The sequence below is a fragment of the Coffea arabica genome, chromosome 11c (genome assembly GCF_036785885.1).
Source record: "Coffea arabica cultivar ET-39 chromosome 11c, Coffea Arabica ET-39 HiFi, whole genome shotgun sequence".
NCBI classification, from domain to species: Eukaryota; Viridiplantae; Streptophyta; class Magnoliopsida; order Gentianales; family Rubiaceae; genus Coffea; species Coffea arabica.
In genome coordinates this window covers 39,750,705-39,821,509 of record NC_092330.1, presented here as the reverse complement: position 1 = coordinate 39,821,509, position 70,805 = coordinate 39,750,705, and the positions used below count along the sequence as shown (strand labels likewise).

General features: G+C 36.0%; 7 protein-coding genes and 1 long non-coding RNA gene across 14 annotated transcripts; 5 read left to right on the top strand and 3 right to left on the bottom strand.

Moving 5' to 3' along the window:
- Positions 1-13,324: 13,324 nt before the first annotated feature.
- Positions 13,325-19,180, top strand: LOC113716540 (alpha-xylosidase 1). Its single transcript, XM_027240920.2, has 3 exons — positions 13,325-13,610; positions 13,974-14,668; positions 17,101-19,180. The coding sequence occupies exons 1-3, from the start codon at positions 13,378-13,380 to the stop codon at positions 18,981-18,983; spliced, it is 2,811 nt and encodes a 936-aa protein (XP_027096721.1). The 5' UTR covers positions 13,325-13,377; the 3' UTR covers positions 18,984-19,180.
- Positions 19,181-29,885: 10,705 nt separating this feature from the next.
- LOC113716747 (ethylene-responsive transcription factor ERF118-like) lies at positions 29,886-32,204 on the top strand. The gene is made up of 2 exons (XM_027241169.2): positions 29,886-30,184; positions 30,402-32,204. The coding sequence occupies exon 2, from the start codon at positions 30,661-30,663 to the stop codon at positions 31,804-31,806; it is 1,146 nt and encodes a 381-aa protein (XP_027096970.2). The 5' UTR covers positions 29,886-30,184; positions 30,402-30,660; the 3' UTR covers positions 31,807-32,204.
- A 2,798-nt stretch (positions 32,205-35,002) lies between these two features.
- On the top strand, positions 35,003-37,901 carry LOC140016923 (uncharacterized). 6 transcript variants are annotated; one of them, XR_011823211.1, is made up of 5 exons: positions 35,003-35,160; positions 36,144-36,225; positions 36,486-37,151; positions 37,263-37,421; positions 37,643-37,901. It is a non-coding gene; the product is annotated as an uncharacterized lncRNA (long non-coding RNA). The 6 variants fall into 6 exon arrangements; XR_011823210.1 differs by having other exon boundaries at positions 36,483-37,151; XR_011823209.1 differs by having other exon boundaries at positions 35,004-36,034.
- LOC113717362 (tetraketide alpha-pyrone reductase 2-like) lies at positions 36,583-39,065 on the bottom strand. Its single transcript, XM_027242168.2, has 6 exons — positions 38,950-39,065; positions 38,216-38,388; positions 37,554-37,742; positions 37,235-37,397; positions 36,900-37,089; positions 36,583-36,724 (listed from the first exon to the last, which is right to left on the bottom strand). Exons 1-6 carry the CDS (start codon positions 39,053-39,055, stop codon positions 36,583-36,585), a joined length of 963 nt encoding a protein of 320 aa, XP_027097969.1. The 5' UTR covers positions 39,056-39,065.
- A 9,928-nt stretch (positions 39,066-48,993) lies between these two features.
- LOC113716426 (3-ketoacyl-CoA synthase 6-like) lies at positions 48,994-50,843 on the bottom strand. The gene has a single exon (XM_027240752.2). The coding sequence runs from the start codon at positions 50,766-50,768 to the stop codon at positions 49,290-49,292; it is 1,479 nt and encodes a 492-aa protein (XP_027096553.1). The 5' UTR covers positions 50,769-50,843; the 3' UTR covers positions 48,994-49,289.
- A 4,044-nt stretch (positions 50,844-54,887) lies between these two features.
- Positions 54,888-56,515, top strand: LOC113716381 (3-ketoacyl-CoA synthase 6). The gene has a single exon (XM_027240684.2). It carries the CDS (start codon positions 54,960-54,962, stop codon positions 56,448-56,450), a length of 1,491 nt encoding a protein of 496 aa, XP_027096485.1. The 5' UTR covers positions 54,888-54,959; the 3' UTR covers positions 56,451-56,515.
- A 4,122-nt stretch (positions 56,516-60,637) lies between these two features.
- LOC113717236 (homocysteine S-methyltransferase 1-like) lies at positions 60,638-63,540 on the top strand. Its single transcript, XM_027241953.2, has 7 exons — positions 60,638-61,026; positions 61,378-61,434; positions 61,789-61,994; positions 62,120-62,249; positions 62,574-62,777; positions 62,890-62,961; positions 63,093-63,540. The coding sequence occupies exons 1-7, from the start codon at positions 60,856-60,858 to the stop codon at positions 63,234-63,236; spliced, it is 984 nt and encodes a 327-aa protein (XP_027097754.2). The 5' UTR covers positions 60,638-60,855; the 3' UTR covers positions 63,237-63,540.
- Positions 63,541-63,872: 332 nt separating this feature from the next.
- LOC113717237 (protein FLX-like 3) lies at positions 63,873-68,316 on the bottom strand. 2 transcript variants are annotated; one of them, XM_027241955.2, is made up of 5 exons: positions 68,162-68,316; positions 67,922-68,051; positions 65,006-65,534; positions 64,638-64,783; positions 63,873-64,484 (listed from the first exon to the last, which is right to left on the bottom strand). In XM_027241955.2, exons 3-5 carry the CDS (start codon positions 65,530-65,532, stop codon positions 64,360-64,362), a joined length of 798 nt encoding a protein of 265 aa, XP_027097756.2. In that variant the 5' UTR covers positions 65,533-65,534; positions 67,922-68,051; positions 68,162-68,316; the 3' UTR covers positions 63,873-64,359. The 2 variants fall into 2 exon arrangements, with proteins under 2 accessions (XP_027097756.2, XP_027097757.2); XM_027241956.2 differs by having other exon boundaries at positions 64,017-64,484; positions 67,922-68,055; positions 68,162-68,302.
- Between the last annotated feature and the right edge of the window lie 2,489 nt (positions 68,317-70,805).

The following is a 70,805-nucleotide window of genomic DNA, read 5'->3' as shown; positions in this document are numbered from 1 at the left end:
ATTGTGATACTCAAAATGATTCTTAGAAGAGATTACGAATATACAAAAGATAGGATTCGAAAAAGAAATTAATATATATATATATATATATATATAGAGGTAAATATACATGATCTTGAAAAAGGGAATGCAACATCACGAATACGAGCGTACTAAGGTTAATATTCGTAATTTAATTTTCTTTTTTATAGAGGGGATACGAGCGTACTAAGGTTAAGAAACCATACTCGTCTATTTCTCTTATTTGAGGGGTAACCCTCCAAATCTAATCAAGCAAATGAACTAACTTATTTCTAATTTTCTAAATGGAATGCAAGTCTAAATGTCATGTTTTGCACACATAGGGATAAGAAAGATAATATATAGCGAGAAAATCATGCAAAATGAAAAAAGATCCTAAAAATGAAAAACATGTATGAAATGCGATGAATGTTACCCAAAAATGTGAATCTAACACGAAAACGGTTTCTCACCAACGTTGGACTAGAGAGAAATCGTAGAGAAATGCCATAACTAGTATTGGACTAGTATGGTGATATCATACATTTATTATAATTAAATAAATCATATAAAACATAATTAAAGCAAGTAAACACGTAAAACACATAGAGCACATAATACGTAGGCATGATATCTAAATACAAAAACCCTAAAAAAGTGAATAAACGCATAAGTACACAAGCATGCAAGCACACAAGTAAAGAAACACATATAATGATCTAACTATTATATTTTGGACCCAAACTACAATCTAAGGGGGGAAATTTAAAAAATAATAACCTAACTATTATATTTATCCAACTAATTACATTTTTGACAAAATTAAAACCTATCTATTGCATAGACTAACTAAATACGTGTTTTGAACATCCATCTATTACAATTTGACTTTTAAATACCTCTCAAATAATCATCAAAAATTAAATATAATAAATAAAAATTTAAAAACAATAAAACGAATAAATACAAGGAAAAAACACATGAAACATGCAGTCACATATAAAAGGCACATAGGAACACATAAGAGAATTTAAAGTAATACTAGAAGGTACTTCTCTTGAAACAGCGGTTAAATGGGATAGAATTTGCTCTATTTATACTTCAAAATCAACAAAATAGTCAAGACACCAATTTAATTAAGAAATAAATTATAAAGAAATAGAAATAACCATGAAACTTGCTAATTAAAGTATTTGAATGAAGTATAATTAACAATTAAAGAAGATAAACAACTTATATTTAAGAAATCAAAACTATTAGGGACCTGATAGCAAATATTGAAAAAGTTTTTAGGATCAAATTATAATTATTACAAAATTAGAGGTCAAAATCAAAGAAAAATAAAGTTTAGGGGACCAAATTACAGTTAAATTAGGTATCTAATTGAAAAAATCTCAAGTTTTTAGGGTCAGAGAAAAATTATTCAAAAGTACAGGGACTAGATTGTAATTTCTGTTATCAGATTTTTTAAGAAACCAAGCCACTGGGCCAATTCTATTACTTGGGCCAAATGGCTGGCCTGCCATTTTGCCATATATGCCAAACCCAATTCAGAAACCCAAAAATAAAACCAAATCCTTTTTATCAAAACCCAAATAGAATAACATTTTTTACAAATCTCAACTTCTTTCTATTAAATCCAATAAAATATTAAATCAACTAAAAATTATTAAACTTTTTTTATACCCTAAAATCCAGAAATAACCCCCCCAATGACATGCTTAAATATGCAAAAGAGGGTTAAAATTTAAAAGGGGCAAAATTGATTTATTTTTTTCAGAATTTGGGCCACGGTGAAATTAGGAAGAAATTGAGGGGGTTAAGTCACAAATTTTAAAAATTCCATGCAGCTTGGTTCAAAGCTTTCTGCACTCTTCCTTGCGGTTCCAGCAGATTTTAGGAAATGTACAAGAATGATCGCAACAAACCCCACATCAACTTCCAAATAGACAAAGTTTATACATCCCAAATGAGATTCCCACATCCAAACAAAAGATTTAAACAAAATTATGTGAGATAAATTTAACCCAAATGCTGCAACAGGAAAGAGAAAACAACAAAGGAAAAGAAAACAAGCATGGGCAGCAAATTTTGACGCTTTTGGTACAAATCTAAGCGTAGGTGACAAGAAAGGGATGAACTAGGTTACCTGGTTATGTTGGTGAACACAAATCAAAGCGAGAAAATTCAAAGGAAATGCTCCAAAATGCTGGAACTGAGGGAACAAACTTCTGCTACGGAAAGTTCAAGTGCTGGCGAGCTGATGAATCGGGGCCTTGATTAGAGAGGCTTGTAGGCGTTTTTTCAATGAATTTCTGAACTAAAGTTGTGCTTTGATAAACATAGAGAATGAAGAAATAGAAAGAAAGCCTAAAGGATCAAGACTAAGATCAGATTTCAACCAGGAAGGAGGCCTCTTCGCCATCCCTGGCTCAAAGTTTTTTCTGGAAATTTTCTGCTCTTTTCTTCTTCTTCCTCTCTCTCTCTGTTTTCTCTGTTTTCTCCCTTTTTCTGTTTTTCCTCCGCCTTTCCTCTGTTTTTTCTTACCCTAAGGATGCGTTTTGAAGCCTTTATATGGAACAAACACCGCCCCAAAACCCTAAGATCAATGGCGGATGAGGGAACCAAGTTTTCATGGCATATTTTGATCCGTTGGATCAATTTTCCAGGTTTCTCAAGATGATATTAGGAAAGATTAGCAGTCTTTGTACTTGTTTAAATGTGTAAGGCAACTAAATTAGAAGCAAAAAAACGGATTAAAATTATCCAAAAACCATTGGCAGCCTTCTGTACTAGTTGCTCGCTGGTTTCTGTACTAGTTTCATGAAGAAGACGCCTGCGTTTTTTTTTTAACAAAAATCTACTGAATCTCTTTTTCCTTTTCTTTTCTGCTTTTCCTTTTCTTTCTCTCTAATTTTCTAAAAAATGAATTTGAGATGATTTTCTTTAGAAAAAGGAAAAAACAAAAATAAAATGAATAGATAAAAAATGAAATGAGAATAAAATAAATGATACAAAATTTTTTTTGGTGTCTACAGGGAGTTCATTAGAAAATTCCTTATTTTATTATATATATATGTGTGTGTGTGCATGTGTGGGTGTATGTGTATATATAATGTTTCCTTTATTAATTTTTGCCAAGTTAGCCATGATACCTATGAATTAGTGGGAATATCCGTGCTATGCACGGTGCTGACATTATTGAAAAAAATAAAAATAAAATGATGAACAAATACATTTGTCCTATATTTCGGGGCACTTTCACTATAAATAAAATGTAGTAAGCCCTATATTTGTACTTATTCGTTTGAGAGTACATGACATTAGGCTTTAGGCTTCCCGTTTAATTAGGAAAAGATAATATAGTAAGTTGATTAGAACGGGCATTATGCATGCCAAAAACAAATGTACCGTAAGATACTTTAGGTTCCATTTTGGGCCTACGGTGTTTTTACTAAAGAAGGACAAAGCCAATCTAATGTGTTTGGTGAATTGCATTTATTAGGAGTAGAGTTTTTAGCCAATGAAACATTTATACAAAAAACTCAAGATTAGTGTTTTTAGAGCAATTTTTATGTTGCAACAAATAAAAATTGAAATTTATAAATTATCAAATAAAAAATACTCATATAAGCGTACACCCAAACAATATGATAAATAATTAATAAATACTGTGATAAAATTTGTATTAATTAAATACTTTTCAATAAAGTACAACAACCTTAAACGGTCCTTAGCATGCAAGTAGTTGATAGGTGTTTGGCCTACCTACTGGGCTTTCACATGCACACTCTTCCAGCACATGATTCCATTTCAGTTTTCACTATTTGGTCCCTATTCTTTTTTTCGTTATCTATATGCACAAACTTTTTGAGAAGCAGCACAAGGTCCTTTGAACTTCCGCTTCAGGTTTAAATCTAATTCCACTTAACTTGAGATGGCAGTGCTGAATATATTGTGCTCATTCATTTTTCAAATGGTACTAATTGGTTATGCTAATCTGTTGAAGATCCTTGTTGGCTGAAATCATTCAGCTGCAAAACTTGATGGACTTTTGTAAATTATTGATCGTGATATCAAAAGCTGTTAATGGCCTTTCAAATCAGTTTTACACGCAAATGTTCTTCTATGTGTGGCATGGAAAACTTCGATTTTACTTCCCTCTCAGGTTGCTTGGTTTTATAAAATGCATTTTCATGATGTCAATCATTCAGTAGGTTTTGAAAGGAATTAAAGTTTTTGCGTGGGAATTATTACGGGTCATGCTGTTGTTTTTCCAGAAAATTTTACTTTATATCGCTTGTTTGGCAAAAAAAAGTTATGCATTCATTTAGTTAAAAAGCTGTCTTTCTCTGACAGTATTTAAGTTAATGAATCTAATGGTGTTCATATGCTTATCAAATCATATTCTGATTCCGAATTTCAACATGATCAAGAGTAGTCGCGATTAATGTTATATAAACTTTGGAATTACCTCCTATTATACTCGAAAGCAATTTTAGACTCACTAACATTGGAGTATTTTCTGTCCTATCTGCACTCATCGTATCTAGACAAAGGAAATCCTCTCAATTTGAAAAACTTGAGTCACGAACAGATGGCGAACAATTCTGCTGTGCAAATGGTGAACAATTTTTTTCTAAACCACAATTATTGGTAAAGTCTTAAAATCAAAATTCTGCCTTTGTTACAGAATTAAAGGAGAAGATCTTGTTTGCATTAAGGACATCTTTTCAGAGAGCCAAAAATGCATGAAATATTGTGCACAGAAAAGAAAGAATGAAACAAAAATCAAAACATAGCCTAACAAACAGTAAAGCGGCGAAATATAAGTCAGGATTATTTCCTTTATGCAGTTAGTTTCTTGATCTCTGGTATTCGATATAATTATGACCCTTGGGTTTTTTTTCCATGTATTTATCGTTAGGTCTTTTGCATCACTGCTGAACATAATCCAAGTTTAGAATGACACGTTTTTCCTAATCCAGTGGATGCAAGTGGCTACATGGTGATGTTGTGGTATAAGAATGGGTCTTTGACACGTGAAGGTACTAAGATGATATTGAACTCAGTGGGGCACATTTCAGATATTTAATATCATGATGATAACTTTTGCAGATATTTGAAATCGTTGTGCTGAAAAATCTTGAAAAGTTTTCAATAAACTTCTGCAGCAAACACCACCCAAAAAATAAAGAAAGTAAAACATGACAAAAAGAAAGTAAAACATGAAGATTGACAAAAACATGAAGGAGAAAAAATAAAGAAAGTAAAAGACCAAATCACCTTAAAAGAAAAGCAAAACATGACAAAAAAGAGGAGTAGAGGGGACCGACTCGAAAAATTAAGTTGGCAAGAATATACTTCCAGTTCTCTGTAAGAAGGTTGATTTCCGTTGAAGTTTCTGCACATAATCTCTTCCATAACTGCTAAAAAATAAAATAAAATCAATAGAGAACCAAAAACAAAGAAGAAAGTGAAAGAGAGTGTGGGGGAATTCATTCGATCAGTAAAATGGTTGAAAAAAATTATAGACATATTATAGTATTGAAAATAATCAAAAATAATAAAAAATATTACAGTATTGGGAATAATATTTGAAATGCTAAAATTACAATGAAAATGCCAATATTTAAAGAATACATAGTACCGAAATGTTTAATTTGATGTGAATGACGTTTTAATCGGTGTAACCTAAATTTTGTCCTTCGAATTTGATTTGAAATTTCTCTTTCGTCAGCTCAAAATTGTTGAAACTTTTTCAACTGGTGTGTGAAATTCTTGCGGTGTACGTTTCATTTTTTAAACAAATGTTTCCTCATTTGCAATTTTGCGAGTTTGAAATTTAGCTGTTGTTGAAATGCTTGTAGGCGGGCATATTCCATAATGAAACTAAGTTAAAGACTAAAATTGACACCACAAGAAAGATGAAAGAGATAATAGATTTTTGTTTTGGTTAATCAAAAAATACGAATGAGCATGCAAGAAAATTGAATAAGAATTCTATGTTTGGAGGAGTTTTAATTGGGGTGCAATTCTTAAATTGCAGTGGACTCTTAATTGGAGTAGGAAACGTAGGAGGAAATGTGGAGGGAAACGTGGGATGATGATTAGAGGATTTGTAAGAGTGGTTGTAGAATGAGTTAAGAGATAATGAGAATATTTTAAATTTCAATTTGATAAATGCGGGATGATGATGAGAAGATTTGTAAGAGTGGTTGTAAGATGAGTTAAGAGATAGTGGGAATATTTTAAATTTCAATTTGATTGGTAATAGGGTTGGTTACTCATTACTTTTTATGTATTAAAATAAATACAAAATTTTAGAAAAAAGAATAAGAAGTTTAGAAGCCATTGAGAGGGTTTCTGCTAAAAATCCCTTCCTAAATACATATAGATATAGATTATTTCGTAAATCAGTAATTGTACGAGTTATTCAACAAACAATTGAGGTACAAACCAGAATAATTTTTACGAAATTTAAAGACCATTATGTGGGTGTACATCATCATTTAGACATACTATGTAACATATAGTTGACATATCCATTGAATATTTCACTATCATGAACATTGAGGGAAATGGGATTTTTATGGTTGATCACAATTTCAGCGACTTGCACTTCCTCTTGCTGCATAAATTCCTGAGCTCCTCTACTGCTTCATGCAACTCTTTTTCACATTCTTCTTTCGACTTGTTACTCAATTTTCTGGCTTTTTGTTTCAATAATTTTACCTCTTTCTTTTCTACAACCACCTTATTTATGACTTTAGCAACCCCTTCCCTCTTTATTTGCCCATCTTAGTCCTTGCAAATCTCAATGCCAACACCAACCTCTACCACAAGTCTAGCATGAATAAATTGATCATAAAGCATGGGCAAGGCTAACAACGGAACCCCATAATGTATGCTTTCGATCACAGAGCCCTACCCGCAATGACTCGCAAAACCACTCGTGCTTGGATGCTTAAGAATTTTAGCCTGTGGTGCCCATCCATTCATCACCAAACCTCTCTCTTTCACCCTCTCGAGAAATCCTTCTGGTAAGGCTTCTCAAAGGTAATGGCATTTCCCACGGGAAACCTAATTATCCATATGAAATTAGCAATACTCAGCTCTAACCCATATGCCATTTCTTCCCTTTCTTCCTGGGCAAGAAGTATTCGCTCCCAAAAGAAACATAAACCATTGATGATTGATCTTTAGTGTTTAGAAACTTGATGATATTGGAGTTATTCTCCTCATCCTTGGTATCATCTTCTGGTTCATGTAGAGGACCTAGAGCTAAAACCTTCTTCTCGCAAGACAAAGATAAGTGATCAATATATTTCCCCTCAATTCCTCCCCAGCTTTTCACCAAAATACTATCAGAAGATAATTCAAAGCACTTAGGAGATAACCCACTCTTTTTTCTATCTTTCGGATCAATGTGGGATATAATTCTTTACTCATGAACCTAACAAATCTCCCCCTTCATGAGTAACCTCTCACATTAAACTTAAATTTACAAACCTTTCTTTGAACCCACATTAATACTCAACGCAAACATTTTTTATCATCTAAGGTCACCTCTTTTCACAAACATAGACCCACTCTTTTTCAACATCCAAACTGCATTCTAGACCCTTGCTAACCCTTAACTTCTTGGTCTAATACCAATCGAATCTCCTACCAAACCCATGGCGCACATGGTCCAGCACGAACCCAACTTCTTGACACAAACTTTTTGACGCTTTGGTCCACCACCAAGAAGAGAATTTTTATCGTTCCAACTCCGAGAAGAATTCACTTGCCTATGAGTAGCCCAGTCTCGCAACCTGAAACTCTGATGCCAATTTGATAGGGGAAAACATCTTAAGAGAGTCCACCAAAAAATTCAATATATAAGTTAGGAATCCAATTCTTATTCAAAAGTTTAATCTATTGGGTTTCGAGCCCTTACTTACATATTAACCGTTCTTTCTCTATCTCTCGGACCAATGTTTGATATAATCCTTTACTCAAAAACCTAACATATGGTAATTAATGTAGACTCATTTATGCGGTCAACCTTCACGAATCTAATCATTATTTGACATTTTGCTTGATTAAGTAAAATCGTCAATTTCAGAATTTGTTGTAGCAAAAAGTCCATGAATTTCTATTTTAGACGGAGCATTGCAGGTGCAAAACTGCCCGAGTCCACTACACACTGTACCCATCTTTAACCAAGATTACAATTGACCCAAATTCAACTAACGGGCTGCTCTCCTACTTTTATCATCGAAACCAATTGTGACCACACCATTGCCAAATTTCAGGTAACGAAACGAAAGTATTTCTATCATTTGTAAAGATCGAACGAGTTTGTCCATAAGACTCAACTCAACTGATATGAATGCTAAGTAGTTCTGACTCTTGAAGCCTCTCTTTTTTCTTCCTGTTGTGAGGTTTGATATCTTCGTGAACTAAAAATTAAAAAGAAAAAGAAAAATCGATCTTATGCTTTCCCCCTTTCAATTGAAAATAATTTGTTCCCAACAAGAGGATGGATGAAGAGCGGGGAAATTCTATATTCAAGATAGAGTAATAACTTAACAACTTTTTTTTTTAATTTCTATACATTGCTGGTACACATACACACACATATTTTAGCCAGACAGTTTCTGAATCACGCCTCAACCGACGTTGTAATAAGACATTTAAAGCTTTTCTTTGTGGAAGCACTTTTCTTACACGAAAAGATAATCAAATTTGACAGCCCCCTCGCTTTCTATACATCAACTTGGATTAGGGCTATTTTGTTTTTCTGGAGATAGCCCCTTGAATCAATTTTTTTTTTTGTAGTTAAAAGAGCGTGTCTACAACTTGGATTAGCTCCTTGCTCTATATCAACTTGGATTACGGCTCTATATTACAAATGTCAGTCTACGACTGAGATCCATGTTGTAATTAAAAGTGTGCGTGTACATATAAAATTCAATAGTGTGCGTAATGATGCGCGAACTAGAAAATAGTAGCGATGACTGTGTTTGTTTTACTGCTTGAGGAGTCCAAATAACTAAATAAAAAGAAAATCTAAACTGCTACATTTGTTTCCTGGTAATGAAATTAGGTTAGACTTTCAACATCTCATTGAAAGCACAAGATGCATGACTAACCAACTCTAGGGTAGCGCTATTAAACGAGCCGAGTCGAGCTCGAGCATAGGACATTTGAGCTCGACTCGAATATCTAATCGAGTTTGCTCGATTAGTAATTCGAGATTCACAAGGCGTTCGAGATCAACTCAATGCACTGGTAGAAAACTTGAATTTGGGCTCGAACTCAAGTTTGAAATCGAGCCGAGCTCATCGAGCTCGAGTGTTCACGTAACTTTATCCTGAAAGGGTTGTAGTCTACAATCCAGATTCAGCCGTAAATTCATAGTCATAAAAGGATGTGTTAAGTGAGTCCACCACTAGTCAAGACTTCGGTAGTAAAACTGCCTACAAATGCTGAAGATTGCAAGGGGAAAAAGAAAATAATATTAGCCAAAATCACACCATCCGGGTTCGTCTACACTGATGTTTTGTCAAACAAAAGAACAACAGAAATTCAAATTCTATTTGTCTTGACAGGAAACAAGAAACAAACAGAATCAAGGCGAGAATACAAGAAATCAAATCTAAACAAGGATTGGTCTCTTGGACTTCCTCTTAGGCTGAAAAAGCTGAGATCTTAGCGATTGCAGTGTGCGGCCAAATCCAATCCCTTGTCCATACCCAACACCAAATCCAACGCCGCACCCAATTCCAAACCCGAACACCGTTCTGAGGTAGTTCCACACCGACCCAGCATGATAGAAAGAGGAAAGAAAAATTTAGGATGGCGCCTGGTGGTGAGAATGGAGGGTACGGGCGTGCGGCTGCGGCGTGAAAATGGAGGCTGCGGGGTGCAACTGGAGGGTAACGGCTGTGGGGCGGGAAAACGTAAGACCAAAAGAGGAAAGAAAATTAGGGCTACAGACGGAGACGGGAGATGACTTAGGTTAGAGTACCACATATACATTGAAATGACGAAAATGCCCTTACCCTTCGAGCCTAACGAGCTTAAACGAGTCGAGCTATACTCGGCTCGTGTATTAAACGAGTACTGAATAGAGCTCGAGCTCGGATCGTTTGTCTTTCTATACAAGCTGAGCCGAGCTCTTATCGAGCCGCGTCGAGCTCGATTCACGAGTTGCTTGGTTCAATTAACAGCTCTACCCTAGGGCCACATTTCTTTCTTTCTTTCTTTCTTTCTTGCTTCCTTTCCCAAACAATAATGGATAGTCCAGGACCGTTTCAATTAACTACTTCTTTGGTGCTTTTTAATCGAAATAAAATATCTTCTTTCTGGGACCATTTTGATGCTCCTACCAGTTGCCTTGTTGAGCTCATCGTTCTTGCACTTCTCAAAATCACTAAAGTGACTGCCTAGTTGGAAAATGGAACATATTAAATCTGACTGGTCGAACTAGGGAGGGAAAAAAAAAAGGAAGAAAGAAAGAATTGCAACTGTAGTCAATAATATGCATCAAAGTTTTTTTTTTTTGTTGCCTTGAAATTTTCTTATCAGGAATGAATAAATTTAAGTTGCGTAGCTCTTCGCTAAGGTTCTCTTTCACGTCTAAACTGGACCAACGTTTTTCTCTTGGTTTTGTCCTCTTCGCTAAGGTTCTCTTGCACGCCTAAGCAGGACCAACGTTTTCTCTTGGTTTTGCACGCCTAAACAGGACCAACGTTTTATCCCGGTCAAGATTAAGGACTTACAGCGGCAAAATGACAATGATGTGAACTGACCCTGAAACCATGAAAATGCGTTTGAATATTTGATGGCATGGAATTCAGGATTAGCATGAAAAAGTTGCAGAAAAACACAAAAAGAGGAAGAAAAAGTCGGGATCTTTGTTCTGGACGCTCATCACAATGGGGTGTTTGTGAGGCTTGAGACAAAATTAATAATTGCAGTTGATGCTAAATATCGGAAGAGCCAAAAGTAAGTATTGTGAGACAGAAAGAACAAAAACTGTGGTTCAAGAAAATCTGGTGTGAATCAGAAATATGTCGGTGCGCTATGCTTTAGTGAAATACTTTTCATGGTATCGAAATTCGCCTGCTTATTCATAGCAAGCAGCAATATCTGATATGCGATTGTCGCATTTACTCCATGTTCACGTGATTATGTTTCTTTTTTCCTTATCCCCGTACATTTTTATTTGGTGATTTTCTCTTCCTATTGCAGATTTGTCTGGTATAATCTATCTTTCTATTGTTTGGACTTCTATATGTCAAGTTTTCATGCGGTGAGTAATTAATTGGATCGAAGAAAATGTTGTACACACACATAACTATAATGTGTTAGAGCCCCTTCAATAACTTTCTTTATGTTAGGTTCATACGTAAAGAATTATGTTTCACATTGATTCGAGAGATGAAGAAACTGCACTTAATATATAAGTAAAGATTCGAAATCTAATAATTTAACCTTTTGGGTCAGAGTTGAATTCTTGACTTACATATTGAACTCTCTCGAGACTTTCCCCCGGTCACTTTATGATTTTCAATGAAATCATCATTCCCTTCTTTCAATTAGTAGAAGAAAGATTTCGAATATACAAACGAAATTATCCGGAATCTAGCAATACTAACACACATATAACACTTTCATTGGCTACTTACAGAGTTCATAAGCCAGATGCTTCAAGAAACTCCAACAGTACAAAGTTCTTTATCCAAAAAGAAGAATAGTATTAATGTTTTTTCCTTTTTTTCTTTTTTGGGGTCACAAAGCTGAATAAGTGAGGCAAATATGTCTGGTATTCGTTCAAATATTTCTCCTTCCCCTTTGGAACAAAGAAACCAGAAAATGGCAAATAAGCAATCTAAAATTGCTTTGTCAAAACGTCAGTCTGTAGCATTATAGATTATTTATCATTTACGTTCTGAAAATTTCTAACGTCTGCTTTCTTACAACCCAAAAAGATATCTCCAATTACCCTACAAACAGATTAACAGCACTTTCAACTTGTAGATGTGGCTACAATATAATGGATCCAAAGGTCATCCAATCGGGGCATGGTCCATAACTAGTTCCTTTTTTTTTTTTTTTTTTTGAAGGAAGACAAGACTAGTTCCAATGTAATGGAAGTAGGAACAAAGATCCAAAATTTGAGGATGATCAATTTGGCATTTCTCACTTTTTCTATAAGAAGTTTTTGTTTCGGCACACAAGGTAAGATAAAATAAGATGCTAGAAAAGAAATAATGCACCATAAACGACATTTGGTCTTCGTCGAATTTATCACACAAAGGAATCATATTCCCGTCTCCCAATACAAAGACTCAGAAAAAGTGATGAGACGTCGTTCTCCCTTTATTTTTTTTTTCTCACCCTTTATTGACTTAAATTAATCAGATGAAACCAAATTTATTACGCCTTCTCAGATTGATTTGATAATAACTAATGCTGACATGCTTAGCCAGACAGATTACATCGAACATTGCCTGGAATATTTGTTTTTTTTTAAATTTAAAGAGAATATGTTATATCGGGTTGAGTTTAAAGAGAAAACAAATTGCCTGGGGATAATTGAGATGCTGATGATGTCTGGAAGTTCATCTTCTTGGTTAGAAGCATTTATTGATTAATAATAATAATCCGCAATTCCCACTCACTGGAAAGTCGGACCACTCGCAATAAAGAGGCCAAGCCATTGAGAAGAAAACAGGCCGGCCCCGGCCTTGTGGGGATGCATCCGTAATCGATACTCGCTATCATTGCGTCGTTTGATGAAATATTAGTGAAGATTATTGTTAGAGCATAAATTTTGATTTCTACCAAAGCTATATCTAAAGCTAGTACCATACATTCACAACTATCACACCAACTGAGAAAAAGAAAAAGAAAGAAATCAGTCTACAATTCCCAATGTTACCAAGTAGCCAAGAACTCTCCTTTAGAAAATCTACCCAACAGGGCCAGCACCAAGTTGATCGGAAAGAGCCTCAACGGCATTCGGCAGGGACATCAGAGTGACCATTCTTTGAGTATCGGTTCTAGGCACTGCCGCAACAGACAGCAACCAATTCCGTCAAAAAACTACTGCTAAGTGCTGATTCATTCAGTAGGATTAAGAAGCGGACCAAAAACTGAGAAAAAGCAGTACAAAAAAGGAGTGGGACCTCTATAGAACATCATAGTCACATGCAACTGTGAAAAAGGTCTGATCATTTGATCACCATCAGCCTCATCTATCTCACACGTATCCTATGACTCCATGACACCATTTTTTTGGCCCCTATATTACTCAAACCGCAACCAAGCTTCTATTACACCAGTCATTAAGGCAAGTGTGCCTTTCTTCTTTGTAGAATCATGTTATTCTCTCGTTCTTCATTCTTTTCTTTTATTTTGCCTCTTTTTCTCGTGACCCTTTTATCCATTGCCAGAGTTGATGTAGTCTCAACTGCTCCAACTAAAATCGGCCAAGGCTATAGTTTGATTTCTGTAGAAGAGTCCCCTGATGGAGGTATAGTAGGCCTGCTTCAAGTTAAGCAGAAAAACAATGTCTATGGACCTGATATTCCTTATCTGCAGCTCTATGTAAAGTAAGTTCTGTGCAATCGCAATTCCATAACTTTCCTTTCGTTAAAAACTTGACCTTTTTCTAAGTTCTTGCATTTCTTTATTCAGGACCTTAGCTTGTTAACTAGCTTTTTCTAGTCAAAAATTTATCTTTTCTCGCAATTCTGTTTCAAGCACCTTCTGAAAATGTCAAATAAATCTTCTTTGTCAAAATTTGATCTTTTTATTTCTTGCGGTACTTTCTCAGCACCTTGTACATCATATAAAGTACATGTACTTCATCAAAATTCAACTTTTTTGTTGGTACAGTCGTCCTTCTTTTTGAGTCACACCTTGAAATTCTGGGAAAAAATTTGATTCTCTGCTGCTGTGCGATGGCTTTTCAGGCATGAAACAGAGAACCGTTTGAGGGTTCACATAACTGATGCACAAAAAGAAAGATGGGAAGTTCCATACGATTTGATACCAAGAGAAAAGCCAGCAGCACTGAAGAAAGCCATAGCTTGGTCAAGAAAGAACCAGAATTCAGTCCTCATGGCATCATCAGAATATGAAAGCAATGAGCTCATATTCGCCTTTACTACTGACCCTTTTAGTTTTGCTGTCAAAAGAAAATCAGATGGTCAGACCCTTTTCAATTCTAGCTCTGATGAATCAGACCCTTATAGTCCATTGGTCTTTAAAGATCAGTATCTTGAGATTTCAACCAAACTGCCACAAGATGCTTCGTTGTATGGTTTGGGGGAGAATACGCAGCCCCATGGAATCAAACTGTATCCTGGTGATCCTTACACCCTGTTCACCACTGATGTAGCAGCCATTAATCTCAACACTGATTTATATGGGTCCCACCCGGTGTACATGGACCTGAGGAATGTGAATAGGGAGGCTTTTGCCCATGCTGTTCTACTGTTGAATAGTAATGGGATGGATGTTTTCTACGCGGGGACTTCTCTGACATACAAGGTCATTGGGGGCGTTCTGGACTTTTACTTCTTTTCTGGTCCTACTCCTTTGGATGTTGTTGATCAGTACACTTCCTTCATTGGTCGCCCTGCTCCAATGCCCTACTGGGCTTTTGGTAAGTTTTTTTACTTTTCATTTAGTAGCATTTAATGAGCTAAACATGTGCAGTTCATACAACTTATATAATGATTGAGAATTTCATCCAAATTTGATCCTAATTCTTGTTGCGTTTTTCTTTTCTCTGACAAAAGATACGTGCTTCCACTTTTACTATTATTATTATTCAGAATTAAATGGTTTGCTTAGGTGCCTAATCATTGAACAGTTTGGTTTCACAAGTTGAAACTAGTTTTATCTCATCCTGCATTTTTTTGCCGGTGAGTGACTAATATTTTATCTTTTTACGAGATAGTGTAAACTTTCTTTAGTTTTGCTACATTATACTTGATGAGTCCTTAATTCCATTAAAAAAAAAAAGTAGTCAGGATGGGAAGAAGAAACGTTTTTATCCAAAGCAAATCTATAGCTACATTAGTTTTCGCAGACATGAATTAGACAGGCTAAAGACATTTCACGAGGAACAGAGGAGTTACAAAAATATATTAGAGCCTAGTTTTTGGACAGAGATTACCAAATTTTGGATAGTGTCGGGTACCTAAGCAGATATGGTCATTGGACCTGGGCATACTGAATTTGTTGTATATTAGGGGTACGACAGTCTTTTCCTGGTGGAGATTCGGAACAACTAGAGTTCAATAACCAGAAACATGTTTGTTCAGACTTGATAATGTTGATTAATTAAAGAATCACACGGGTTAATATAGGACAAGGCAGTCGACATTTTAATTACTGGTATACTAAAGTCTAAACTAATGTTTACAAAGGAAGAAGCGAACCAAGGAGAAGGTTTTCACTGAGACGTGTGTGAAAAGGATTGCCTGTCCTCAATGATTGAGATGATGATATGTAAATCGTGTCCTGTGGGGCAGTTTTTGCAATTATTTATGCATGTGCAAATTTGTTTTCCATTTTCTTTTTCTTTTCTTTACCACCTTTTTCACCAACCCTGCATTGAAGGAGCAGGTAATTCATAATTGTGCACCCTTCAATTTGCCTTCGATATCGTGCCAAATCTAGGCTGAAGATGTTTGGTCCACTCCACTAGCTTGTTCTTGTACATCTTCTCCTTTGTCATTGTCATCCTCGGAAAACTTTTTTTTACTGTCCAAGGATTGCATTGATTTGCTTTCTCGGATCAGAAATTTACCCCTTGGAAAAAAAGAAAAGGAAGGAATCTTTAGGTACCCATCAAAGAAGAGTGCAGATTTGGGAAACTTTGCTTGTACTCATCTTTCTAATTTTTCTCTTTACTTGAGCTAATGGAGAGGAACAAGTGGACCATCTGAAAGCACTATTTTGAATCTCAAAGATGGCGTCGTCCCTTTTGACTACTGTATTGTGTTTCCTAGATGAGGGGTTGCTAGAAACATGATTGAAATCACGTTGCCAACATTAAGTTTCTTAGAGGTCCCATTTGATGATAATGCCGAGCAGAAAACCGTTGGCAATTGAATCAAGTTCAGACTTTAATAGAGAATTGTATATTTGCTCGAGGTAGGATGCCATTCTATTTCAGTTACTGTAGTGAGTATGTTTCCTATGAATCTAAAGGACTTAGTTGGGGTTCATTAAGTAACCTGTTTTTTGGGTAGATCCAAAATTTGACAGTGTTAATGTTGCAAACTACCATTTTACCTAACATCCAGTATAGTGATGTTGTTCCTCTTGTTGGCATTGATGAGATAGTGAGAGGCCTATCTATAGTCAAAACAATGTTGAAGGCATCTGAGGATCACATTAATGTTTCTTTGACAAGTCAGCTACAATTCACTGTTGACAACCCGACTGGACTGGTTATTAACAACCAGTATGATATGGGAAAATGTCCTTAGTCGAAGAATGGCTGACGAAATGGCAAAAAAAAAAATCTTAAAAACTTGCTGCTTGAAGTAAGCTTTTCTTAAATATCTTGTCTGTGGCTCCAAGAATTATTAAATGCGTTGAGGGACCTCCTATTTTAGTTTATTTTCTTTTCTTTTTTTGTTGCAGTAAATGAATTTATTTTATTTATTTTCTTAAATATGTTGATTAATGCTTTCACCATGTTGCAAAATGTTATTTATCGTGCTGACCAATGATGATATTAAAAACTCTACTCTAGGGATTTGCAGCCTAAACTTAAAATAGATTGTAAGGCTAGGAGGCTAAAAAGTGCCCGACAAAGTGGGAAAAAGCATCTCCATGATGGAGATTAGAAATATGGTCACCCTCTCACCAAGATTATTTTCTTTCTCTGTTGATTAAAGAGCAAGTTGAGAATTCTAATGGGGATATGCTTGTTTGGAACTCTGCTGTTTGTGAACTTTCTATATGGTTTAGCCTCAGACGCTCTTTCTAAAAATTGGCCATGTCTTAGTTGTCTATTACTCTTCCCTTGATTTTCAAAAGATGAAGGTTTGACGATTTGTTTAATGTCTGAAACCACAGGTTTCCATCAATGCAGATGGGGTTACCATAACCTATCAGTTGTTGAAGATGTTGTTGAGAACTACCAGAAGGCCAAAATTCCACTTGATGTGATCTGGAATGATGATGATCACATGGATGGACACAAGGATTTCACTCTCAACCCTGTAAATTATCCTCGTCCAAAGCTACTGGCATTCTTGGAGAAAATTCATGCCAGGGGCATGAAGTACGTTGTGATCATAGATCCTGGAATTGGAGTAAACAACAGCTATGGTGTCTACCAAAGAGGTCTAGCTAAGGATGTCTTCATCAAGTACCAGGGGAAGCCTTTCCTAGGCCAAGTCTGGCCTGGAGCTGTTAACTTCCCTGACTACCTGAACCCCAAGACGGTTGACTGGTGGATTGATGAAATTCGTCGATTCCATGAACTTGTTCCCGTTGATGGCCTCTGGATTGACATGAATGAGGTTTCCAATTTCTGTAATGGTCTCTGTACAATTCCTAAGGACAAGCAATGTCCCTCTGGAACTGGACCAGGTTGGATATGCTGCCTAGACTGCAAGAACCTTACGCTGACAAATTGGGATGATCCACCTTACAAAATAAATGCTTCTGGAATAAAAGCATTACCAGGATACAAAACAATAGCCATGAGCGCAGTGCATTATAAAGGCATACTGGAGTATAATGCGCACAGCTTGTATGGTTTTACAGAAACAATTGCAACTCACACTGGTCTGCAAGGGCTTGAGGGAAAGCGCCCATTTATCTTGTCCCGCTCCACATATGTCGGTTCAGGCCATTATGCTGCACATTGGACAGGGGATAACAAGGGAACTTGGGAAGATCTGAGATATTCAATTTCAACAGTGCTAAATTTTGGTTTATTTGGTGTTCCAATGGTAGGTTCAGATATATGTGGATTTTATCCAGCTCCGACAGAAGAGCTTTGCAATCGTTGGATCGAAGTAGGTGCTTTCTACCCCTTCTCAAGGGATCATGCAAACTTCTATTCTCCTAGGCAGGAGCTTTATCAGTGGGATTCAGTAGCCAAATCAGCTAGAAATGCTCTTGGTATGAGATATAAGCTGCTTCCCCACCTTTATACACTGAGCTATGAAGCACACATCAATGGAGCTCCAATTGCTCGACCACTGTTCTTCTCCTTTCCAACAATCACTGAACTTTATGGATTGAGCACACAATTCTTGGTAGGAAGCAGCATCATGGTTTCTCCAGTGCTAGAGCCTAATAAAACCGAGGTCAAAATTCTCTTTCCCCCGGGGACTTGGTACAGCTTGTTCGATATGACACAGGTCATTGTGTCCGAAAAGCCTCACAACCGTACATTGGATGCTCCTTTGAATGTTATCAATGCGCATTTGTATCAGAATGCCATAATACCAATGCAGCAGGGTGGATTGATATCTAAAGAAGCAAGGATGACTCCTTTCTCCCTTGTCGTGGCATTTCAGGCAGGGGCAACCACAGGAGAAGCAAAAGGGGAACTCTTCCTTGATGATGATGAGCTGCCAGAGATGAAACTTGGCAATGGATACTCAACATACATTGAATTCTATGCAACAACCGGAAATGCAACAGTAAAGGTATGGTCAGATGTTCAAGAGGGCAAGTTTGCATTGGAAAAAGGTTGGATCATTGAAAAAATTACACTGCTAGGAGTGGATACAATTCAAGGCAAATCATTTGCAATCGAAGTGGATGGAAATCCCATTTCTGATCTCTCCAAAATGGAATTTAGTGAGACGATGCAAAATTATTCTATGAAGTTGGGAGAAGAGGGAGACAAGAGGACTAGTGTGGTGGTTGAGGTTAAAGGATTGGAATTGCCTCTTGGTAAGAAGTTCACTATGTCCTGGCAAATGGGAATTATAAGCTGAGGAATATAATCTCCTCCATTCTTGTCATGTTGTCCACCATTTTTTTCTTTCCTTTTTAATTGTTGTGTTAGGCAAAAATTCGCTCAAATTCCTGAAGATTTTATAATTTATTTTATAAGAAGTTGGTTGGAGAGGAGATGGCCTTTAAGTTGTGCTCATCCTTCTCCATTCAGATAAATTCAAGCGAATTAATTTGAGTGTGGATTGTCCTTCCTGTTTTTTTTTTTTTAAATCTACCTTTTTCCTCACCTTCATCTGTTTAATTTTGGATATCTTTTTTTTTTTTGAATTAATTTTGGATATCTACTTGTTCAAATGTTTAAATTCATTAAAAGACGCAGAACAACCCCAGTAAAAACAATAAATTGGGAAGTTTTGAAGTTATGCTTATTGCTTTCTAACCAACGGAATAAATTCTGGGAAGTTAATCATTTATCAGGATGAAATTACTTCCTTTGAATCTAACACCAGCCATCATTTTAATCTAACTGGCATTCTGGACTTGTGGACCTGGCCCCAAGGTGACCAATCGAACGATAGTAAAGCTGGACTAGCCCAAGTTGGCCCCAATCCATCGTTATCCTCCTTTGACCCATGGGTTCCTGGTGTCGCGTTAATTTTTGTTGAAATATGGCAGAAACTGATTAATGGGCTAGCCGGTCCTTTTTTTTTTTTTTTTTTGGCTTTGTGAATTGTGATATATTTTTTGTGAATAATTATTTTAAAAGTTGGGAAATACATTTTTATACATTTAAACCTACTCATTATCTATACCACTATATATATACTGTATATGAAAGGAGAACAACCACTATGGTGTTAACTAAAGATGTGTCATATTGTGTATTTCGAAAAAAACCCTTTATTCAAGTTTTGTAGGTTTAAATTAACTTTAAAAAAATATATATAATTTTGATATGTAGCATTACATGAACGAGCTTAGATCCATGCTATTTACAGTATTTAAAAACAAAAAAGGAATCTCTTATGAGTCATTTTTGTAGTTGTTTAACACTGTCCTAGACCAGCTATTAATGAATATAAGCATGATGTGAATTAACATGCAATTCACAAATTATAAATTTTTGTTGTAAAACACAGATAAATTGTTCTAGTATCTTGTCAAACTTAATTAATACTGCTGGTGGACATTTCTCCCATCGGACAGTATATATTCTTAAAAATAATTATTTAAAACAATACTGTAATGTTTATTTTAATGTGATGTATGCGAGATAAAATGACATTAAAATTGTGTATATGCTACAAATTACAAGGTGAATAATATTCGAAAATTCATTTTGTAAATTATGCTAATCGAACTAATCTGACCGTTCTAAAAAGTGAGCCCAAATATGCCCGTAGGAAATTGGTTTGTTTGGATGGCTATTTATTTGCTTGTATTATCAACATATTTTTCAATCGTCTTTTTATTTTACATACATCACATAAAAAAAGTGTTACCGTAATTTTTTCCAAAAAATTATTCTAAATAATCTGACGGTTACAAGGACTAATAATAATAATGCATCATTCCTAAATTTTAGTAAACTTTTGCTATAAATACTATACTCTTACCTGATATCTTCCCCACTCCACCTGTAATAGAGTCGGTCGGCAAATGTACTGTAGTGCGATGTAACATAGGGACTGAAGTGGGTTGGGCGACCGGTGAAAGACTTTACAGAGAACAGGAAACATACGACTAACAAAGTTAAAGTAAGAGGAGAGGAACCGGGGGGGGGGGGGGGGGTTGGGGTCCATTCACGGACCAAGAATGAACGTAGCTAGGCCCATATTCCTGTGACAGCAAAATCCCGGAGCAGATCCCAGATTTTTCAAACGTATGTACTAATAAATGGATTCACGTTCATGAACCTCTTTTTTCTGTCCCTCTTTTTGTTTATTCTTCAGAACTGACAATTTCACATTTTCTTGCCCAAGTGCCAGCAGCCATTTGTTGGAATGCTACGTCAATGAATGAATTAGTCATAAATTGGATGCAAGTCCAGAAGGGTATCTCCACAGTGGCAAGCGGTTGCCGGTGCCCATACGCAATTCCTATGCAAGAATATAAGTTGATGCTGAGTGAAACTCTTCTTTTTTCTTTTTTTTTGGAATGCTGACTGAAGTTAAGAAGAGCAAAATAGCGAAGTAAAATTATTATTGCAATATTGAAGTTTTTTTTTAAAAAAAAATATATAGAACTGGAGACATCTTATTCACACTCTTTCTTTCCATGCAACTACTGCCACTGCAGAATTGCAGCTTTGTCCTGTCTAGGGAAAAGACATCTGGTTTCTGGACCTTCTGGTTCGAAAACGAAACTGCAGACTTGAAAATCGAAATCACTTGTTAAATTGAATCAGTAGAAGACGCCTTTGCCAGGCAGCTAGGGAGCTGTGCGTCAAGTAAAAAAAACCTTGTTCATTTTGATTTGATTTTAGGTGTTCTGTCCCTGAAATCTCGAAATTGATTTTTTTACTAAAATAGAAAGGTATAACACATGCAACTTGATGGACTGCACATTTTTCCAGGGAAAAGACATGGAATTTTTTAGATGTTCTGGAGCCCGGGCTTGACAGGATGATTTAGCTTACCTGTGATCTGGGAGTCGTAGCTCGGTGCAGATTTCTGCTGAAAAATTGACCCTCACAAAGACTCCAGAAGTCTGCCCTTCCCTTACAAGTATTCCTCTTCCAAAGTAAATTCTTTTTCCTCCCTCAGGGCGTGTACGTGTACGTGTTTCTTCAACTATTCAGTTTAGAGCCATAACCGACCAAAAACTTTATTCGGACTCTGGTTGATCGAGTTCGAGTAATTCGATAAGGTGAGCAAGTCAAGTTCAAGTATTCAGATGTAATGTTCGAAAATTCATCGAGTCTTATTGAGTTTTTAAATTTTAATTCTTTAATATATTATTATTATGAAATTATCCTTATGCCCAAAATAGTGGTTGAATTTACGAAATGTTTCGAGTCGTATGAAAATTTTTAAAAGACAATAATGTCTTTTCGCTCAAAAATTATTAAAAAAAATAGAAATTTTCTAACTCGACCTTGATAAAGCTCGCATTGACTCGAGCCAATGCGAGTCAAACTCGAGTTCTGTGAGCAATCATCGAGTTTGAGTTCCAAATTCTAATAATACTATTCGCTCGTCCTTCTTGCATGTCGAGTCAAGCTCGAGTACGGCGATACTCGAGTTCGATTCAACTCGATTACATCACTAATCCAATTTTGATGATCGAAGCTCCATATTTTACTTTTGGACTAATCTTTCTTTCTTACAACTTTTTTTTTTTTTTTTGTGGGTTCTTGAAGCTCAAGCATCTATAGTCATTTTTTGTGACAGTTTGTAAATCACCAAACCGTTTTTCTCCTAAAACAAACACATGTACTATTTGGTTGCTAAATAACTTGAGGAGGGAAACAATAAATAGAGGAACCTATCTATAAAGCCATGGAGTTCTATAATTGTTTTGTATAGAAATCCTCTTCTCTCTCTTAGAATGAATATTCTAATTAGTAATTTAGCAGTACATATCTTGAAATGGACGAAGAATGTTATAAAAAGTTGTCTTGTTTGGATTAAATTTTCTTAAATTTTCTACTCATAAATTTTTACGTTTTTCGTGAATATATTTTTTAATCACCTTTTATCATACATATATCAAATTACTGCACTACATTTTTTTTTAATGAAAACTCTAAAAATAAATAGCAATTCAAATGGATTCTTAAGCGATATTTTTAAAAAATTTAACGGTCGGACTAACTACGAATTGATACTTAAACTTGAGGGGAGGTTTTCAAGATTGTCCCCAAAAATTTTGCACAAAATGATTATCCAGGGTAAATTCAGCAGGAGAACCAAAAACAAAAAAGGCTACTACTAGTAGTGGTATTTTGCAGGAAATAAATAATAAGGGGAGGAAATTGACTGCTGGGGATGGATCGGAAACACGTCGGAGCAGATCCAGTCTAAGGATCTTTTCACCCAAAAAACAGAAACAAGTCTTCCCGATATTTAAAGCCTTGCTGCCCTCTAAGATGCCAACCGTTCACCGTTGAGAACGGTGCAACTGCGTCACTCATCTTGCACCGTACAATTCTTCTTCACACTCTGCTTATATATAAATCTTGAAAATTTCAACTCAGACAAAACCACAAAAAGTCACCCTCCCCTGAACTGGACTGCGTTACTAACTAGTACACTGCAGCCTCCAGGCCAATGCTCGCCACCGGTTTCCCAGCAAAGCCTACCTACTCCACCAAATTTTCTCCTGTCTCTTTCATCAACTTGGGACCGGCGGGAAAGGATGAAGCCCAATGGATGAATGCTTGGTGTCCAAATCACATCTTGGGAAAGTAAAAATATGTTCTTTAAACACGTAGTAATTCATCTATTTTTATTATTGTTATTATTTAGAATTCAAGATTTCTGATTCTTGAGATTTTAATCTCAGTCGTTAGATAAATTAACTATTTTCAGATACATTATTGTATTTCAAAAGTTGTTGTTGCATTATTCTTGAAGCCCTTATTGGAAATATTTTATTTTAAAAAACTAGTTGGCATATTTGCAGAGAAACTTATTTGATATAATTTATTTCGATTAGTTATCATAATATTTTTTACAATGTAATACGTGTATGATGACGTTATAATTGAAAAAACGTGTTTATGTGACAATGAGAAAAAATTAAAATAAATTTCTATTGAAACATAGTACAGCACTAATTATTATGCTAGAAGTGATTCAATAGTAGGAGTCAAAGGTAGGCTGATAAGGAACATCAACGAACGTTGTGACTTTCATTGCAAAATAACAGTTAGCGTAGTAGTACTACGTAGCACATGCCACCCGATGACTTTTTTATGTGATTGGTAAAAATACGAACCTATACAACTAAATGTGACTTAAACAAAACTAGAAAACTTTTCCATAACTCCCAATATAGACAATCCAATCATCATAAACACATATTAGTGCAAGATACAGCTCAGTTGCAATTTATCCCACATCTATTATTACCTTTTTTTTTTCAAAAAGTATTGGAGATTAGACCCCATATCATGTCAATGATGATCATTAAAATATCAATAAATACTCTTGCTATTTTCTCCACATACCCCACGCCAAATAATCATTCACTTAACCAGATGATTAAAAGTCAAACCTAAACCGGACTTATTATGTTGGATTGGGAGATCACAAATTCAGAATCTCTTACTTATAATTTTTTCATTTTATTATTTAATTCAACCCTTCAAAAATAAAAAAAAATATTTACTCATCGATCATATTTTTATCTTTTTAACTATCTTTCAATTTTACATGCGTCATATTAAAAAAAGAAACGCTGCAATAATTATTTCACTGTCCAAATACGCTCAATGGGCTTGTCCTCTAGCATTAAAAAAAAAAAAAAATTGGCCTTCTTTGGTCATCAATATGCATCCAACAACTGGACGATCCATCCACGTGTCACAGTAGGCTTCGGGCTTTACCCTACACTTTGGCGGGAAAAAGAGTGGCGGGTGGGATCCACGTCGGCGTCCAAGGCGGGAAATCGAAGCAACTCTTTGGTCCACTCATCTACACTGGCGTAGCCCACTTTTCCTCCACTGCGGCCCCCAAAACTCCATTCTCGAGCATTCTGACCATTTTGGTCAACACACCTGCATAATCGTATGTATATGCAGGAGCATTTGTATGTATATGTGACATGCATGGTGTTATATGATGATGGCAACAAGATGTTTGGGCATGCTATGTATACATGCCATGGTGGGCAGGAGCGCGCGTGACCTGCAGGACAGCGACACGAGGGGTCGTCACGTGACTTGGTTATGGCAACTATCTAGTGAGAAGTTAGAAAAGAAGCTCTGCACTTTCTGATAATTTTTTAATGCTGCATGGAGAATATATATATATATATATATACATTATTTATTTTACATCTGAGCAAGAAATGGGGACGTTTTTTTGTAAGTGACATTCATTATGTGTTGTTTTTAGGTGAGTGATCAATGTCTGCCTCTTTATGTCTTAAAAAAAGAGAATCTGGTTCCTGGCTCCCTTTCATTCACACTCTTGCCCCATACAGAAAGGGGATTCTAATGAAGATAGTTTTAAACTTAAACTAGTTATGGTATCTGTAGAATATACAAGGGCATTTCTACATAAAAGGGTGTGATTTGTTATTGGGTTTAGAGTTAATTTCATAATTATAGATTTTTCATTTGCCTTTATTCTCATGTTCTCCTTCCCTTTTTCCTTGCTGCAAAAGATTTCTAAGGAGGTAATAGAAAAGTTTATGCTCCATAGAGAAAAGGGATTAATTTTTATACACTATTAATGCAGACATTTTTATACGCAAGCAAGCCCAAATAAATGCCATATTATTACAGTTGAAATTTTAAATTCACTTTTTATCTATTTGTCATCTATTTATTAAATGCCACATAATTAACTTTCAAATTTTAAATTCACTTTTTTTTTTTAACTATATGTCATTTACTTATACTTGATTGTGTAAAAGAATATTTACACTGACCGTGTATGTAACATTTCAAATTAGTTTGTTCGGATAGGGTATTATTTGAAATATTATTTGGAATAATTACTGTAGCACTTTTTGTGATGTAATGTATGTGAGATAAAAAGGTGTGTTGGAAAATGTATTTATGATGCAAGCGAAATATTATTTGGGATAAGTTTTGTATCCAAACACTATTAATTCTAAAGAAAATGACGCCAAAACATGCTTCTATCGAGATTAGGTATGCTCCATATTCAAGCGCTTTGAAGTCTCTTTAAATTGGAACAATCTATAGCATTAACATTTAACGACAAAATTTTCAATATAGATCCACATCACAAGTTTGTTTGTACAAGTTCACTTTATCTATATCAAAAAAGTTCAAATCTTGAATGACACTCTACTAGCATTAAAAGTTTTGTTGCATAAAAAATAAGCATATTTCTAAAAGCATGGAGTATGTGTGTGTGGGGTGTACCGATTGGTTGGAGTAACGGGACAGGGTTTAAGTGCCTGAGTCGGGGATGGATGGATGGATGGATATGGACCGTGTGATGGGGAGAGAAAATGGGAGGTTTGTGAATATCGAAGCAAACAGCCAACAGGTCACGTGCTGCGGGGGTACTGACCGATCAGTAGTTTTTTTTTTCCTTCTTCTTTTCTTTTTTTAATCAACTTTACAGTATCTGCAGAAAATAAAGATGTGGTTTGGTATGCAATGCAACATTAGTCAAAAAGAAAATGGTGGCACGAGCCGCATCATGATGATGAGATGAGGCCGGCCCAACCCTGAAGGATCCAAAGTAAAAGATAAGGAGGATACTTTTAATTAAATTAGTAGTAGAAGTTTCCTTTTAGAAAGCTAGTAATTGCTGCTTGCACACTCAATAAATTTGCCAATTGCTATTTTGGTTCATGAGTTTATGTGATATTACAATTAGTGCCAGAGTTTCCCCAAAAATTCCCTTGAAATTGGTAGTTTAGACAATTTTCCATGGAGATTAGAATAAATGCATCTGTTAAGGCAAAATGTTTAGTAAGGAATTTTTTTTTTTTTTTTATGGTGACAAATAGATTTGCCACTTCTCAATATCAATATCTTTCATACATTAAGCTCAGAAAGAAAAACAAAAAGGGAAAAACCTACTTTAGGGAAAAAATGATTGTATCCTTTTTACAATTGGAAAACTAGTACGGCATTGTACAAAAGAATCAGTCTTAAACACATTTATATGGTATTAGTATATAATTGTTTTATGGTTGACATTTCTTTTAATTTTCAATTTATTCAAAGTCACAAAACATGTCTCTTTTATGCATAGGCAAAAAAATAATAATAATAATTTGGAGACATTACGTGTAGGTAGCTAAAAACATTTTTCTCATTCAATTGTCACGTACAATCTCATCGTCCAACTCCAATTACAAATACAAAAAGCGTAAAACAGAGAAAGTGTGCTAGTCTCTGCATTCAATCTCCATGATTAATTTGAATGAAACATATATGTGAGATTTTCACCTCATACGGCTCCTCAAAGATTACAAATAAATCTAAGGGCATTTCACAATTATTTATCTTGGTATTTTATAAGATAGTTATCCTATAAGCTCGTGAATTAGATCGATGGAATTCTGTTTGCTATATTTTATATTGAAAATCAAAAAGTGCTTCTGAATTCATCTTATATTTTTTTTTTTTTTTTTTGTAGAAAAACACGTTGTAAAGATATACGAGATAGAAACATAAATTTCAAATATTGCATGCGAATATTTCGAAAATTTGTTAATGTAGATAAACGCAAACATGATAAATACCACTTAAGGTAATCTTTGTTTCATGATAAATATTCCAGCTTTGCAATCTTTGTTTCATGATTGATGAATCTCTGATCTTTTGGAAAAAAAAAAAAAAAAGATAAACGCAAACATGATAGGCATGTCATTTGGAGATCATGAATGTTCAATTCAATGATTTTCGGGATCTTAATGCCACACCATACAAGAAGATGCTTCAACACTAATTCAGGCAATCGAGACAGGATTCTACAACTACTATGCTAGGTTTTATTATTTTAATGAATTAAAATTATGAAAAAAATACCACTTAAGGTGCAAGGTTAGGTATGTGCGTTTTTTTTTTTTTTTTTTTTTTTGGGTAAATAGTTAGGTACGTGCATGATGTACTAAGATGCTCGAAGTTTGACTTTGCAGGATGGTTTAGATTACTAAACTTAGAAATTTATTTACTATAATATTCATATGCTACCATCTTCTCTGTCCCCTCCAAATCTTAATCGACTACTGCAAATAAATAAGTCCAGAAAACAAAAGGCATGGTCTAAGGATCAAGATCGTCCAAAAGCATATCTATAGATTATATTGGCGGGATAGAGCATGGATGGTTAGAATTGCTGCTATCAAAATTCTCATACCTTTTTGGGAGAATCTTGTTTACCTCTTTCTAGGATTCTTCTCGCCTTTAATTACGTATGTAAAGAGATACACTTTGATACTTTTGTGATTGGCAAAAAATTCCAATTTGGCAAAAGGGATAAACTCAATTCAAGATGATGCGTATTCTCATTAGAGTTTGCCATTTCATTTGTGGAATTTTTATTAATAATGAGATTACTTAAATGTATCGAGCATCATTTGCATCTCTGAAGTATTCATCCCACAAAAAACTCTCACATACAAGAAAATGGCCTCAAGCCTCCGAAATGGTTTGACGCTTTGAATGGTTCCAATCTTATTTGAATCGTTGTTTTACGTATTTTTTAATCACATTTTTATCTCACATTCATTCATTAATAGATACAAGGCATAGTATATTTTCTAAATGAACTGTATTTCTAGCTGAAAACCCTTGTATAAAATGAGACACAAGTCGGTTATATTCGCTCGTGATAAATAAATTAAGTCATGTTATTGATACATTAAATCGGTTATAGCAGTATATATATTTTTCTTTACGCTGAAAATAAACCCAAAGTCTTACCCATGAATGAATGGTGGTGGATTCATTGAATAAGTATTTGGCATTAGGTGGGCTGATTGGTAAAACCAATAATTATGCTATTAATGAATTTCAAAAGGAAAGAAATAAAAAATAAAAAGGGAGTAAATCTAAGCCATAAAAGATAGCAATGGACGGAGAGAAAGTACCTAAGAATTTTATGTAAAGAAGAATTTCTTTTTCAAAAGAATTACTTCGACAAGGAAGCACTTCAACTTCAGTGGCGGAAGCGTTATTATATTCAAACCTTAGCCCTAACATCGTCCTAGGAAAATTAGCTGTAAACCGCATTCCATGATACTAGAGGTTGGCGGATGGCGGCATTACTCTCCTCCCGCAAACCAGAAAATGGCAGCAACGCCTCTCTGTACCCACACTCTCACTCGGTGCGTGTAATGCACCGTGAATCATCAACCGTTCAATCACAGGTGTAAAGGTTCTCCGACTGGTGCGTGATTCCAAAACAATCAGCGCGTGGGTAAAGCTGCCGCCAGCTAAGGTAATTTTTTAACCAAATAAAATTATACTCCTATGGTAACCATGACCATGAGGAGATGGACTCATGGCACACTCATGGGACCATGCCAGCTCAGCACACAGTAACACGTCCTCAATTCACCCACCAGAAGTCCTACTGCGTACAGTACAACACACACTCATGACCCCTCACATTATGTATGCCCATTCCTTTAATGCACCAATTTTGACCGCTTGGGAGGAGGGGAAGAAGGCCAAAAAGTAAAAAAAAGTAATCTACCGCTACTAGAATTAGAATACTAGTAATAATGCGTTAAAAAGACAAAACAACCCAACAAGGTATGCCTCTCCACCAGATACCTCTTTCCACCTTTGAAAAAATATGCACACACTACACATAGTAGTGAATTGTTTATGATTTTTTTGGTTAGATTTTCGATGTAAACGGAGGTTATTTATAGGAGCAAAATGTTTTTCACTTCTATTGAGATTTGCGTCTTGTCAAGTCAATTGTTGCTGCTGGTCTTTTTTTTTTTTTTTTCCTTGGTAGCCAAACACACGCACTACACACACAACAACTACCCACTTTTCGGGGAGTTTCTTCACTCCTCTATTACTCCAGTAGTCTAGTAGTAGAAGGGGTCGTCTAAATCACACTACTGTTACTATAGGAGAATTTCGATACAACCCACTGAGCTGACCAACTTTTGCCATTATATTATAGAGGGAAGAGATAAAATAATACGAAAGAAAAGGAAATCTGGGCCATAGGTTTCTCATCCTCACTGTTTCCTTCTACACCGGGGTTTTGGTCTTTTTATTATTTCTATATATAGGGGTTTATTTCTGATCTGATTTTTCTCTTTTTGTCTGGGGCGATATTTTCTTGCTTTTTGCTTTCTCTCAAGGGCAAAGGAAGAGGAAGAGAAGAAGAGGGATTAGAGAGAAACAGAGAAGGGGTTGGGTGCTGAGATTTATGTCGGCAAGATTCCAATCGAGTTTTGAGAATATTGGGGCTTTATTGAAGAAGCTCTGCTGGATTTCAGTTTCCTCTGCTGTTCTGTTATTGGCTATCAACAATCAGAAATCCCTCTGCTCTGCGAACCGCCGGAGCTCTTCTCTTCTTTTCCCAACTGCTTCGATGCGTTTGAGGCCCAAAAGGTACTCCTTTATCTTCTGCCTTAAACCCCAGAGGTTTTAGATATTTTATGTACATGCTTTTTTGATTTATGATTTTGGCTGTTTTAAGATTTGTGTTTGTGATATTTGTTGATTTTAGGGGCTGATCTGAAACGGGTTGGTGTTAGTTTTTGTGGTGCGTATTGATTTATTATTTGCGGATTTTGATTTTATTTGTTATTTCTCTTCCTTCTTGCAGGACTTGTTCTGGAGTAGAGTGTTTTGGGGGATTTCACATAAAGCGATATTTATCACTTTTTTTGTTCTTCAGAGGGCCTCATACCTGATATACATCCCCTTTTCTTTTTATTTTTTTTTGGAAGAATTTAAATTATCTTGGGTAGCTGATTTTTGTTTAATATTCTGTTACGGGGATAAAAGCACATTCTTGGGGGATTTTCTGGGTATTTGATTAAGGGTTTTGGAGTTGAGTGATTGAAAGAAAAAGGAAAATAAAAATGCCAGAGCCTCGGAGACAAGTCATACTGAATCAAGAGCATCATAACAAGAGGCCAAAAATCATGGCTGAACCCACCAGACCTGTGAGGAAGATTCGGGTGTTTTGTGACGACCCGGATGCGACTGATACTGATTCATCAGATGATGAAAGGGTGATTGAGAAGAAGCCTAAGAGGTTCCTTAGGGAGATTATCCTCCCTATTGTGGAGTTGAAAAGTCAACCCGGTCAGCCTGTGGCTGTGGCTCTTGCCCCAGAAGCTGAAAATTCCTGTCAAGAGAGCAATAATGGGGAGAAAAACAACCCCAAGAAAAAGAAGGGTTTAGCTAAACCCCTGAGTCAACCTCAATCAAAGCCTTCCTCTACCAAATACAAAGGTGTCAGGCAGAGGAAATGGGGCAAATGGGCTGCAGAAATTCGCGACCCGTTCAAGGGAAAGAGGATCTGGTTGGGTACTTATATTTCTCCGGAGGAAGCTTCAAGAGCCTATGAAGCTAAACGACTTGAATTTGAAGCTAGGGCCATGGCTGATCAAAATGCGTCTGAGAAGTGTTCTAATGTCAATGACGATAATAATAATAATCAGTCTAGCTCAATGGCGGTTTCGCAGCCACATAATCAGAACGAAGCTCCTGCTTGTGTATCTGAGGACTCCGCTGAAAGCCTGGTATCGCATACATCTCCGGCGTCTGTCCTCGAGTTGGATTGTTTGACCTCATCTGCAACTCCGGCTATGGCTTCTGTGGATGGTGAGAAGCAAGATGAAGAAGAGAAGGTGAAAAATGTTGCTGAGGGAACCAAAGTTGTTGAGCAAAAGGTGCCTGATCTGGATTTAATGATGGAGGATGAGTTGTCATTGGCTGAACTAGCTCAGGGAATGGAGCTGGATTTTGAGCTAAATTCTCTGTTTATGGGAGAGGAGGAGTTTGGACAGTCTCTTGGAGACTTTGTCATTGGTGACATTGAAGACATACCAATCTGTCGCTTTGAAGATGATCAGCCGAGTGCTTTGCCTGATTTCGACTTCGAATTCGACTTTGATGCTTGCAATGAAGCCTTTTCGTGGATGGATGATGGGCCAGCCCTGATGAATGGAGCATCACCTCTTGAAAATCAACACAGTGTGCCCATAAGTTTTGCAGCATAAGTTTTGCAGTAGTAGGAATTAATTTATTAGCAGTATAGCATTTAGTTATTAGTGGAGTATTATCTATGGAAGGAGTTGATGAGGAAGTTTAATCCCAAGGGATGTGTATAAAGTTCTTTGGGAAAAAAATGGTTTTGTCCGAGCGAGTTTATTTATTTGTTTGTCTGGCCAAAAAAAAAAAAAAAAAAAGAGAGGGTCTTGTTCGGGGATGAGCTTTTTGCTCGGGGTTTTGTATTTGGGAGCCGTTCAAGGGGCTTTCAAGCTCTCTTTTTCTGCTCCGAGAGTTTTTGTAGCCGTGCGAGGAATTTGTTCAATCCCTCTCTTTCTTTGTTTAAGGTGTGATTATGAACCTCTGCTTAGTAGTGAAATATTTATTATTAGTTGGTTTTTGCATCTAACATTGGATTCGCAACATTTGCGATCAAAACTAGGTGTCTTGCCTCCCACCGTGGAGTCGTTTCAGTAAAAATCGTTCATTATGGCTGGCTTTTTGGGACAGCATGGGGTCTGGTCTTTTGCTTTATGCTGCCTGCTTATTCTGGGGATCTCTCCTCTTTTGCTGCTGGCTGAGTTTGGGATACTATTTGCTGCTACAACAACACAGTAGTGCTAAAACAACTTCCAATCACAAAATTTTCAAGAAAGTGCCAATTTTTAACATCCAGGGCCAATATCATCGTCCTGAAATCTCTCTAAAATCTGGTCACTGTCGCTACTATCTCTACACCATTGAGCTGAGCCAATTCATTCTACTACCTCATCAGCTCTATAAAAAAAAAAAAAAATACAGAGTCTGATTTTAGGTAAAAACCTAAAAGCGTGGGCCAAATTTCTTTGATGATGAGAGGAGAGGCGTCGATGGTTGCTTCGCCAAGCAAAAGATATCAGCAACTTGCGGCCGTTAAAAGGTGATAGTTATCTGTTGGGAGAGTGGATTTTGGAGCTAGCTGTGTGCCACTTCCTACTGCCACGTACTATTTGCTCACGCTGACTCCACTCCGCTCCAGTCCTGCGTGCTTTGGCACTTCTGCTAGTGCTGGCTATACACTCTCTTTTTTTTTTTTTATATATATATATATAAAAAAAATCAATTTCTTTCTGGCTTTTCTTTCTCTTTCCCAAACCCACTTCTAGAAATAGGTGGTGATGAGAAAGGGAACAGTTGTCAAAACTTAAAAACAAATCCAATAAGTGACGTTATATTCCCCCAAAGATTTATCCCTGAGTTTTTTTCTTTTTTTTTTTTTGTCTAATCCACTAAGTCACTCACCTGCCCATATTTTATTCTTTTTTCTTCATCGACTCACTCTCCCGTCTGCTTGCGGATCCAATTCTCAAATGCATATTTATAATCTTTTGTATTACGTTTTCTTTAGAAACATACAAAGTTTTTAAAAAATCCTAAATAATTTCGTCAACCGCTTTCTAATTGCATAGATACATTTATCCAAAAAAAAAAAATGATGCAAGATATTTTTTTTCCCCCCCTTAAAATACCTAAAACCAGAGCCAGAAAAATATGAAGGAAAAATGGTAAAAATTAGCATGTGCTGGTAATCATCAACAACCAATCAGAACACGACTCGTCGAAGAACACTATCAATATGTGCAATGATCATGGGTTTTGGAAGATGTCTAGATCGGATGTACTGCAGGATAAGAAATGCAACTCTTTGGCCGCCCCTTTTGATGTATATATTATTGAGTGAGTGATTTTTAAGTTAGTTTAATTCCGCAATCTAAGGCTGGCTGCCTTTTGTCTTTATTGGTTGAACATCATTGTCCATTCCGTTAACTTTGAAGCCCTTAAACACACAATTGTCCAAGTGTTTGTCATTTTAGCGTCTTCAAGGCTCAGGAGAAGTACTTTTACAAGTAGGGCCGAAAGACACGTCTCTGTTTTTATTTTTTTTGGGTTGATAGTTATCATCTGCGTCTACGTTTACATCCACTTCTATTTTTACTTCTACTCTTATTCTAATTTATTTTAAGGAGGTGATATTAAGGCCATGGACCTTCAACGAAAAGTGATTGAACCATCATCATATCTCACGAATGCATAATTATCGAATCATACAAATACATTACGCTCCCATCATCGTATCTCACGATTTTGCTAGTCTTTATTTGTGTCTTGTTTCTTAGATACATAGTATTATTATTGTCGGAGAGACAGATGGGGTGGCACTGGCACCGCCAGAGATTTTGGGGCTCGAAATTATACGGAATGGAAATGTTGTAGTGCCTCGAGTTGGGGTTCCTTACTATTGTCAATCGTGATTGCATCAAATAGGATATGAACCGCCAACACAAGTTGACTAGGTGACAAGGACAACACGATTTCTTGATAAAATGTTGTGTGCTCGAATCTCTCGTCGTAAATATGAAAATTAAATGTTAGTAGACGCTGTGTAAATGATTTATGATTATGTAAGCATATTTTTTGATATGTAACGGTGATTAAAATCAAATTTATATAAAAAAATTTTAATAAAAAAAAAATATATATATATATATATACATGGACTAACACAAAACAATTATTTGGATTGTGAATTATTTGAGATATTTTTACTGTAGCACTTTTTGTGATGTGATGTATGTGAGATAAAAAGATAATTGGGAAGATAAAAAGGTGCGTTGGAAATTGTAATGATGATGTAAGCAGATATAATTTGATAAATAATTCACAATCCAAACAAATTAATGTAGGTACTAAAACATCAATGTGCCAAAAAAGAATCTGCATTAAAAGTTAACTTCATTGCTGTATTGACATCTACATATTGCAATATACATTGTATGTTACAATTAGTGTGAAAGTCCTGGGTAACATTTTTCAAAGAAAGAAGGAAGTTGTTGAAGGGAAGAAAAATTAAAAGAAGAAAATGTAGATATAGTTCTAAATTGTTGCAGTTTGAATTAGAATGCTAATGATCACTTTCAAATCCAAACTCCATACCTTTGTTTGTTTGTTTGTTTGATAATTATGGCGGATAATTGGATTTTATGGACAAAGGGCTTTGAGAAGTTTCAACTTATATGTGTTGTCACGTTTGTGAGTCCAACCCATAATATTGACGACATTATTGTCTTGTTTGAAGGTAGATGAAATATCCTTATCATACGATTACGGATATATATATATATACACATACACACACACACACACATATATATATATATATATATATATATATATATATGAATTCTCTCAGTTTTGAGTTTCACTTAATTGAGTCGCTAATATGATTCTGTGATAAGATGCGTCCATCTGCGTCTAGTTGTTAGCCAGTGATGGAGATGGTCAAAAGCCGAAACCCCCCCGGCTTCCTCAAACTCAAAGAGAAAATTGTAAATCCCTACTCTTTTTTTTTTTTTTAGTTTAAGTGAAAGGTCTTAAATCCAAGACCTTACACTTATAATTCCTCCCTCCAAATCATCTAAGTCATCCCTTTCCTCCTAACAAAACAACAACTTAGAAAAGAAAAAAAAAAAAACAGTATCATGTCCTAAATATTAGCATATAAAAAGCTATACGAGGAAGTCTACTACCGTTTAAGTCTGAGAGATTTATATATACTTTAGGAGTAATTAAACTTGTATTTTAATAAAATCACTAGGGTTATTTTGGTGGTCAGGAGAGAGTTCTTAAAGTTCTTCCCGTTGTTAGGTGTAGAGGTCCAATCTTGGGTCTAGCAGTTGAGGATGGGAAAGGGTGAATAATATCTTGTTTTTGGGTATTAGTACACCAACTAATTAAGGTCTTCGGTGCGTGTGTTCTACTTAAGGTCCTTGGTGTAACCTGAAAGTCAGCATGCCTTTTGGATTAGGTCGTGGATCCCCCTTTAAGTAGAGAGAGTGTGTGTGTGTTTCTGCAGATTGCTGACGGGGGTATTAGTACACTAACTAATTAATTAGCACTAATTTTCATCAATTGAGACTCTTCATCGGGCTCCCCTTGATAAGTCGGGGCGCTTAACGGCCTTACACCATTTGGGCCTGCTAGAATAACCTGCAATCGATCCTCTCCAAGTAGCAATTTACAAATGTTGAACTCATTTTGCTCTCTTGTATGAAGATTGAGAAATGCCTGTTTTGAGGTTTGCATTCCATGAGCTTCAATACTGCAAAAGCCCCGTTTTGGTCAAGAAAGTAATGAAGGATTGCTTATGTACCACCCTCCATGCTGCAATAATTCATTCAAGAGAATCTTAAAATGTGACAAGTATTAAGGATTGCTCAGTCCTCTGGAAGTTTTTTTTTTATCCTACTTTAATATTCAGATTATATTTTTTTTTCCCTACCAATTGTTGATAATCGTGGTTTTTTATTAGGCTAATTCAGCAAAAGTTGGAGGACATTTGGATATTGCAAGAATCGAAGGCCTATGCTGTTTCTTACGTCTGTACTGTTCGTGTATGGCACTCGCCTCTTTAAATTGGTTTAATAGCAGAGCATTTATTACTACCGAATTGAATTTTTGGAATGTCTGGTGATTTTATTTCAGTCAAGATATTACTTATTTGAATGAAGATTACTTTAGCATGGGAATTTAACAAGCACTGCCGTGATTGAAGTTTGAGTCGTGCACAATATTTTGATCAAGAGCCTGGCTTCGCAGGCCAGCATTATTTGGCATACTGATATATTTGAATGGTTAAAATATGTTTTAGCAGGACAATATGATTCAAGAACAGTCGGTAAATCAGTACATGTACTCCTAGCGGATAGGATCTTTGAATTGAGAGGGCGTTTCAGAAGATTTGGTTGATCTTAGAGGAAGCCCTTCTCTTGGAAGCTTCTGATGCAGTCCTCAAACATTTGATCAAGGGATTTCAGCGGTGGGAGCCCAAGCTGTATGATTTTATTGCTGTCCATGCTGTGTGGATTATCATCTCCTTTTGTGTTGCTACACCTAAACATGGAAAACAAAACACTCAAGACTATATAAGAAGAAGGTCAAGTTCAGAGACACTACGGCACCAATAGAAAAAATCTGGTTGATTCAGAGAGTAAAGTCAAAACAAATAACAAATGCCAGTTCCATAAGAGGAAAAACAGGACAGAAAAGTATAAAATGTTTCTCTTGCCTGTTTATGTAGTTGTAGGCTGGATACTTGTTCCTTAGCATCTCAATGATCTCGGACCAGTGAGCTACTGAGCTTGAACATACCAGTCTGCCTGATGCTTTGCTTTCCTCCATTGCTAATATATGTGCTGCAACGACATCATCTATATGCACAAACCCTACTGTTGTATTCGGGTGTTCTTTAATCAGACCTGATCAATGGCATCAATAATTGAACTCAGTCATTTATAGATTAGCGGACATAGCTGATAATGTAAGCCACCATTTCACACAAAATCAGATAGAACACAGCATTCTAATGTCATTATATAACAGATTAGCTACTCAAGTGTTGACCTTTTACAATGGCCAATATCATTTGCAGCGTACTGGTTGGTTGGGGTGCGAGCAAAGGACCTACTACGAAAGAGGGGCTGACCACCACTAGATCAATTCCACTTTCTTCTGCAAATTTCCAAGCCTCTTTCTCTGCTATAGTCTTTGCATAGGCATACCACAGCTGAAAGAAGATTCCACCAATACAGTTACTAATTAAGAACCAGATCCTTTTATATTAAAATAAATTTTTTGGCTGCAAAATATATGTCAACTGCTTAGGCTTTAAGATTGTGATTCAACACGAAAAGTTATAAGTTGCACTTAGAAACATTGTTACATTGTAGCGTTTGCAGTATTCTGTATCGCTCCAATGAGATTCATTAAGTGGAGAAATTTGCTGAGCATCATCTCGATATCTTATTGCAGAACACGAAGATGTTAGGACCACCCTTCTACAGCTCCTTGCTTTCTTGCAAGAGGTTAACACATTCAAGGTGCCCTTTATACAAGGATCAATTAAATTTGCCTGCAACAGAGAAGAAGAGGTCAATTCTACTGTTTTAAACAACTTAGCCATGCACAATTCTCATGGTTGGTGACCAGGCTGTAGAATTTAGTCGCTTATTACATATTTTCTTCTTCTTTCAACTGATTTTAATCAACCAAAATGCTAAATTTCACCTGACTGATTTCTTCATCTTTTGCTGAGAAAGAAAATTTCTGTCAAATCTTAACTTCATTTCCAGGGATGAAAAATGAGCTTTCTAATATTCCAAATCCAAAGTGAATTTTCTTTTTGCATCAAAGTGCGCCTCTTTTAATGTCCAAAGAGTGTTCATCATTCAGTGGAATCAAGAATTGCACCTTCACTATTCCTACTAAAGGAATTGCAGATGGTTCTAGACAAGATTACTTTTCGTAACAGAAAGAAATGTTGTTGATAGAGGAAAGCAGGTTGCAGATGTTCATCCAGAGTTATTGGTTTCTCTAATCCCTTACCTTAACATTTTCATCATATGGCACAAGCACTGGAGACGCTGTGTGGAAGACTCCATCAACCCCCTCAATTCCCTCGTCAAAGCTTCCTTCCACGAGCAAGTCAGCTTTGAGAACCTTGAGCCTCTCCTTAGCTCCATTTAGCTCCCAAAGGTATGCTACCTTCTCCACATTTTCTGTCAAAGAAAATTAGTCTTGTTACTGTCCAGAAATTTCTTGAACTGCACCTAGAAATTCTGCCAATATTTGTGAATCAATATAAATTTTATTGACAGTAAGAATTATTTCTATAAAGCCTACCCCCAGCCAGGCCCTTCTTCTCCCCTCTTATTGACTCTATCTGATTGCTCCCACGCCGCACCCCCTCCTTCCCAAAAAAAAAAAATTAAGGAAACTCTGATGATCACTCGAGAGAAAGTTAAAAACTTTCTTGCCCTCGACTATGCCAATGAACAGATTTACTAACTTTTGTTTGTTTGATAAGCATGGAATGAATCAAAATATTCAAGTAACTTGTGTATGTGGAGATTGCAGCTACATTCCTCAGGATTTTATCTGCTAATATTGTCACCCGATAGTTTGTTCTTCAAGAGAGCAGATTTGTGGAATGGAAATCAGAAAGTTCACAATTCAATTTGATAAAAATCTTACCAAGACATGGAATGATCAAGAATAATTAAGCTTGATTACTGTTTCATAAATTAAGCAGCAACTTTGGCTGCAAACAAGAAAAGTACCTGGATCTCTTACAGTGGTCCTCACAGTATAACCCTTCTCCAAGAGAGACTTTATAAGATAAGCAGCTATGAACCCTGTGCCCCCTGTGACACAGTATTCTGGCATCTTTCCTTGTCTTTCCTCTTATGCTGCAGGAACTCTATCTCTGTCTTCCCATAAGATTCAATAACCCCAAGGCTCGGTAGTTATATATTGAGCTGCCAGGGATCTTGGGGTGATTAATTTCAGACTTGGTCGACAAGAAAAGCCCACGGCTACTGCTTCATTCAATTTCCCATGAATAATCTGTTATTGCAGCAGAAACGCGACATGTAAAGTTCATAAAAATATGTTTTAATATTACTTTTCATTGAAAGCACACCACATCATGAAGAGTACATCACCTGACAACCATCTGTGCTCCAAATTCGAAAGTTAGTGACAATCTTGGTCTGTATTAGGTGATCTGCATGGCTCGTGTGAAGAGTGTATCACGTCCAAGGCGTTTTGGTATTGATTGTTATTTTGGTGACTAGATTTTAAGCAGACCAGAACACCCAACTGCTGATTTTTTCGTACTTCTTCCACTAAGCATACGAGTATAGGATGCTCCCGACAATAATTTTTTTCTTTGGCAGGAAAAAGTTCGGGTTATTTTGGCTCCGGTTTTTGTTCACAGTTAATCCAATATGTTGCAATCGTCTTCTAACTTTTTTTTTGAGCATATCTTCTACCAAAGTTTCGGCTCGGATTGCAAAATAATTACTCATATTATTTCCACTTTGAATGATTATCCATTAAAGAAACCTTATTGGCGTCAAAAGAGATTGTGGTTCAATCTTTTTTTTTTTTTTTTGGGCCATGGGAGGTCTAAAGTCAGTTACCTACTTATAACTTCACAATGATAGTTAATGATAGCAATGGCATGGATTTGGGGAGGGGGACGTTCGCCGGCCTCATCTTTCAAAAGCTTTCTCTATTCCTTACCCCGTAGCCTATTACCTCCAGCCCTTATCTGCCCTAATATCCTGGTGGCTGTTCTCGCCTCACGCGGCCATCATTTTTATTTTTTTTATTTGACTTTGTTTTTTTTTTTTTTTTTTTTTAAATATACTCCATACAACATCAATAATGAATTTGGAAATCTTTCTTTTGAACTTTTAGCCAAAAATTCAACGTGAAACAAAGTTTAAAAATTATTTTGATCTTGTGAATTTGTTTTTCTACATTTGATTTTACTTAAAATCTAAATTCATTATTATTAATTTATACATTTATATATATATAAACATATATATAATTTTTTGTTTACCGATCATAAATGATGTCTAAAGCCATTTACATACTCACAACTCCATTGTGAGAGAGTGATAGTCAGGGATAGCAATGAGCATGTTTAGGGCGGGGAAAGACTCTCTCATCTCTCGCCTCATCATCTTAAAGTTCTTCCTATGTCTAGCAGCTCCATCTCTTGCCCCTTCTTGTAGCCCTTATATATGTGTGTGCGCGCGTGCACGCGCATATCCACACAGTGCCATGCATCAAATAAAATAAAATGTACACTAACATAACAAAATTATTATTTATTTGCAATAAATTAACAAGAAATATTATTTTATTTTATCACAAGAAAATATTAAATTATTCATGTCACAATGCACTCACACGCAAGCGCACGTGCATGCACCCGCACACAAATATATATAATTATAAATGAGAGATAGGTGATACTAGAGATGAGCGGAATATCCTCCTCCAGCCCGTTGTGTTTGGATTGCATTTTTCATAATTTTTCATGGAAAAATTACTGTAGCGATTTGATATATATAAGGGAAAAAGGTAATAGAGAAATGTGATCAAACAGGACGGCCCTGTTTTCTTTGCTTGACCCATCCCCTAACTTTGATTTTCTCGTCCCGTTAAACCCCCACGGGACAAGTACCTGTCTTTATTGTCTGATAGTTCACCCCTTTTTTTCTTGGGAGACTCCCAAATCCTAGAAGAGATGGAAACATGGAGAGTTTGAGCGTCACGAACTCGTGTCACTTGACTCATATCCCTACCAATTGGATTGGGTCTTGGGGATTGGAAAATTAAAAATGGTTTGGTCTTTACTAATTTAATGTATTAGATTAAACATTGTGTCTTAGAATTACATTCAACGTGGGTTTCATGGTCCGACAACCAGGACAAAACTGAAGAAGACATTTTGGTTTATATGGTAATGAGACAGCAGGCCATTGTTGCCCAAAAATTCAAGCGCTATGTCGTATTCATGAATTTTATATGGATCGGGCTTCGGAGTTCTATTTACTGATTGCAGAAGTGGTAGTACTAAAATTGGACCAGCCCTTTACAAGGACGACCTGGTCAAAAGCTGAAGTAATTACCATGTCGAAGAAAATTAGGGAGTTGTTTACAATTTTTGCATAATTTACATAGACATATATTTCTTGAAGCTTACTGAAACTTGATATGGATAAATATACATGCTTATGAGTTTTCATTCCCAATAGTATCTAGTCTTAATATGGTAAACTGGTTTCAAGAATGTTGCAATCTGAAACCATATAAAAAACAGTACCAAGTTTTCTTAACTAACTGCATCATATTCAATCCCTAAAGGCCTAAACTGCTTAAAGTTACAAAATTATATGATACTGTATTTTGACAGCACCTATCCTAAAGCTGCAATTGAATTGAGAAATTTGACGAAAAAATCACAATTCTCTCACTTTTCTCTAATTATTTACATTACTCACGAGGTATTTAGATTTGTGAGTTACCAATTATTTTAGTTTTTAAAATATATTTAAATAATTAATAACTTACAAACTCAAAAATATCTCTTAGACAATCCAAACAATTAGGGATGGATTTTAAATCTTTTATCAAATCCTTCAATCCAAGCAAAGCATAAGATAGTCATCCACTTGCCCCCCTTATTTCCCAGACAACTTGTGTTCTATCAACTTAATCTTAGACTAGTTTTATGCGAGAAAAATAAAATAAAAAGGTTGAGCTGTGAAAATTCCTTAAGATAGAATTATCCAATAAAAAATGAGAAGTCGCATGAAACCGTCAACTCTTTTTGGAAAGACAGCCTTACAAGGATTTTATTAGTCATGAAATTAAGTAGCTCAAGTGGCAATCAATCCTTATCTAATTAGTCTGCTTTAGACTTAATGACACCTCATGCCAAAGTAAAGTAGCTGGGGAGCAGAGAATTACTACATCAAATTGATGGTGCTGAATACCAGCTACCAGTTCTCATTAATTATACTAACGAAGGTTTCACTTGGTCCGGTTGAGTATAACCAAATGATTTGTAGTTCAGATTATATGCATTGATATAATTAATAGGGTAGGTGTGAAATAAATGTGCTAATAAGTGTGCACATTAGACACCAGTTAGCAAAATCCTTTACAAATTTATCTAACTATGCCTGGTTATAATTTATTGTTGTTATCAATTTATAGGATCAGCTAATAAAATTCAAAATTAAAAAAAAAAAAAAGAAGGGTACTTTTCTTGCTTGGTATTATGTGCTTGCAAGCTAGCTTCGTGATAGTATAGTCATCTACTACCTCTTACTTTAGAAACATGAGAGTTTACTTACTCTTCAAATTCGTTTTAGTAAAAATAGTAGTAAATCATTTTCTGATGGAATTGGTCACATGGTCAATGCAATAAGAATTACTCCCTCCGTCCCACTTTGATAGTTTTGTATTCCTTTTTCATCTGTCCCAAATTGTAGTCCACTTTTCAATTGAAGAATGTAGTTGTATTTTAATTTTTCTAAAATACCCTCATTCAATGTAAGTAGTTGTTACTATAAACCTACCCCATTTAATGAGAGTTGATTCTTTTTTTTACCATCAATTCAAGTTCTCATAAAGTTGTACCATATTTAATGTGAAAGTATTTTAGAAAAATAGTAATCTAAATTTACTTTTTCAACAAAGTTAACTACTTTTTCTTAAACTATGTGAAAAAAGAAACGGAACTATCAAAGTGGTACGGAGGGAATATTATGAGAGTGACTTAAGCAGTGACCCTTTCTTGAAGACTTGAAGTAATTAAAATCAAATTTATTCCTATTGCAAATAATTCAGACAATAGGATTGTCATGGAATAGGACTCTACTAGTATAGCTTGCCCATTGATGGAACAGGATTAGTAGAGGAATGTTCCTCCGGCCCCCACGTCAACTAATTAAAGGAAATATATACTCCCTCCGTCCCACTTTGACAGTCCTGTTTCTTTTTTCACACAATTTAAGAAAAAGTAGTTAACTTTGTTGGAAAAGTAAATTTAGATTGCTATTTTCCTAAAATACCCTCACATTAAATAGAGTACAACTTTATGGGAACTTGAATTGATGGTAAAAAAAGAATCAACTCTCATTAAATGGGGTAGGTTTATAGCAACAACAACTTGTATTAAATAAGGGTATTTTAGGAAAATGAAAATACAACTACATTCTTCAATTGGAAAGTGGACTGCAATTTGGGACAGACAAAAAAGGAAAACAGGACTATCAAAGTGGGACGGAGGGAGTATATATATATATATATGAGCCAAATGCAATCTTAAAGAAAATTTGTAACTGGGGCTCTGATAGCAAGATCTGCAAGCTTGAAGATTTGCCTTTTGTGCTTATGAGCAAAACCGTGATTACTATTTGTCCACTTATACTTTGTTTTTTTTTTTTCCCTTTAAAAAAGATCAATTTTATCTCTTTCAATGAGATTAAAAAAAAAAAATCTGTTACCCTGTTGGCAAGCAAAAAAAAAAAAAAAAAAGAGAGAGAGAGAGAGATTAAAAGTTTAACGTATGATCAACTTATTACGTACTACTTATTTGCACACTTGATTTGGACCCGGAGAGAACCAGCCAAACATGTCTATTTGGTTAGTTTCCTTGTCAGATTTAAAAACTTAGGGACACAAATACGTACGGTTGGAAAGGCCGATAAAGACTCAGTCAGAACCGTGTTGAATTTTCAATCATGCGGAAGATTCAAGCAGCAGACATGATGTGACAATTTAAATTAAGTACCCCGCTTGGAATTCCAAAGACGACTACGGACGATGGCCTTGAAGATTATTTAATTTAACAGCAGTTATATTATATGTCATTGATTTTAAGCAAAGCTACCGATGGCGAAGACATGGCCACGCCAGTTTTTCTTGGAGAACATAAAAACAGCCGTGGAAATAACTCCACTTAATTTTGTGGAATCGTCAAAATTGCCGTCTGTATTCCACAGTCTCAATTTTGAATCTTAGAGCCTGTTTGGAAGCTAGTTTTTTGCCTAAGTTTTTTACCAACTAGTTTTTTAACAACTTTTGCTACAGGAACCTCAAAAAACTTCTCAAAGTTTTTTATCTACACATTTAAAATATCCACACAAAAAAAAAAAATCCCTTCTCCTTCTTTCTTCTTCCTCCCCACCGAACCCACCAGCTGCATTTGAGCAACCTCTCAACAGCCTCCCCATAAACTCCATCGCCTCTGAACGCCCCCATCGCCAATCCCACATCCCCGCTTTGCTCCTCCGTCTCACTCCCTCGTTCGCGACCACCACATCCACTAGCATTTATGGGCCTCACAACAACCAACGTCGCCCCTTCCAATTTCACCCCATTTGATAGCTCCATCCGCGCCTCGTGCTTTATCCTCATCGTAACTGCAGGCACAGTCGTCCGGGGGGAGAGGAGTGGCGGGGGCAGAGGGGGAAGGGGCTGAGGAGTGGCGGGGGTAGAGGGGGAAGGGGCTGAGGGGGTGGCGGGAGAGGAGTGGCGGGGCAGAGGGGGAAGGGGCAGAGGGAGTGGGGAAGAGAGGGGAGGAAAGGGATGGTGGGCATAGGGAGGTGGCGGGGGAGGGAGTAGGAGGGGTGGCGGCCCAAGGGGGTGGCGGGCAGAGGGGAGAGGAACGGGGAAGGGAGTGGGAGGGGGGTGGTGGAGGAGAGGGGAGGAAAGGGGTGGCGGGGGAGAGAGAGGGAGGGGGGGAGAGGAGAAAAGAAAAAAAAAAAAAAAGAGGTGGTGCTAGCAGAGGAGCGGAGGTGGGAGGTAGAGGTAACAGGTAATGGGAAGAAGAAGAAGAAGAAGAAGAAGAAAAATGAAAGAAAGAAAAAGAAAGAGAAAGAGAAAGAGAAAAAGAAAGAAAAAGAAAAAAAGAAAAGGAACAAAAAATTCACCCTACCAAAACTTCTACAAAATTTTTCACATTACAAAAACTTCTATAAAAAAAATTTTTACCTTACAAAAACTTCTACAAAAATTTTTTAAAAACTTCTACAGTGCACTACAGTAAAGTTTTAGACAAACTCCCAAAAAACTCAGGTTCCAAACAGGCCCTTAATTTTGAGGACAATATGCACTTTGCACCTTTAAACTTGTATTACCTTTTTACTTTGCACTTTAAACTTCAATTTTGAACACGTTGCATTCTAAACTTTTAATTTTGAATCATTTATGCCCTAAACTCTCGAGTTTATTGTATTTAAGTCCAATTAATGACAATATTAACAAAATTAATGGCATACAAGACCCTACAAATTAATAATAATTTATTGAAAGAGGTCAACAAGAGTCAAAGTATCAAAGTTAGAACAAAACAATAGTAGTACATTTTTACAAATTTGCATCATCTATTATCTTGTTAATCTTGCTAACAATATTAGTGATTCAAACTGTATAAATCAATAACAATGTACTGAAAACGATTAAGAGATCCTAGGTAGAATAAAACAATACATTATTATTAATTTGCACCATCATTTATCTCATCAATTTTGGTAATGTTGTCCTTGATTAGATTTAAGTGAGATAAACTTGAAAGTCTGGGGTGTAAGGTGTCCAAAATTGGGAATGCAAAGGTGCAAAATGAGAGTTTAGAGTGCAAAATGCAAAACTTATATAAATATGGAGGTGCAATGTAAGATTAGTCCTACTTTTAAGATTGAACATAGTTGTTCTCTTGAATAGCCCTGACTGTGCCTTAGATTTACTGCTTTTATCATAGTGAATAGAGTATGGTTTTTTTTTTTTTAAAATCATTGTGATTAGAATGTGTACATTTTTTTTGAAAAAAAATTATCGCTTTTTATCTTTAGAGTTAGTGTACTAAACATGACGAATTAAAGGCTGCAGGAAAGTTTTGCAGTTCTTGGTCAAGTGCTTCAAATTATGGTACAGCTGAGCGGGCATGTAACGCAAAGACACAGAATAAGACCAAGGCTTCAGTTCATAGTAACACGAACCGAAATTTTGGACTGACAAAAATGGGAATAGGGCTATAATTACACGTAACGCATAATTCGACAAGGGCACCAGCTTTTTTTTATTTTTATTTTTAGTATTTTTATTGTTTTTATTATTAAATGCAACCCTCGTGCATGGGGTCAAAACAACAAGCTGCAAAATTAGGGATGAACATGGGTCGGGGTACCTGCTCCATGCCCGACCTATGCTCCATTTGGCTGATCCATTTGACCTGTATCTTACAGATCAGTCATTTTCTGACTCTTATCTGTTCCACGTTGACGCATCAACGAGCACTCGATAACCGAATAACCGTTGAGATAGGGTCAGGTGAATAGGTACCCACCCTACCCCATATATCATTTAATTTTTTTAAAAAATGATTTATACTAATCTAATTTTGTATATTATATATTCATCTAAGATTTAATAAATATTTTTTCTAAAAAAAATCGCCCACCAAGAAACAAACATATGAAGAGAATACAAGAAAATAAGAAAAATAAAAAGAATTTGAAATCAATGAAATTTTGAAATAAGTAGTATATTTTTAAAATATATATTCCATGTTAATTAAATTTTTTTCTAAAAAACATAAGATCATGACTTTTACAAATGAAACTTATAAACAAATTGTAGTCTCCCATATTTATAATGCAATTTGTTCAATGAAATTGTTTATTTAGTTATCAAAATATTATTTTGTAATATGTGTATAAAAATGAAAAATAAAAAAATACATATGTAGGGCAGATCGGGAACTCGCGAATTTTTAGTTATGTGATCTTAACCCGTTCTGTATTTAATCGGGTACTCGACACTTTTTTTGATTTAATCAAATAATACGGATTGGATATCCTAATTTTCGGATATGACAAATTTTCGGGGTAATGGATATTTTTGCCCACCCCTACCTAGGGGTGGCAATCGGGTCGCTGACGGGTTGGCAAGTTGGCTTGAAACCTAGGTACAACAGATCCTGATAGGTCAGGATACCTGACCTGAACCCAAAATTTTTGGGTTGACGGGTCACACGAATGACCTGATATGACTCAAAACATAACTTACGAATTTACCATTGTAATTTCTAACAAACTAATTCTGCACAAGACTAATTACATGATTAAACAATAAAAATTTTGATAAAATAATTCCAAACCAGATCTGAAATAAAAAATACAGTAAAAGTGTTTTATCCCAAATTAGATCTGAAATAAATTAATACACTATAAAATTAAAAAATAATGTAATACATCATTTGTCCAGACATAACAATTTCAACTACATACTAGTTAAACAAATTCATTTAAGATTAAGTGGTTAATACCTTTGAGGAAAAGAATAACTTAGTTTAGTTAGATAATATTTTTTATCTTATTAAATTCTTTTTAATATCAACAGGCACTCGATAATCAGATACCCACTGAAATATGGTCGAATCAATGGATATCCGTCCCACCCTATTTATCATTTAATTTTTTTAAGAAATGATTTATATTAATCTAATTTTGTATATTACATATTCATCTAAGATTTAATAAACATTTTTTCTAAAAAAATTGTCCACCAAGAAACAAACATGCGAAGAGAATACAAGAAAATGAGAAAAGAATAAAAAGAATTCAAAAATCAAGGAAAATTTGAAATAAGTAGTACATTTTTTAAGTATATATTCCACATTAATTAAATTTTTTTTCTAGAAAACCTAAGATCATGACCTTTACAAATGAAACTTATAAACAAACTGTAGTTTCCCATATTTGTAATGCAATTTATTCAATAAAATTGTTTATATAGTTATAAAAATATTATTTTGTAGTACATGTATAAAAATAAAAAATAAAAAATAAAAAAATATGTGGGGCGAGTCGGGAACTCACAAGTTTTTAATTATGTGATCCTAATCCGTTCCACATTTAATTGGGTACTCGACACTCTTTTGCTTTAATCAAATAATACGGATTGGATATCCTAATTTTCGGATATGGTGAATTTTCAGGGTAGCGGATATTTTTGCCTACCTCTACGTAAGGGTGGCAATCGGGTCGATGTCGGGTTAGCGAGTCGGTTTGAAACCCAGGTTCAACAGAAACTTGCTAACCCGAACCTGACACACCAACCTGTGACGGGTCAGGATACTCGATCTAAATTCAAAATTTTCGAGTTTACGGGTCACACGAATGACCTAATATGACTCGAAACATAACTCTAATTTACGAATTTACCGTTGTAATTTCTAACAGACTAATTTCGCACAAGAATAATTACATAATTAAACAATAAAAATCTCGATAAAATAATTCTAAACCAGATTTGAAATAAAAAAATATGATAAAAATGTTTTATCCCAAACTAGATTTGAAATAAATTAAAACACTATAAAAGTAGAAAATAATGTAATACATCATTTGTTCAAACATAACAATTTCAACTTCATACTAGTTAAACAAATTAATTTAGGGTTAAGTAGTTAATGCCTTTGGGAAAAAAGAATAACTTAGGGTCAACTTGTAGGCAATCTGAATTTGACCTGTTTTCTTTTCGAATTCATCGAGTTCGACTCGATTCTGATCCAAATCCGTGAAATTTCAACCCAAACTCATTTATTTTGTATTAGCTTCATATAATGTTTTCAAGTCATATCAGAAATTGCCTCCCCTGCCCCTACCTACAATTTGAACAAACTCATAATTTGTGAAATTTTTGACGGGCAACCATCACCGCCGCATGCAATGAATGAGCACAACTATGTCGTTTTCTTTGTGTACTACCTTTAAATCAATGAAAGCGCACAATTCAACCACTCCACGGCCATGCAATAATTCCCATTAACAACGCCCTCAGTTACAGACGAAATCATACAAGACTTGTACGTGCATGACAGGGCCACATATAAAGACGCATGTTCGCGTCAACAAAGACATTATTCTTAACAACGTGCCAATCTATCGATAAACTATGATCTAAAATACTTGCACCTTTACTAAAATATGCAAATTCCAATGCATATGATACAAGCATGTGAATGACTAAGACCATAGTCTATGCTAACATGATCTATAGAAGAAACTTCCAAGAAAGCAATCATAACTTAAAGCTTAACCACTTCAGGAATGTAAAAGGGATATCTGTCGATGCAGTCTTCCCATGGTCCTTTTGTTGGAGCTTTTATGGTCCTGTTACACTTCCAAACAGCACTATTGCACTTGAATCCACTCCCAAATGCAATCTGCCAAACTCTGTCACCCTTCTTCATCCTCCCTTTGGCTTCAATGTAGCTCATTTCATACCATAATGATGATGAGGAAGTATTCCCGAACCTATGCAGGGCCATCCTGGATGCCTCAACATGCTCAGCTGAAAGCTGCAGGCTCTTCTGCAGCTCATCTATCACAGCCCTTCCTCCGGCATGGATGCAGAAGTGCTCGAATGCTTGTTTGAAGTCGGGAATGTAAGGCTTCAGCTTTAGCTTAAAGATTTTTCTCCCAATTAAGGTGAGCAAAAACAGGAGTTGCTCTGATGCTGGAAGAACAAGAGGGCCGATTGTTGTGATGTTAGACTTTAAAGCTTCGCCCGCGATTGCCATGAGATCAATGGACAACGAGATTCCTAGATTGCCTTCAGAATCTACTTTTTGTTCTACGCATCTGTAAGATTTATCATCGGCTCCTTTGTGAGTTCTTACAACGTGGACTAAACGATACTTTGCTCGCCATCTGTCTGTCCATCGATTGGACAGAAGAATTGCAGCGCCTCCCATTCTAAACAGACAATTAGGCAGAAGCATTGATCTATCATTTCCCACATAGCAATTTGGGGTGATAATCTCTGTACTTACAATCACAGCATTTGAATTTGGATGAACTTGAAGCAGATCACGGGCTAAATCGACAGAAATCAGCCCTGCGCTGCACCCCATTCCTGATAAATTGAAGCTCTTGATGTTACTCCTGAGCTTGTACTTATTGATGATCATAGCTGACAAAGACGGGGTTGGTGAATAAACGCTGCAATTTACGATGAGTATATCAATATCTCGTGGCTTAACCCCAGTTTGATTCAGGATTAAATCCATAGCTGAGAAAATTACAAGTTCAGCTTCTTCTCCAGCAAGTTCCCTAGTGGGCGTTGGAGGGATGTAGTGTATGGCGGGGGGTAAACATGTCTCTTCACCTAGACCAGATCTTGCTAGCATTTTCGTTTGGAAACTTACACTTTTGGGGTGATCAGGCAAGACAAGTCTGGCATGTTCCACAAAAGATGCATAAGGTGCTCGGAAATGGCATGGAGGTTTGAAACATGCAAAATCTACTAGGTATACCGTACGAGGTTTGGACATGAAGTAAAAGGAAGTTATGAAAATGATGGCAAATGAGGAACAAACGGCGTGAACAAGTGTGAAGTTGAGAACGTTCCAAAGACTTAGGAGTTCTTCAGGGCTTCTTTGGAGGATTTGAATGAATACAAACATCATCATGGGAATGAGGAAGAAAGTTGTGATGTGGTTTACTAGGTATTGGTATCCTAATTTGGCTAACTTGAGCTTGAATGAACCAGAGACCTCAGGCATTTTTGGTTTTGGAGTATGCTGATATGGGATGTGGGAGGTTGATTCAAGTTGGAGGAGTGTTACAAGCTACCATATATTGGGAATGCCCCAATATAAAGGCCGCTGGAGGGGGGTCTCAATGAATAGTGGCAGATGAGTGGATCAATCAGGAAACCTGAAGGGAAAGGGACTATTCATTGGTAAAATTATGGTTTAACTATGTATGATTTCTTGGATTAATATTAAACGTTTCGTCCAAGAAGGTGAAAATTATTTAATGTGAGCATATTGATATTTTTGTGCAGTGACGGAGCCAGGATTTTTGGGGGGGGGGGGGGCCAAAATTTTTTCCTAATAAAATTATCTTAATATATTATGTTCAAAATAATTTTCTTCTATTTAAATATATAACAGCTAAAAATATCAGATATTAAATTTAATTATAAAGGTATGTCTATTCATAAATATGCGGTATAGTCATAAAAAAATTAACAAAAAAAATAACTTTTGATTAAATATCTTATAACATCACAAACCATCCAATTTGCATATTATGAGAAGATGCTCTCCAATATGTCACCTATGCAATATATATATATATATATATATATATATATATATATATATATAACCATGTAATATAAATGTAACTATTTTCAATTGAAAAAAGATAAAAGTTATGTTAACATAATTTGAAATTTCAATATCTTTTTTTAGAAGTAAATTGAGTTCTACGCTCTTTCATAGAACTAAATTCATCTATGATTGAATCATTGCTAAATTTTTCAGCAACTTCCTTTTCTATATACACAGTTAGACAATCATTCAAGAAATTATCTTGCATCTTGTTTCGGAGCTTTGTTTTGATTATTTTCATAATTGAAAATGCCCGCTCTGTAGTTGCAGTTGATATAAGAAGAGTAATAACAAGTCTAATAAATCTGTCAATAAGAGGATATATCACTGATTTTCTTGTCTTCACAAAGTCTTGACATAACTCATAAATACCAGATAATTCTTGCAATTCATGATAATTTTGAATGTCAAACTCAAAATATTGAAGTTCTATTCTTAGACGTACTAGTTCTTGCTTTTAACAATAATGAATTGGGTCTTTTTATTCTAATACATCACATTGGGTCAATTTAATATGGAACATCAAATTATATGTTTAATTTTTGAAAGTAAATAATTAGTACAATAAAAAATAAATAACTTTTTCTGAAGAAAAAAACTAATTCAAAGATGACTAATTCATATATATATATATATATATATCTCAACTCTCATAATATAAACTAAAATTGTAAAAATTTAGGAGGGGCCAATTTTATTTTACACACATATTTACATATTATGAATTAAAATTTTCAAAACTTAGGGGGGTCATGGCCCCCCCTCTGTCCCCCCTTGGCTCCATCATTGTTTTTGCGACGTATTCAAAGCATTTACGCCAAGAATAGTTTTTTTTTTGTTTGTGAATATATAAACTAGCGCAAAGTAATCCCTACTAGTTGTCAGTTTGTTGCAATTATTTTCGTAGTTATCATTTACATCTATAGATTCAATAGAGTCGATTCAACGGTTAGGGAAAGGTTTTTAGAATATTTTTCGCTGTCAAAGTAAGAATCCAAATAATTTTGTGCTTGACAATTGGGTAATAGAAGGGTAAAATAAAAAAAAGGAAATAAAAGCTTGAAAAGAAAATTCGGTGACTAGGAAAAGTTGAAATCCGCTCTACCTTTTTTTTTTTTTTTTTTTCCAAATGCTTGGAATCCAGGGTTGCAAACGAACCGAATCACTTGCTAGCGATTCGAGTCAAGCTCGATTCGAACTCGATCAATATCGAATTCGAACTCAAACTCAAAATATTAAACTTATATATTGACTGGAATCGAACTCGATCAATATCGAACTCGAACTCAACCTCAAAATATTAAACTCGTTACCTCGCGAGCCAGCTCGCAAGCTAACGAGTATATATATATATATATATATATTATTTTAAGTATATATATTTTTATTTTTTTATTTTAATAGTAAAATTACATATATCCTTAATATTTTTATTTTATTTATTGTTTTAAAAATAAATTTTTTATTTTTTATTTTTTTCGAGGTCGAGCTCGGCTTGAATCAAGTCGAGCTCGAGCTCGAGTTTTAAATTGTCAGTTCGTCGACTTCGAGTTTAATAAAATTAAATCAAGACTCGGCTCGATTAGGTCAAAACTCCACTCGGCTTGCCTCGTTTGCAGCCCTGTCCAGCCCGTTGTCTAGTTCCTGAATTCCGTGGAGCAAGATGATCCGAGTTATTTGTTTCCTTGCGACACGTCCACAAGAAGTGATTTTTGTGCAAATGGTTGTAAAAGATGGGCTTCATTTAATTCCTTGCGGTCCTAAGGAGGCCCATTATAGGGGATTACACTAGGCCTGGCCAGAAGAGTTTGAACGTTTGGAGGCTTTTGTCATTTTTGTCATACATTTTTAACCACATATTTCTTGCAAAAAAATCCAGCCCAAAGGGGGCCAGAAAGAGCATTTCTTAACTTTTTTATATTTTGTCTTCGTCTGTATTAGATTTTCATAAGCAAGGAAAGAAAACTTTTTAGCTATGTAGATGAAAAGATTTAAAATAAAATGAATTTTATTCCGTAGATACTCAATGCTTAAATAATTTTTAGTTTTTCAAGTAAGACATAGATTTTAGTTTCGTGAACTTCAAAAATCGTTCAATGAGTGACGCTTACTATTATTCAATAATTTTGAAGTAGTTTCTACGTCAAACCCTCTTGTAAATTCATCATTCTTAAAATCCCGCCATGGATTGAGGTGATACCAGAGGCCTTATAAATTGCAAGGAATCAGGAATGATGAATTTAAAAATTCACCAACCATCCAAGTAAAAATGAAGATAAAGGAGGCAGCCACCAAATTGCAACTACCTTGGCTGACATGACACTGCAGACAATACAATTTTCGAATTTCTTGTACGCTATAAATTTTTTTTTTTTTTTTTTTGGGTACGAATGATCACAACTTTTAGTTACTTGAGGCCAGTGGCACCAGTGTACCAAAACATGTTCCGCCTTAAGTTAAATTAGTATCAACTGTCGCAGCTGCAAAAACAAGAAATAAGAAGGCACCTTTTGCTCTTCAGTTTCCTTGCCTTGTTTTTCTTCAGATTGTTCTTATAGTAATCAAGAATGTCTTTATTTTTTTTTCCCTTTAAATTCATGCCCTCAGGAACTCGCCTTTGTTTTGAATGCAGACCTGAGGGGAATGGGTTCTCCCCTTATTTTGGTCTGTAATAATTAATAGGTTCAACTCTTGTTTCTATCCCAAAAAAAAAATTTTTTTTTATCAGTATCTATTTCTATGTTTTGGTTTTTTTTTTTTTTTTCCTGAGCGAACATTTTAATGAGGTTAATAGATAAATGGAAGACATGATATGGTGGATGTAGTGACTAAAATGGTGAAAAGAAAAAAGGGGTATCACACAAAGTCCAGTCCATATCGTGATACGTTTTGGCAATTTCAAAACAAAGAAAACTCACACAAGCTTTGTCCCTCAGAGGAAGCATGTCCTAGGATCATCGGTCATTGAGGTTAGTTTGGTTCGTGTATGAGCCCTTTCCTCTCTAATGTCAAAACAAATCCAGTTCTATTTGTAGGGGCATGAATAATCCCAATAATAAGAAAGAATATCGTAATGTTCAAATTTAATTGATTATTTTAACGAATTTGAAATTTTGTTCAAAATTAACTTATTTAATTGTCGAATTAAGTTTGAATAAATTTGCAAGTTATCGAATAAATAGAACGGTGTTTAAATTTGGTTTTAACTAATTGATGAACCGAGTTCGAATGATTTCTTTAAGTAAATTAACTCATCTTTAAACCCTATCCACCTATTACTATTACATTAAGTTACCTATAAATTCTAGCATGAACATTATCAACTTAATAGTCTAACGTGAATTTCCGAATATGGTAAGTATACGGCAAGACTATTGTATAAGAGTGATCGTTGGGAGAGGTACGACCTACATTTAATCTGCTCATCTGCCCCCCATTCATTTCCGCGGACCCCCAGCATTTACATTCACCCTATATATGCTCCAGAGCCTGATTACTCACTCCACAACTCAAAAAATTTCTCTTCTGAAATCCAATTTTTGGATCACCCTCCTCACTTCCTCTCCCTCTTTCAAAATGCCTCAGCGATCGCTCGAGTTTTCTGGCTCAGTCAAACTCAAATATGTGAAGTTAGGCTGCCAATATCTAGTGAACCATTTTCTCACTTTCTTGCTAGTACCAGTAATTGCTGGCATCCTAATAGAACTGATTAGATTAGGCCCTGATGAAATAGCCACGCTGTGGAAATCTCTCCAATTCGATTTTATCCAAATTTTGTGCTCGTCATTTCTGATCATTTTCACCTCCACTTTATACTTCGTGTCAAGGCCTAGACCTGTTTATCTAGTCGATTATGCTTGTTACAAACCCCCCGTAACATGTCGTGTACCATTTTCTTGTTTTATGGAACATTCTAGACTGATCCTTAGCACAGAGCCAAAAAGTGTCGAATTCCAAATGAGAATTCTTGAACGCTCAGGCCTTGGTGAAGAGACTTGTTTGCCTCCTGCAATTCACTATATCCCACCAGCACCATCCATGGAAGCTGCAAGAAAAGAAGCTGAAATGGTTATATTCTCAGCAGTTGATACACTTTTCAAGAAAACAGGACTCGAGGCTAAGGATGTCGATATTCTGATAGTAAATTGCAGCCTTTTCTCCCCAACTCCATCCCTCACGGCAATGGTGATCAACAAGTACAAGATGAGGGGGGATATTAAGAGCTTTAATCTCTCGGGAATGGGCTGCAGTGCAGGGATGATTTCAATTAATTTAGCTCGTGATCTTCTTCAAAGTTATCCTAATTCAATTGCTGTGGTTGTCAGCACTGAGATTATCACGCCGAACTACTATCAAGGCAAGGAAAGGTCAATGCTGCTTCCAAATTGCCTGTTTCGAATGGGGGGCGCTGCTATTTTTCTCTCGAACCGAAGGTCTGATTCAATAAGAGCGAAATATAGGCTTCTTCACGTTGTTCGGACTCATAAAGGTGCTGATGACAAGGCTTACAGATGTGTTTTTGAAGAAGAAGATCCTGAAGGAAAATCAGGGATTTCTTTGTCTAAAGATCTCATGGCAATTGCGGGGGAAGCTCTGAAGTCCAATATCACCACAATAGGCCCTTTGGTCCTCCCTGCGTCAGAGCAGCTTCTGTTTTTAATCTCGCTGATGGGGAGAAAATTCTTTAATCCTAAGTGGAAGCCTTACATTCCTGACTTCAAACAAGCGTTTGATCATTTTTGCATTCATGCAGGGGGCAGAGCTGTAATTGATGAGCTGCAGAAGAATCTGCAGTTATCAGCTGAACATGTCGAGGCATCAAGAATGACTTTGCACAGGTTCGGAAATACTTCTTCATCGTCATTGTGGTATGAGCTAAGCTATATTGAAGCAAAAGGGAGAATGCGGAAGGGGAATAGAGTTTGGCAGATTGCATTTGGAAGTGGGTTCAAGTGTAACAGTGCTGTTTGGAAATGTATCAAAAGTATTGAGATACCAACAGATGGACCTTGGTCTGACTGTATTGATAGGTACCCTGTCCACATTCCTGAAGTGGTGAAGCTCTAAGGGGGAACATCCCATCTGGTGTTGACGCTGAATATGAAAAGTTGATCTCTCTCATTGGTGTTTTATTTATTCTCGTTTAAATTTTTCTTTTTTGAACCCAAGATTTCTAAGTTTTGAAACTTCAACCTTAGTCACTAATCTGTTTACTTACTTTTTTTTTTTTTGTTGGTTGCATTTACATGAGATGTTCACTACTTATCTATGTCAATACAGTTCATTGTTATACTGTTTTCGCTCCCTCAGATTATCGTGCACAAAAAATTGATAAGAGCAAGACAAACTAGAATACTTTCGGCTCAGCAAAAACTAACCAAATTTCTTCACATAATTGACATTGCAAAGCAGGAACAGGCTCTGTTCTCCATCAATTAGCTTAGGATTGATTTTTGTAGTTCTCCTACGTACGCAATTGACTAGCGAGAAGGATAGGTTTCCTAGAGGAGGAACAAATGGCTATTCCTGGCGTTGCCAAATAATTCTTTCCCAATTGGAAGAAGTTTCTTTCCCAATTGGAATCGTAGATTAGCTCATTACCATACTTTTCTCACGTAGAGACAGACACCTTGCAACCTGTGTCACCCACCCATTCTCAATGTAGTATGACCCGTGTAATTTAAGAAAGGATACGGCCGCGTCAGCAAATATTACTTCTCTTGGATGTCTCAAATTCTACTCAACCTTGATGGAATTGAAAGCTGCTGCAGATAAATAATCTTTATATGGCACTGTTATTTAAAAAAAAAAAAAAAAAAACTTGAGGAAGTGGGTGGAGGGTGGAGCTCCGTATATGTTGGAATTGGGTGTGTTATGCCATGCATGGAAGGGTACAAATCCAAACACTTTCAAGTATAGTTATTAAACTCAATCTGGAGGTCAATTGTGACCGAGTCATCGATTTAACAGAGGGCTGCACAATAGTTATGTTAAATAATATAATAATATATTTGAAATTATAATAATAGTAAAATTTGAAGTTGATGGTTCCATTGACTGATTTTTTTCAGTTCATTATTGACTGGTCAACAGATTTGTTACTTAACTGGTTTAATTAGCAACCTAACCCAATTTTGTGGCCGATTCATGGGGTTGGTTGATCGGGTAAAGTTTTATTACTATGCTTTCGGGGGCATTTATGGAGATTTAGAATGCTGTAGACACAACATTAATATGATATACTTTGTGTTGTCCAAATTTCAAATTATGCGGATGACAAGTTGTCGGTGCCTATCTTATTTGCTGCATCCGTCACGCCAAACATTTGTTTTCTATTGGAAAAATCTACTGAAGCGTTAGTTTAATTGATCGCGTGGAAAAATTTAACGGAGTTGGATTGATATCAGTGTATCATTAAGGCTTTCCTATGTATTGTATGGGTGAATAAAAAGGGAATTCGTGAAATCACTACCATTGAGGATGTTTGGTTTGAAAGGTTTACTTACTTATTTTGATTTTGCTCCGTTTTTTTTTTTTTGGGGTGGGTTCTTCGGGGCTGGGTTTGTTGGGTACCAAATGCCAAATAATAGGATGGGACAGCGCTAGGTCTGAATTCTTTAGGCTCCCCGCTGATTTCCACCATCATCTGTTTCAATTCATGAATTCTTAGCCCCAACATGTAAATCGGCCCAATGGTTGCGGCATAGCATCTCTATTTACAGATGACAGAGAAGCCCAATGAAGAGTTTTTTTTTTTAATTTTCTAATTCCTATGCTTCTTTAATTCTTCTCTCATTCTTGCATCCAACAAATTGTTCATTTAGAAATTAATTTTTTTTTTAAAGAACAAATCTAGCACTTTTTTTTTGGTTAACCTTACCACTGCCAAGTACAGGATTCAAACCCTAAATTTGATTGTGAAAAAAGCTTTAATGATCTTCCTTTGATCACTAAACCAACCCAGCGTTTTAACGTTGAGGATCACGCTTGGTCGTGCTTCACCAAATGGTCTTCAACATTGTGGTGGGTAAAGTCAAGGCCAAGTCGCCAACTATACAATTGTCAATTTTTTACCAACTCCTCTAGCTAGACATCATTTTCAAACCTTTTTTTTTTTGTTGGGGGAAGGGGGGGGGGGGGTTGGATTTCCCTGTTTTTGAACTTTAATACTCCCTCCGTCCCACTTTGATAGTCTTGTTTTCCTTTTTCGTCTGTCTCAAATTGTAGTCCACTTTCCCATTAAGAAATGTAGTAATCTTTCCAATTGTCTAAAATACCCTTATTAAAAATCTTGTTATTAATACATTGTTATTAAATACTAACCCACTACATTGAATACATTGAGTTTTTCTAATACTAACCCATTAGCTGTAACTGATATTAATTAGCACTCTTCGTGATTAGCATAAGGATATTTTAGGAAATTATTAATCTAAATTTATGTTTCCAATCAAATTAATTACACTTTCTTAATCTGTGTGAAAAAAAAAAACCAAGACTAACAAAACGGGACGGAGGGAGTAAAAGTTTCTTGATCTTCGAACGTTTCCAACAGGGATACTGTACTTATTGTTAGGTTTACTTGAAATTTGGTAAACCAAGCCACCGTATTAAATTTTTATACAGAAATTTTATTCATTGTTCATCAATGAATAGTAATGTAGAAGATTGACACACCAACCGTTTGCCGCCTCTACTCGAATAAAATCGTGGCACGTTTGTTACATAGAAATTGGGGCTTATTTTACGTTTCTCCAGTTCAAGAAATTGTGAAGTATAAATTCTTATAATCCATCTTCCAAGGTCCACACATGTAAAAAGAGAAAAAAAAAATATTTGCATGTTCTTCAATGATGTTGGGTGGCAATTAGATATGTTCTCCAAACTTGTGGGAAAACCAAGAATTACGTCAAACTCTCCATCTTTTCAATTAACCTTTTGACTTAATCAACAACTAATTGAATACATTGCATTCACTTCGTCAACCTACAAAAGGCAAAACTCATTAAATAAATATTATTGTTTTATGGAGTTATAATTTTGTGTATTTAACTTACATTTGCCAAGCCACCTACCACCTCTTGGAAGACCCCCGAATCTATCTTCCAAGTTTCAGCTAGAATCCGCCCGGCCCCCCGGGGGGGGGGGGTTCTCCGTGCAATTTTGTAATTTTTGTGCATCAATGTTGTCTATTTCTCCTTTTCGTTTTTTTTTCTTTTTTGGTATATCGTTTTGTTGCAATTCACGATCTTGTATAGTATTTTAGTTAAAAAAAAAAAAAGATGCTGAAAATAAAGGAGATGCTTAGCATTCTTTGCAAGGTAAGCATATGCCCATTCTCTAACTTTACTCTTCAACCAATTCACTTTTTCCAGAAAAAATGGACGCGAATGGAGGTGCTTGAGAGATGAAAAAGTAATTATTTGACTTTTCTTTGGGCTGTTATCTTTTCAATCCTAAATCTGTAGTGTCAATTGACGAAAATTGAGAATTAAAAATGAATTAATAGATTTATAAAGTTCCTGTTTGATAATCCAATTCATTACTTAAATTCAATAGATTTAGATCTTAACCTGCTCAGATGCGTTTGATAACTAAAAATTGAACGTCTAAATTAATTAAGTAATACTAAATTTTTAGACAAATTTGTTTCAAAAAATAAGTGATAAAATATTCTAAAAATAAACCCGTGGGATTTCTTTAAACCATCAAATCAGTGATGCTTATTTATTTTCATAGAGGTTTACCACATTCACAAAGACCTCCACTGAATTTTTTTTATTCGAAATTACAGACAGTACTGTTTGGATAGAGTATTATACAGAGTACTGTTTATAGATAGTACTGTTCGTAGTAATTCACTGGGTAATAAATATTCTCTAGTATTACTTTTAAAGTTAAAACTTGTGATATTCACAGAAGGCTAGGGACAACAGGCAATAATAAAAAGGGTAAACTATAACTTCCAAAAAACTAATTGCATCAGCCAGTATAATTACTACGAACCTCAGGGGTCTTGAATGTAAATCCCAAGTCGAAAGGAAGCACAAAAACAAAGGGAAAAACAAAGTCCTCGTCATGAGTCTAATGCAAGAACCTGTTTCATGAAACCGACCCAATGGAAGACAAATAAGAACCTGAAAGCACAAACCGTCCGCGTTCATTAGCTGTTATCTATTCATACATTCCAATCCATCCATATCCTATAAATTACTCCAAGATTTAGCAAGAACAGCCTATACATCTGTAAACCTTCTTAATTGGCTTTATCCAGCAAAACACGTAAATCTCTTCCTCTGTCACAGGCGCCTTTAAAGCCACAACGTGGTGACATATTATATCCTCCCTCTTGCCTCTACCTCGTTGTCCCCATCATCCCACGCTATTATTGTTGTACTAGTTGCATTTTTTGGTTCAAAACGAGAAGGAAAAGAGGAAGAAGAAGATAGAAAGTGAAAGAAAATTGAGAAATATGGGGATAGGGAAAGAAAGTGCTACATTGGAAGATTTTCTTGAAAAGGCAGGTGGTTGTGCGGTCCTGGATGGTGGTTTTGCTACTCAACTGGAGAGGCATGGTGCCACCATTAATGACCCTCTTTGGAGTGCTCTTTGCCTGATCAAAGACCCTCATCTTATCCAAAAGGTAGAACTTCTTGTTCATAGTTCATACATACGTCTTCTCCAGAAAAACATATGCAATCAATTGGTTACATGTAGATATGTAATTAATTAACTTGCATCCATACATGTGATTAAGTTTCAATATGTCGTCTGGCAATAAATTGAATACGTGATACACTAGTGGAACTTGAATCCTGAAATTATGACGATTGTTCTTTCACTAGATCAAGGTGGTTACTAGTACGTGCAATACCTAAAAAGAAATGGTAGAAGGAAAAACTCAGGGTTTGTGATTTTGTAACAAGTGAATATATGTAACATAGCCAAGAAATGGACTAAATTTGGAGGATTGGATGTCTTTGGATGAGTGCAGGTACACCAGGAGTATTTGGAAGCAGGTGCAGATATATTGGTCACTTCATCTTATCAGGTTCGTCGTGGCACTTTCAACAGTTAAGAAATGAGGCTTTATTGCTTACGATATGTACCTAACTATACTAGGTTTAGGTTGATGTGTAGTTCTTTAAATTGGGAATCTTGAATTGCATCCTAGGATAGGAAACACATTGCAGAGGACAGGAAAAAAAATGTTATCTGCTTGATTAGTGCAAGGCCAGAATACAAGGAGTTTTGAGAGATTTGGATATTTTTTGTGAGGTTATTAACATCAAAGATAAAAAAAAAAAAAAAAAAAGTGCTCAATGAGATTTGGTCAAATCCCAATTTGTGATGATGTTTAGCAATTCTTTACAAAAGTTAATATGCTATTATTATGTGAATGCAGGCTACTATTCCGGGATTCCTGTCAAGGGGACTATCTATTGAAGAAGCAGAGACTCTGTTAACAAGAAGTGTGAAATTGGCTGTTGAAGCCCGGGATAAGTTTTGGGATGCCATTAAAACGAATCCCTACCAAAACCGTACTAAAGCTTTAGTTGCAGCCTCCATTGGAAGTTATGGCGCTTATCTTGCGGATGGGTCAGAGTACAGGTAACATTTTTAACATGCATTGTTTTGATTTGCAAAAACAAAAGCTTTTAACGTTTTCTTTTGGGCAATTTTCATTGGATATATATATTATTAATGTGATTTCATTCTTGTGTTTTGTCTGGCAGTGGGAATTATGGGCCGGATGTGAATCTGGATAAGCTTAAGGATTTTCATAGGAGAAGATTGCAAGTTCTCGTGGAAGCAGGAGCCGATTTACTTGCCTTTGAAACCATTCCTAACAAGTTAGAAGCTCAGGTATGCTCTCCCAGTAATTCCTTGGGTTGTCCTCCCCCTGAAGTTTGATAACTGTTTAAAACATGCATCTAAATGAGTATGAGAGACGGGTTTCTCACATGAAAATACCAATACGCATTGTGCAGAACAATGAATCAACACATCTTGACCATTACACTGGCAGGTGTTAGCGTCCCCTTTGGTTTAATTATTAGGCCAGAAATGAGAATACAGCACATGGGACATTCTTGCAACACTTAGTTATTCAAACATGAGATGCTCCATGACGCATGTGGATGTCATTTATAATTGATAAGCACACGACTTACTCAAATTATCTGGCAGGCGTGCGCAGAACTTCTTGAAGAGGAGAATGTACAGATTCCATCTTGGATCTGTTTCAGCTCTGTAGATGGCAAGAATGCTCCATCAGGAGAGAGCTTCAATGAATGTCTAGATGTATTAAACAAAATTAACAAAGTTACTGCAGTAGGGATCAATTGTGCTCCGCCTCATTTTGTCCTAGCCCTGATTCAGAAATTCAAAGAGGTAATTGCAAAGATCCCTTCCAGTGAAGTGTATGAAAGAAAAAGTATTTTCTTATTATTATATTTGTTAATCACTAACATTCAGTGTTCTAATCTAATTTTGTTTTTGGCAGTTAACTGGGAAGGCCATAGTAGTTTATCCCAACAGTGGGGAGATATGGGATGGTGTAGCTAAAAGGTGGCTGGTGAGTAATTTGTACCTTGATTTACATGTAATTCCTTTTGAGTGTGTGTAGGATAGAGCTTTTTCATGACTAAATCTTGTGTGCATTGTCCAGAAACTGGCTCCCTAATTTAGTTAGTGTTTGTTTAACAGCCATCAAAATGCTTTGACGATGAAAAATTTGAGTTGTTTGCTACAAGATGGCGCGATGCAGGAGCTAAACTCATCGGTGGCTGTTGTCGGACCACGCCTGATACTGTTCGTGCCATCTCAAAGGCCCTCAAAGAAAGGTTCTGATGCCTCCTCAGTTCAAAGGGTCACCGTCGAAGACATTGCTCCACCAATACTCTTCCCTTATGATTCATGAAATGATAGCTTTGTTCCACTTATTCTTTTTAATTTATATAGCTGTTAGTCAAGCTGCATAATTCCGCGCAAGGGATAGGAGGGGATGATGAGCAGCGGGCAATCTTTAGGAACTTCTGTAACCTCATAGTCTTAGTCCAAAAGGGGTGCAAAGAAGTACAGTTATCCTTTAGGATTACGTGTTCATTTATTCAACTTAGAAATACTGCATGACTTGTTGCAGTTGAAAATGAAATCATGGACAGCTTCAATCAGAGAAGAGCAGGATGAAGGAAACCTCGAAGAAAAGGTTTTAATAGATCTAGAACTTCGACAAACGTAATGTTGTGAGGGCTTTTACAGTTGGAATCCTAGCTTCTTCGTCGAATAGTAATGGTGCGAAAGTACATGTTTGGTACCGTAGCAACTCCGTGGCTTCATCTTGGACGTGCTCACAGAAAAATTGGTCAAGAGGAATTGGTAGCTTAACCAGATCAAAATGGGGATCATCAACATCCAAGATAACAAGAATAGAATGAAAATTTGGGCGACGGTTAAATCCATAGACAATGATTAGAACAACAACACTACACAACCCTATACTTCAGCAGTGACCCTTCATTTCCAGCCTCAGTATCAAGGGAGACAATAAAAATGCATATAAACCAGCAATACGTTGTGCAGTCCAATTTTACATTCCCAAAGCATAAGAAAATGGTAGATCTCTCAAACGGTCGAGAATGCGCGGGCGGCACAAAGTTCATATGACAACATTAGTTGTTGGTGACATAAAGTCGTACAAATTTCACCAGCACTTTTTGCAAGAAAGAAATAAGAAAATGTGCATATCAAAACCAGATTATTACATGGATGAACAAAGTTAGTACATCAACCTGTATCAGCTATAGCAACCGGAAAAAGTCCGCCAATGTATTTTAGTTCCAGAAAGATCAGGCATAATAAACTTGCTTGATGGAGACTCTGTACACATTAGCAAAGATGAACAGTGGTGAATGACAAGCTTTCTTCTGAAATTTCCTCAGATCAAAAGCAAACTCATCATCTCTGTACATGATCAGCGTCTAGGAAGCCCTCTCTTATCATAGGATCCCCAAGCTCCACTGCCATAGGGATCACCATAGGAATTACCTCGATATCTCATTTCAGGACTTCCATTCATCATTCCATAGGTCCCAATACCTGATAAAATACGAAAGTTTTGACATGCTAAATAGTTGTTCAAACTTGAGATAGCAAGACATGTTACACATGACTAAAGCAGAAGCAACACCATCCAGTGCCCTCGGTGGGGTGGTGGTGTGGTGTGAGGGGAAGAGAGTGAGAGAGCAATACCAGGACCACGTGCTCTCCTCTCTGAACTAGCTTGCTCTGCTCGGAGCTTTTCTATTTCACGAGCCATGGAGACTAGGTTTTTCTCCATTGCTTGGTTTTGTTCCACCAGTTGCTCATTTGCTTTCTTCTCAAACTCAAATATTCTCCTGGAATATCCATCAAAAAATGCCAAAAAGTCATATTTGATCAGAACCTGACAGATTCCATAATTCATCTCTCAAACAGATGCTTTTGCTCTCTTTAGACATGACTTTCCTCTTAACTGTTAACTAGTCAACCATGGAGGACAGGAGCAGGAAGGCTAGATTGGATGAGCCAGCAAGAACATAATCAATATACTTGTAATAAAAAAATTTATATGTCCATACCTTGCTTCGATCAGTTCTTTGTGCATCCCCTCAATATCAGCCTTCATGGCAGCTACTTGCTGATTATCAGCTTTACATCTATTAATATCCTTATTGAGTGCTTGAACTTGGGCAGCTAATTCCTGTCGTAATGCATTTAATTTCTGAGATTCTGACCTTAATTGGACTACCTCTGCCCTGAGTGGTTCAGCAGAGCGAAGCTCAGCCTCAAGCTTCATTCCTCTCTCAATCAACTCTCTTATGTGTGCCTCTTTATCAGCTCTTATTTGAGGAAGGACCTGACTCAGTCTGTGAATTTCGTCCTTAACAGCAGTCAGTTCACTCTGAAGAAACACATTCTCATCAACCAAGAGGCCATTTTCGGCAACAATCTTTTGCATATCTCTATGTTGAATTTCAAGTTCCTCCTCCAGGACTGCAGGATGCGGAGGTAGAGGTCCACCTCCTCGGTGCATTATAGCCCGTGGGTCATTGCGGAAGCCCCTGATATTATCTGTTTGACGGAACATCCGATTTCTCCCTGCCATATCTGTTGTCCAACACAACTAATATTAGATCACTATAGGTAAATTCATGGATTAAAATATATTTTGCCTTAAAAACAATTTTATAGATGCCCAGATACTTTTAAGTGAAATTGACAGAATGCATAGAGATGAAACAGTAAAGGTTTCCTTTTACATTTTGGCAGAGATCAAAACATAAAGATCTGAGGTGACAAATAAACACTTTAAAGTTCAAACTACAATAAAGCTCATTAAACATCCTCTTGACTGCAAGAAAAGAAAGAAACCACCAAACATTATCCACAGGTAAGTTAACTAAGCCCGTCAAAGAACAAGCCAAAGGCATCTTTGTTAAGGAAAGATTTCAGCATCCTTCCAAATTATTTCTCATGGCATATAAATTGGTAATAAATGACAATATCTGGCTTTATTGACATTTCTGAGTAAGTACTGAATGTGGATGGCCCATGTAACCTGATGCAAATGCCACCTAAGTCATTTGTTATGTATCCACATGTAAAAGTATACATATGCCTTGCTACCCAAGTTTTCCAAAATAACGTATATGAAGGCTCATTCGATGTGGAATTGAAGTGAAAGAAACAGTATTGATAAACTCCATACTCATGACATTTACAAATGAAGGTAAAATTGTGAAGGCAAATTACATGTTTAAGCACATTTGAAGTCCATAACCATCAAACTGAATGCATTTGTTACCTCTGTTCTAACTCGAGTCTACTTCATTGCAATCATATTACTGAAACTTTCGAGCTTCACTTATGTCCTCAAGGTTAAAATGCAATGAAATTGGAAAATGCACATAATGCAAGCCACCTTCTCCTTATGGAATTCCAAAAACCCAGCTATCTAGTTGATCTTTCACAAGATAGATTCACCATGTGGAGCAATACAAGCTCTCGAGACCCAACTTCTAGCATCAATAATCTCACATTCATATTAGGTTAACCTTCTAAAAGCCTTTATTACTTGAGTATCATTCACAGTTTTGAGCAACATTAATTGCTTTCCGATCCTTGAGGCCCGATGCTTTCTGTTCCTAGAATGAAGATAGAAGTGATAGACAAGCACTAGCAACCCCATGATGAACTATTGGCCATAATTGATAGAAGATAATAAGACTTGAACACAACATCTTATAGCTAGTACAAAAAATCATGAAATGCTTATTCTAGAGGATAATGAAATACTTATTCTGCAACATATCCACGTCAAATACCCTTCAACTTCTCTAGAGGAGAAATTCAAATGAAAACCACCTAATGCTATGATCTCATAGAACCAATCTTTGAATGCCCGTTACTATCATGATTAAACATTTGGGCCCCTTTAAGGAACTATTAGACTGTGCAACATTCATCACATGAGAGGCTCTTCCATGATTGTCACAACAAATACAATTATAACATTTTAGATGCACATTACTTCATTCTGTTCAAGAGGAAGGCAATGAGCAGCATCCATGTCTCACAATACGATCACAGAAGGATTGTCAAACTAAACATTTTCCATTTTCTTACTTTTCATAATCCCCCCATGCTTTGCTAGCCCTAATTAGTTACAAAGTCATTATTCTGCAGTCAGCATCCAGATTTTCTAGATTTCTGCAGTTACAGGTTTCAACCAAAAGAATACAACTAAAATGATGAAAATAGAAAAAGAAGCCAAGACATAGAACCTTGCAAAGTAGCCAACTCTATGTGTTAGCAGATCAGCAAGTGGATATACAAACAGGGGCTAAATTTCTGAAATCTTATCTGATGTCTTGTAAACTCAAGCTGAAATTCCACACTATTTCTTGAGGAAAAAGCTTATCCATAAGACCAAGATACAAAAGAAAAAGCCTAAAGGGCAGTAAGTTCTAATGCCAAAACTGCACTATCTATGCCCTATATCTGTGACACAGCTATTTTCTTCATGTTTAGGTTGACCCAAGATTCGCGACACTGACATGAAAGAGAAAAATAAAATTGCAGATATGTAATAATACTAATTGCATCGACAAACTCATCCTGAGCAAGATTCCATCATTAACCAAATTCCATTTAAACCTTGGGATTAGAAATCACAGCAAGTCTAGCAGCAGGGCAGCTACTGGACTGATGATAACTATTTCCAATTCCTCAATTTTTCTCTGTCCCCACAAATGTGCAATCTCAGTCATTCACTTTTTTAATTTTTATCACTCATATTCAAATCAAATGCTCCCACCAATTCATAGACTTCACAGTTAAAAACCCAAAATAAATGACTAACTTACATTCCGAAAGAACAAAAATAGCCTAATAAACTTGTGTTCTATCTATAGCTTAAATATCAAGATTCAATTTTCCATCAAAATACCAACACCAAGTGAAAGATATAATTAAATTCAGAACATTTTCCTTACCAGATTAATTACAGAACAGTCCGTCACCTAATGTTTTGCTTTCTGCTGGACCATCAAAGGAAGAAAAAATCTATTTTTTGCATAGATTTCAATTTCTTGAGGGGTAAATTGTATCATCAAGAATTCCACCCTGCCTTACGAAAAACAACATAAACTCGAGCCTCAGAAAGAAGTAAAGGTATTATCCTAAACAAAGTAACCGAAACTTGAACAAATAAAGGTAAAGGGAAGAGAGATTACCTTGCAAGAACAGCGGATTTGGAGATAATTCTGATCTTAGGACGAAAATTTTTACGTTTGTGAAGTTACAAGGTTCCCTGCTGTCCCGCTGAGCTCAGGAGAGGTGCTGTCATAAGGCATAAGAGAGAGAACCATTCGGGCTGTGACACTCCTGCAACAATTTTTTGGCCCATTAAAAGCCATCTTTTTCTCTTTTAAGTAAAAAATGAAAAGTCTCGAATTCATATCTTTTAATTATATATCTTTCTCATGTCACTTTAAATCATCCTTTTTTCAATTCATTTCTTTTTCAAATTATCTTATGCACAATTTTATTTTTGGTTCTTTTTTTCGTTCTATGTATTGAGATCGATTTTATTTGAAAAGTTAAAAACTTGCGTTGAATTAAATCTTTTTTTGGAATGTCTCTCTATCACTACATCTACAATATATAGTTTGATAGGTCACGTTGTGCATCTTTTTGCAGCCATTAATTATTTTTTTAGAGGGTTGATGTCTTCTTTAAGATGCAATAAGAGTTATTTTTAGTCAACAATGATATAAAACTCCGTGCATATATTGACATTTCATTTATTAGGGGTGATAAAGATTGAGTAAACTTGAAAATGTGTGGGTATTCGACTTTTAATCACTCAAAAACCAAATGTGAAGAGAATTTTGGTGAAATAGTATTTGAAAATTGGAAAAACTTGGTGCTTACCGTTCCTTTATGTATTTTTTTGGAAATTTTCTTTTGATTGCAAGTATTGGGAAAACTCAGCGCTTTATTATCTTTGAAGATTCATTTCTTTTTCTTTATTGCAGAAAAGTTTGTACTGCAGAATCTAGCAATTTTTCCTTAAGAAAATAAAAAAAAATTTCAAAAAGTGTTGGTTCAATTAGGATGACCCATTTGGTAGTAGTGGCCTTGTGCAGCACTAGCCCGTTATCCTTCCACTGCAAGGAGCGGGAAGTTCTCGTTGCTCTGTCAAGCCAGCCTCACGCAGTATCCTCCGCTTTAGGAGCCAAGTGATCCAGGCCTCCGCCCAAACCACATGGCTCAGCTCTCCGCTTGGAATGGGCAGGCCGGTGAGTAGCTCCACAAGGCCAACCATCTGGGCCAATCCAATGTTCCCACACATTAAAGCCCCCGCTTGGGTCACAAGCTTGCGCTACCAAGCTCGGCGGCAGGCGGCTCCTGGGCATCTGCTTATTAAGTGACGAAAAGATAGAATTTCTTCGATGTGGGAAGCATTTGTTTTCCTTTTCATTCACGAGTTCTCGTGTGTTTCGATACGTCTTTACAGCCCCGCAAAATATTCACGATTTCTGTTTCGACACGGCTTATGTGTTTCTGGGAAACGCTTCAATGGAACCAAAAGAAATGTGCTAGATGTATGTATGGATATTGGGGTAAATAAGTGCTGGGTATTATTGAGGATGGAAATGCAGGCTATAAGAGAAGGTTGATTGCTGCCCAATCAGCATTACTAACTAAAAAGAAATTTGAAGTAAAAACTAGTACTCATCAAATTGGTAAATGATAGTCGTCAAAAGGTATAAATGTCTATGGAAAACCTCCAACGAGGATGGTAGGCTTACTCTTACAGAAAAAAAAAATTTTTCCTTAATTTCTTGAGTATGGCAAAAGAAACTTTTGTTTTTTGAGATTCTTGCTCGACTGCCTAACACGAAGGGCACCTTATCTTTGTCAGAATTACTCTACAAAACCTTCGAAATGGTGGATGAAAGATTAGTTAACTAAAGTAATGGTCTCACCTTTTTATTGATATGAGCTCAAACCTCCTCAAAAGCATACAAAAAGAGAAAAAGAATGACCACATTCGAGCAAAACACCAGCTGATTACACCAGATTATGTTTACTGAAGCGCACCAAAATTGCATGCAGTGATGCTCGAGAATGAGCATTCTGCAATAAAACTTCGTCATAGATAACAAAATGTTGAAACACTAAATCATCCCGGATACTTGACCATATGAACAAATTTTGTGAAAATTGGCACTTCAACTATTGTACTAAGACCAACACCAAACACCAGATTGACAACTAGTTCCCGTTCCACGGTTCTATTCCTTAAATATACTTCACAAAACGCATGCAGGGGAAAAAAGAAGAAGCAACAGTTAGGGTCTGTTTGTTTCGGGTGAAAATGTTTTCCAGGAAAATATTTTCCTAATTTCCCGTGTTTGGTTGCACAAAAGTTACTGAAAACATTTTCCTATGTAAAATATTTTCACTCATCTTATGGAAAACAACTTCCCTTTCAAACTTACTGAAGTTGTTTTCCGAAATGCATGCGTCCCGCCTGTAGTATGTTCCAAACTTATTGAAAACATCTTATAGTATGTTCTTTTTTTTTTAGTATGTTCCAAACTTATTGAAAACATCTTGTAGTATGTTCTTTTTTTTTTTTAGTGTAAACAGGAGGACTCGAACACAAGACCTCTTCTTTACACTCCCTCCCTCGTACCACCCAACTCAACCCTCCCCCTAACATATTCAAAATAAAAAAAAACCTCATCCTACTCATCCTATGCTAGTAATTAATTATGTATAATAGGGACATTCTTTTCTAGAGAAATTTTCAGCAGTGAGAGTGCAAGATATATGTTACAATAAACATTGCATGTGATTGATATTTGA

Bases quoted from the DNA above. Each gene is read 5' to 3' on its own strand.
- LOC113716540 (XM_027240920.2), top strand. From the start codon at position 13,378: ATGTTATTCTCTCGTTCTTCATTCTTTTCTTTTATTTTGCCTCTTTTT. The intron at 13,611-13,973 runs GTAAGTTCTGTG...ATGGCTTTTCAG, and splicing joins TATCTGCAGCTCTATGTAAA to GCATGAAACAGAGAACCGTT. The intron at 14,669-17,100 runs GTAAGTTTTTTT...CTGAAACCACAG, and splicing joins AATGCCCTACTGGGCTTTTG to GTTTCCATCAATGCAGATGG.
- LOC113716747 (XM_027241169.2), top strand. From the start codon at position 30,661: ATGCCAGAGCCTCGGAGACAAGTCATACTGAATCAAGAGCATCATAAC.
- LOC113717362 (XM_027242168.2), bottom strand. From the start codon at position 39,055: ATGCCAGAATACTGTGTCACAGGGGGCACAGGGTTCATAGCTGCTTAT. The intron at 37,398-37,553 runs GTAACAATGTTT...ATCTTCTTTCAG, and splicing joins AATACTGCAAACGCTACAAT to CTGTGGTATGCCTATGCAAA. The intron at 37,090-37,234 runs GTCAACACTTGA...GCCATTGATCAG, and splicing joins GATATTGGCCATTGTAAAAG to GTCTGATTAAAGAACACCCG.
- LOC113716426 (XM_027240752.2), bottom strand. From the start codon at position 50,768: ATGCCTGAGGTCTCTGGTTCATTCAAGCTCAAGTTAGCCAAATTAGGA.
- LOC113716381 (XM_027240684.2), top strand. From the start codon at position 54,960: ATGCCTCAGCGATCGCTCGAGTTTTCTGGCTCAGTCAAACTCAAATAT.
- LOC113717236 (XM_027241953.2), top strand. From the start codon at position 60,856: ATGGGGATAGGGAAAGAAAGTGCTACATTGGAAGATTTTCTTGAAAAG. The intron at 62,778-62,889 runs GTAATTGCAAAG...TGTTTTTGGCAG, and splicing joins TGATTCAGAAATTCAAAGAG to TTAACTGGGAAGGCCATAGT. The intron at 62,962-63,092 runs GTGAGTAATTTG...TTTGTTTAACAG, and splicing joins GTGTAGCTAAAAGGTGGCTG to CCATCAAAATGCTTTGACGA.
- LOC113717237 (XM_027241955.2), bottom strand. From the start codon at position 65,532: ATGGCAGGGAGAAATCGGATGTTCCGTCAAACAGATAATATCAGGGGC. The intron at 64,784-65,005 runs GTATGGACATAT...TGGATATTCCAG, and splicing joins AAAGAACTGATCGAAGCAAG to GAGAATATTTGAGTTTGAGA. The intron at 64,485-64,637 runs GTATTGCTCTCT...GTATTTTATCAG, and splicing joins GAGGAGAGCACGTGGTCCTG to GTATTGGGACCTATGGAATG.